The sequence below is a fragment of the Diorhabda sublineata genome, chromosome 11 (assembly GCF_026230105.1).
Source record: "Diorhabda sublineata isolate icDioSubl1.1 chromosome 11, icDioSubl1.1, whole genome shotgun sequence".
Classification (NCBI taxonomy): Eukaryota; Metazoa; Arthropoda; class Insecta; order Coleoptera; family Chrysomelidae; genus Diorhabda; species Diorhabda sublineata.
The window spans coordinates 3,343,105-3,415,193 of record NC_079484.1 but is presented as its reverse complement, the minus strand read 5'-3'; the positions used below and the strand labels follow the sequence as shown (position 1 = coordinate 3,415,193).

The 72,089-nt window shown below is 32.9% G+C and overlaps 6 protein-coding genes across 6 annotated transcripts in view; all 6 read right to left on the bottom strand.

Annotated features, from left to right (window-relative positions):
- Window positions 1-3,859: 3,859 nt before the first annotated feature.
- Window positions 3,860-6,066, bottom strand: LOC130450305 (endocuticle structural glycoprotein SgAbd-2-like). Its single transcript, XM_056788634.1, has 3 exons — window positions 6,033-6,066; window positions 5,058-5,185; window positions 3,860-4,214 (listed from the first exon to the last, which is right to left on the bottom strand). Exons 1-3 carry the CDS (start codon window positions 6,042-6,044, stop codon window positions 3,911-3,913), a joined length of 444 nt encoding a protein of 147 aa, XP_056644612.1. The 5' UTR covers window positions 6,045-6,066; the 3' UTR covers window positions 3,860-3,910.
- An 11,342-nt stretch (window positions 6,067-17,408) lies between these two features.
- Window positions 17,409-18,600, bottom strand: LOC130450304 (endocuticle structural glycoprotein ABD-4-like). Its single transcript, XM_056788633.1, has 3 exons — window positions 18,562-18,600; window positions 18,181-18,368; window positions 17,409-17,760 (listed from the first exon to the last, which is right to left on the bottom strand). Exons 1-3 carry the CDS (start codon window positions 18,571-18,573, stop codon window positions 17,484-17,486), a joined length of 477 nt encoding a protein of 158 aa, XP_056644611.1. The 5' UTR covers window positions 18,574-18,600; the 3' UTR covers window positions 17,409-17,483.
- Window positions 18,601-23,336: 4,736 nt separating this feature from the next.
- LOC130450303 (endocuticle structural glycoprotein SgAbd-2-like) lies at window positions 23,337-26,356 on the bottom strand. The gene is made up of 3 exons (XM_056788632.1): window positions 26,326-26,356; window positions 23,728-23,861; window positions 23,337-23,625 (listed from the first exon to the last, which is right to left on the bottom strand). The coding sequence occupies exons 1-3, from the start codon at window positions 26,335-26,337 to the stop codon at window positions 23,337-23,339; spliced, it is 435 nt and encodes a 144-aa protein (XP_056644610.1). The 5' UTR covers window positions 26,338-26,356.
- A 3,059-nt stretch (window positions 26,357-29,415) lies between these two features.
- On the bottom strand, window positions 29,416-31,331 carry LOC130450302 (endocuticle structural glycoprotein SgAbd-2-like). Its single transcript, XM_056788631.1, has 3 exons — window positions 31,301-31,331; window positions 29,814-29,947; window positions 29,416-29,708 (listed from the first exon to the last, which is right to left on the bottom strand). The coding sequence occupies exons 1-3, from the start codon at window positions 31,310-31,312 to the stop codon at window positions 29,438-29,440; spliced, it is 417 nt and encodes a 138-aa protein (XP_056644609.1). The 5' UTR covers window positions 31,313-31,331; the 3' UTR covers window positions 29,416-29,437.
- Window positions 31,332-32,365: 1,034 nt separating this feature from the next.
- On the bottom strand, window positions 32,366-36,788 carry LOC130450301 (endocuticle structural glycoprotein SgAbd-2-like). The gene is made up of 3 exons (XM_056788628.1): window positions 36,757-36,788; window positions 33,440-33,573; window positions 32,366-32,733 (listed from the first exon to the last, which is right to left on the bottom strand). Exons 1-3 carry the CDS (start codon window positions 36,766-36,768, stop codon window positions 32,451-32,453), a joined length of 429 nt encoding a protein of 142 aa, XP_056644606.1. The 5' UTR covers window positions 36,769-36,788; the 3' UTR covers window positions 32,366-32,450.
- Window positions 36,789-71,218: 34,430 nt separating this feature from the next.
- LOC130450408 (endocuticle structural glycoprotein SgAbd-1-like) overlaps window positions 71,219-72,089 on the bottom strand; it is a 2,676-nt gene continuing 1,805 nt past the window's right edge. Inside the window, exon 3 of the mRNA XM_056788781.1 lies at window positions 71,219-71,504. Within this exon, the coding sequence (XP_056644759.1) occupies window positions 71,219-71,504 (286 nt within the window). The remainder of the gene's footprint in view (window positions 71,505-72,089) is intronic.

Sequence of the window (72,089 nt, the reverse complement as noted above, 5' to 3'; positions counted from 1 at the left end):
ACATCATATTTTATTATCATTAAAATCTCATTGCGTTCTTTCTCAGGTAAACTATGTCTAGTAAAATCAACATTAATAGTATTTTCGAATGAAAATTATTGTTTCTTTGTCGACATTTTCTTTTTTTTCCTTTCGTCGACCTTCCGAAATTCCAGCACTGCAGAGGAATCTTTTCTATATCAAGAACAAACCTAATATATCCCTCCAGCATGAATAATGTTCCAAATCATAACCTAACCCAACGAACCTTTCTCTTTACTTTAGATAATCCAAACATTCAAGTTTTTCTATAATGATTGGTTGTCATAAACAAAAAGGATCTAGAGGATATTGAACAAATTATTACAAATTTATTTCGTCAGTCGATTAGTCAGAAAAATGGAAATCTATGCAGTGACAGCTATATATGTGATAGTTTGGTTAGGTAAGGTTAGGTTAGGTTAGGTTAGGTTAGGTTAGGTTAGGTTAGGTTAGGTTAGGTTAGGTTAGGTTAGGTTAAGTGAAGTTATGCGTACAAATCAAATACAAAATTCAGAGGAATATAAAAAAGAAACAAGGCATAAACAATTACCAATGATAATTTCGTAAATGTAATTAAATTTAGAGTATGTATTATTCATTCGAGTTTTTCTATAATGATTGGTTGTCATAAACAAAAAGGATCTAGAGGATATTCAACAAATTATTACAAATTTATTTCGTCAGTCGACTAGTCAGTAAAATAGAAATCTAAGCAGTGACAGTTAAATATGTGATGGTTTGGTTAGGTAGGGTTAGGTTAGGTTATGTTATGTGAGGTTAGGTTAGGTTAGGTTAGGTTAGGTTAGGTTAGGTGAAGTTATGCGAACAAATCAAATACAAAATTCAGAGGAATATAAAAAAGAAACAAGGCATAAACAATTACCAATGATAATTTCGTAAATGTAATTAAATTTAGAGTATGTATTATTCATTCGAGTTTTTCTATAATGATTGGTTGTCATAAACAAAAAGGATCTAGAGGATATTGAACAAATTATTACAAATTTATTTCGTCAGTCGACTAGTCAGAAAAATAGAAATCTATGCAGTGACAGCTATATATGTGATAGTTTGGTTAGGTAAGGTTAGGTTAGGTTAGGTTATGTTATGTTGGGTTAGGTTAGGTTAGGTTAGGTTAGGTTAGGTTAGGTTGAGTTATGCGAACAAATCAAATACAAAATTCAGAGGAATATAAAAAAGAAACAAGGCATAAACAATTACCAATGATAATTTCGTAAATGTAATTAAATTTAAAGTATGTATTATGTAATCAAAACTATTGTTGAAAATTGCTTACAATTAATTAGTAGGTTGCTCACAGCCTGAAGACTTTTTTTGCTTTTGATACATGGAAATAAGAAAACTAACATTTTATAAGATATTTAATGATTAATGCGTAAAGTTTTCGAGTTAAAAATATATTATCAGACGAAGAAGCTTGTTAAAGGTTACGATGAACTTATAAATTGTTTTATATCTTAATAAGAGTCAGTTTATTTTTGATTTCACTTCATTTTATCAACAAATGACAAAAGTTCAGTTCTCAAACTAGTACATTACACACTACAAGGGACGAAAGTTAAATTTTCGGACCTGCGTGTCATGATTTCTGAGGCCTAGCCGAGGACCGATATTTCAACTTTCGGCCCGTGTAGTGTACACGATTTTTGGTATGAAGAGAAAGTTTTTTTTCTTTACTATTATTATATTTGGTCACTTGATGGGGATGACATCTGTTCGTGCAAAATCCTCTGGTTAGTCTTTTTTTGTCGTTCATTCTCTGCTATTTGTGTTAACTTAAGTATTCTGTAGTGACTACTGGCTATTTGCTGAACTCATTGATGATAAATTCAGCTGAAGAAGCTGAAACTGAAGCCTATTTTGAAGCAAAGGAAAAAAATCCTTCTACAAGCACTGCATCGATAAGTTAGAGAACAGTTGGAATGATATATTGCTCTTGAAGGAGATTACGATTAATAAAATCGATTATTACCAAAAAAAAGTTTTTCTTAGTTAGTCACACGACTTATTGAGTGATGTTATGTGGATTTAGGTGGCCAATTTATTTGCTTGGAAATATAACTTTGCCATATTAATAAAGAGGCCGCGATAACTATGATTATCTTTTGGAATTATCAACTTTTTGTTGAAATTTGAAAGTAGTTTTTTGGCGAGATTATACTTCAATATCATCATCAAGTCTTCCAATTCTATATGGATTATGGCTATCGTTTTTAGCGCTTTAAAATCCTTTTTTTGAGGCGGATTACTCCTCGTTTTCTATTTTTGTTTTCTTTACAGTTTATCGTTTGTCTTGGTTGCTTTTATAACTATTTTCCATTCCTTTCGGTTCTGGTATTTTACCCTCTAGTTCTCTATATTGAGTACTCTTATGTCTTTCTCTATTTCTTTTCTCAAAGTCTTTCTCGATCTACTTTTTCTTCTTGGCCACAATGGAGTCAATTGCGTCATTCTTTTGATCATTTCAATTGGTTTTCTTCTCATTATGTGCCCGGCCCAGTTGAGTCTTTTTGCTTTTATGTATCTCACTATATTTTTCTTCTCCAGCTCTATTTCTTCGTTTTTCTTTGCTCTTCTTTCTCCTTCCTGTGTTACGTTTGGACCTTCATATATCTTTCCCTCGGTTCTTTTGAGTTCTTCTTCTTCTCATTTGTTTTGTTTGGTTATGTTTTTGTTTTTTAACAGGTTTTTGTTTCTTCCATAAGCTTGATAGCCCTTTTGTATCCTATCCTCTATCCTCTCTCTGTTTGTTTGTTCCTAGATAGTTGGTTTTTTTCTGCATTTATTTCCGGTCCGGTCTGATTCTTCTTCTAATTTGTTTATCGATGTTATTAATTCCTTCTGTCTATTCGCTATGATCGTTATGCTGATATAATTTTCTTTATTTTGTAGTCCTGCGTTTCTCACAATACCTTCCAGAATTATGTTGAATAGCGTTCGTGACATTGGGTCTCCCTGCTTAACGCCCTTATTTGTGTACGTTTTATCTGATGTTGTACCTTGGAATCTCACTTTAATGTCACTCTTATTTAGTATTATTTCTATGAGTTTTCTCAATTTGTTTGGATATCCTTGTCTTTCTAATTCCTCTGTTATTTTCTCTATCGTCAAAAGCACTTCTGAAGTCAATAACTTGAACTGAAGTTCCGGTTCCTTCAACCTTTTATTTATTCAATTTTACAGTATTTTATAGGCGGTATTTAGTAGGGTGATGGCTCCGTGATTCTTCCATATTTCTTTATATGCTTTCTTAAATATTGGCGTGATTATGCCTTTGCTTCACTCGTCTGGGATTTTGTTTTGTTTCCATATTTGCTCCATTAGTTGATAAATATGTTTACTTAGTTTTTCTCCACCATATTCAAGAAGTTCCGGTTCTATTCCATCATCTCCCGGTGCTTTGTCCGCTTTGTCCGCAGTTTTCTTATTTCGTATTGCACCTCATTTTCTGTTGTGCATTTTACTTCTTCAGTTTCTTCCTCTGTTAACATTATTTCTTTATTTGCTTTGATTTTTTCTTTCTCGTTAAGTCTTTATGGTATTCTTTCCATATATTTCCCATCTCATGTGGTCGGTGTTCTGTTTTGCCATCTCTCGCTTTTATCTCTCTAGCTCTTGCTCTTGCTCTTGCTCTATTCGTCTCTACTTCAATATATTCAAAATAAAACAAAATATTTCAAATTGCTGATGTATTTATATAAATTAGTTTTTTTTATGTTGATACAAAATTAGAACATTTTGTATAATAAAACAACTAAATTTGTCATGTTAGTAAGGCCGTTTAAATAAATGGTTTTTCTCAACAAAATTTCCATTCGTATTATATCACATATTCTAATTTCCGTTACCTAAAGCGCCATCCTTCTTGTTATTGATATCTACGATCGTCATATCTAGAATCGTATCTTGCCCCAGGTTGATATCTAGGATCAGGATTCGTTCTAATTAAATCTAAAGCCCTTTGAATTGCAGGTGGAATTGGAGGAGGAGTGGGAAGATGTGGTCCAAATGCGCGGAAACCGTTTTCATCGGCAACGTATGTTAAAGAGATGACGCTGTTATCTGGTGCGGTATATCTGAATCCTCCTTTAGCTTCAGTTGCTTCTGCTTGAGAACCTCTATTCTTCAAGATACCTTGTTCTTCTGCAGAAATGCCGTTTTCCGTATCGTAACTGTAAAATAATGAAACAAAAATTAATTAAAATACGCGTATTATCTGAGGAGAAAACATTTTCTTTTAAAATAAAAACATTGCTCAGTTGATTACTGGTAAGGGTGGTTAGAGCTACGATTTTACAAAATGTTGAGTCTAAATATGTTTAAAATCTTCCATGTTTACTAAATTTTTGAATTTAATTTGAAAGAGCTCGGACATCCTAAGGTAGAAAGAATCATTATACTAGTAGTAGTACCCTCGTATAATTGGAACGATTATTTATTAAATACTGTACTAGTATAATGTATAAACTGCAAAGTAGGGTATACTAAATGCATAATAGTCATTGTAAATTCTAAATGAGAGTTTAGAACTGAGAAATAATCTTGAGAATTTTGTTGAGCATGATTTTCGTGTTAGATTCGATCAGTTCTTTTAGTTTCTATTATTCTTATACACCGGAAACCAAGTATGTTTCACAAAACAATAGATTCAGACGTCAATCCTCAAATTGCTGTTCTATGGGGTATTTGACAGTTGGAAGTAAGTGATGACAATTTTACCGACAAATAAAAGTCATCCAGTTGTCGAAAAACAATGTTTTTCGGATATAAACGCCATCTATATTAAGCGCTCAGCACCTTATAATTAAATTTTTATTCAATGATGATGCAATTAAAGAATTTCTGTATTTTTATATTTATTTATTTATTCAAAGATGGCGCGGCATGATTCAAATTTATATTTAAGATGATATATTGATTAGACATATAAATATAATATATTAAATTGATAAATATTATAAAAAATAGTTGCTTGTAATTATTTGAATAACAATGGAAGGAATGTATTCACTAACCTCCATTTATAAGATCCGTCAGCGTTTGGTCCTTCTTGCGTTTGACTTATAATTCTTATCGCAGCCCCCCCTATTGCTGGTCTGTAATATTGAGCTCTAGCAATTGCTAGAATAGCAAACAGTATTATCTGAAAAAAAAAACGAAAAATACAAACAAATAAAGTTTCCCAAAAATGTAATAGCAAAATTTCAACGCAAAATCCATTTTTCTAGTATTAAAAAAATTTTGTATCGATTGGAACGAATATAAATCCGAAGGTACGATATCGGGCAAGAATGGTGGGTGAGGTTTGTCCAAATATCGGCACTTCTAAATGAACAGATTCGTGTATATAGGCCAAACATCGTTTTGGAATACAAACAGGTTTCGCTGTACGCTGTGATGATTTATTTGAAGAGAGCCACCACCTTCGCCCTTAGCAAGTGTCTGTCTAAAGTTGTCGGGATTGGTGAGAGATCAAAATTGCAGAATCTGATTCTAAACAAACGTTTTATCACTGCTTCTCAAGAAGTGGAATTTTCAACCGGCTAGTTCCATTTTACAGATTTGATTTGCCGCTTTAAAGTTTGATTAAGGGATGGAAAAAGCGTGTAGAAAATTATTTCAACCGTGTCGGAATATTTTTTAAAATATATTCGGGACATTTGACAAATGACAAACTACTAGAAACAATTAATAACATTTCAGTCAACGATGTTTTTCTGGTATTTTCTCGACTTTTCTCCTTTATATTCAGTAGTTACAGAATTAAATAATTCACGAAATAGTATTATCACACTTAAACTTAAATCATTAGAATAAACTTTATTACGATAAGTTCAAATTTAAAAAAAAATTGTTCAGAAGCCCAACACCACTATTTTTTATACTTTCGATGGTTTATTTTTGAGTAAATTTCAAGGAAACAACTTTTGTTTCGTCAGTCTTGTTTCTAGGAATTTTCAAAAATTCACATATTTGACGAAGGTACTCACCAAAAATTTCATAATTCTATACTGACCACAACTACACTGTATCAACATTTATTACTAGATCTAGTTTATATACGAATGCGGTCTCGGGAAAATAATTGCGAGCCCCCTCAACCATCCTTGTTTTTCGATAAATTTTTTACCAACAAAAGGTCACGAGCTTCAAGATAGGCGCGTCTTTTTATTCGTTATAAATTAAGAAAATTTATGCTTGAAATTTGAATATATATATATATATATATATAGATATAATGAGATGCTGTCTTCAATTATCTTTTCTTCGCAAATAAAAAGACAAGTGTTGCAAACAAATTGATTGCGTCTTATTTGAACCCTAATTTGTAATGGGCGTAGACTCATTTGATGAATAATTTCTCAATTTATCAATAGCATTGTCTCTGGGACGTATACTGATTATTTTATTCTATTTCTTCACTTATAATTAGAGAATTTGCAACGCAGCAATCGTGCAAAATTACATATCTGGCCAGAACTACAGAAATAATTATTTTTCTACAGAATTCTTGCACAAATATAAAGTTTTTCATTGTTAAATGCTTATACATATTCAACCGTCAATTGAAACGAAATAGAAATGATTCAAACACTGCTTAATTAGTCAATTAATGATATTAATTTACAGTTAAAGTATTGGTCTGCCTAATGAATAACGAGGCGCCTAGAGGGCGCCCTAGACGGGTGAGGTAACTAGATATCTTGTCTATGCACGTCCCAAAACACTTTTCCGTCACTGTTATAGTATTTATGCAGTAGCGGTTTGAAACAAACGTGTTTTTTTCTCACCATGTCTGACGAAAAAACACCAGCAACGTTTCAATCTCAAATTTCTCGTTAAATTGAAAAAAATTGCTATAAATTGTTGCAAGCGGCCTTAGGGGGACAATTCTCAATCTCGTACGTTGTTGAGCTGCCCTGTGACTGTTTCAACTCCGGAAACACTCCAAACAACCAAATTTTGCGTGCAGATCGTCGAATGAGCATCCGGATGATTGCCGAGATTGTAAAAGCCAATAAAGAAGCGATTAGAAAAATTTTACACGAGGAATTACACATAACAAAATGACAAAAGTCTGTGCGAAGTTGGTGCCAAATAATCTGATTCCTGTCTCTAAGATCTTGCATCAACGGGCTTGCTCAGATTTCCTTGAAAGGTTAGAAAAAGATCTGCTTTGAACTCCCTATTTATACTTATCCATAGCAATTTGTTTTCAGTGTTTCACCCTAATTCTTTCCGAATCCTACCATATCCATCTCGGTCTTCTTCTCGCACTTTTCGTCAATCCTACAATCATTTTCATCACTGCTTCCGATCTAGTTCTTGATATATGTCGCTTCCTCAAGCTTTCCTTCTATTTCTATATTTACTTATTCTTCACATGTAAATGGCTATAGGGCCTTGGAAATTTTAAATTTAGTTTGTGAACCCACCTTTTCACTTCACATCGAACTGCCACTGTCAGTTTATACAGTAGACATAACCTTTTCATCATGGTGCCTTGACAATTTTGAATTTAGTTTGTGAACGCACCTTTTTACTTAACATAGACCTGTCACTGTAAGTTTATACAGTAGACATAACCTTTTCATAATGGTGCCTTGACAATTTTGAATTTAGTTTGTGAACGCACCTTTTTACTTAACATAGACCTGTCACTGTCAGTTTATACAGTAGACATAACCTTTTCATCATGGTGTCTTGACAATTTTGAAATTAGTTTGCGAACGTACCTTTTTACTTAACATAGACCTGTCACTGTCAGTTTATATAGTAGACATAACCTTTTCATCATGGTGCCTTGACAATTTTGAATTTAGTTTGTGAACGCATCTTTTCACTTAACATCGAACTGTCACTGTCAGTTTATACAGTAGACATAACCTTTTCATCATGGTGCCTTGACAATTTTGAATTTAGTTTGTGAACGCACCTTTTTACTTAACATAGACCTGTCACTGTAAGTTTATACAGTAGACATAACCTTTTCATAATGGTGCCTTGACAATTTAGAATTTAGTTTGGGAACGCACCTTTTCATTTAACATCGAACTGTCACTGTCAGTTTATATAGTAGACATAGCCTTTTCATCATGGTGTCTTGACAATTTTGAAATTAGTTTGCGAACGTACCTTTTTACTTAACATAGACCTGTCACTGTAAGTTTATACAGTAGACATAACCTTTTCATAATGGTGCCTTGACAATTTAGAATTTAGTTTGGGAACGCACCTTTCAATTTAACATCGAACTGTCACTGTCAGTTTATACAGTAGACATAACCTTTTCATCATGGTGCCTTGACAATTTAGAATTTAGTTTGAGAACGCACCTTTTCACTTAACATCGAACTGTCACTGTCAGTTTATATAGTAGACATAACCTTTCCATCGTGGTGAAGTACACGAACGAACAACGTCTGTAAATCTAAAAAATTTAGTACAGAAATTCGGAGTCGGTATTAATTCCGATTTTCGGTCGTATTTTCGTACAGGCAGTAACAAGTTTAATGGAAAAGTTTGTGTCTACATATTCGTTGTGTGATGTTGCTCTGCCAGTGAGACTACGGGTTGGTCGAAGTGTCGAAAATATCGCTGCTGTTGAAACGTCTGTAGCAAATGATCCAAATCAGTTAATTCCACGACGTTCTCAAGAGTTTAGGGCATCGCTTTATGGCGAATTTTGTGTAAGGATTTTACTTTACACTCATACAAAATCAGGCTCATTCAAGAATTGAAGCCGATGGACCATTAGAAGCAACGTAAGATCTCCAAGATGATCAATTCCATCGAAAAATCATCTTCAGTGACGTAGCTCATTTCTGGCTCAATGGGTTTGTCAATAAACAAAATATGCGGTATTGGGCGGATGAAAATTTACATTTTCTTAATGAAAAACCACTTCATCCACAGATGATAACTGTTTGGTGCGGCTACTGTGAATGATGATCGTTATCGGGTCATGATTATCGATTATTTTTGGCCCGAATTGGAATATATGGATTTGGACAGCATGTGGTTTCAACAGGACGGCGCCACAAGCCACACAGCACACGTTACGAGTACAATCGACAAGTTTGATGAGCGTGTTATCTCAAGATAATAAGTCGACGACGTTGGAAGAACTCAAAGCCAACATTGAACGCGAAATAGCAGCCGTTTCGGCCGAAATGTGTAGCTGAGTCATTGAAAATTGGGTCCAACGAATCAACTGCTGCAAACGTGCTCGCGGTGGCCGTATGAGTCGAGTTCCATTCATGAATGTTTTGAATGTATTTCAACCCGATAATAAAGTTTTTGAAATATTTTAAATGGATTTCATTTTATTTTGAAAAATAGTTGCCAAGTCCTTATTGGAAAACCCCTCATAACTCATTTTCATTTTCTATTTTCATCATTATTTCCTTAATAATACTTTCATCGTTTCTAATTGTTAGTATTTGATATTTTTGATGAATTCGAATTCTCATCTTCCAGTTTTTCACTTTATCTCTTCTTTCTTCTTATCTACTTTATCATTTTTTTGTTTTGTCTTTTTTTGTCTTCTCCTTTTTCTTCTTTTTATTGATTATATTTGAAAAGTAGATTTGAATGAAACATTCTTGGTGCTTATGGAAATTCATATTATATATTGGTTGTATAATCAATAAGGAATGTTGACTCCATTTATATAAAAAATTAAAATCGATTAAAACGAATGGAAATTAGCGACCTTTATCAAATTTATCGTGGGATTACACTTATTTATGTGAAATGTTTCATTTATTGTGTGAATATTAATATTCATTTCTATTTCAAATGATATTTCAAGCAATGTCGTTCACGATATTTATCATACACAATTTCTTGTCTTCAGAGACTGGAGGTAAATAGTTTATATCCCATTTTGCGTTCACTCTACCATAATTCGTATCCCTGTTTTCAGTACATGCTTCCAACGATCTCATTATTTTATTATCTTCATCATTAACTTATCTTGCATTCGAATGTAGAATAATTTTTATAATAAAATCCTTTTTCGTAATCTGTCTCGTTATTTAATATCCAGACCTCGTACATCTTCATTTCTTAAATTATTTAATCTTCCCCAATTTACAGATATTTCAATGTTACTGTTTCCAATAACTTTTGGAGTAAAAGTTAGGGAATATATGGGATAATATGCAGCCTTGACTTACTCCATGTCGTTTATTATTATCCACACTCTCAAATTGCATAATATATTGAATGGAGCTGGTGTATTTTTGACATCTTTGTCAACTAAACCAATAGACATTAAATCTGATATTAATTCGTGTTTGACGTTGACGAATGCTCTGCTATGGTCAATGAAACATACTTATTTATTAAAATTGACATCACTAAATCGTCGACTCTATACTTGGACTGCACTCTCAGAAATTTTTTCAATAAATGATCCAAACTCGAGGAATTGTTGTAAATACAACTTGTGGTGATGCCAGTTAGACAATATACTGTTATTAATACTAGAAATCGTCTTTATGTTTCAGTTTCATAGAAAATTTTTTGCTCCAACAGGAATCCAATGAAATGAATTAATTTGAAGTCATCTGATTGAAGATAACCAATCAGTACATTATGCTCAAACAGTTCCCATAGATAAATTTCGATTTTGACGTTTCAAATATTTAATATTTCAAAATGTCAAATTATTGTGATTGTGATATTGATAAAAATATTAATCAAAGATATTAAAAAGACGGTTTAGGGTAAAAAATAGTGGAGCCCAACAGGAAAGCTGTTACAAGAAAAATATTATGAAGGAATGAAAGTTAGTATTGACCCATTGTATCACAACAAGCATTAAGTAACGTAGAAATAACGAAAATCATGAATTTATGGTATGAAAATACCTCTGAAGGGCTGCATTGGAAGTTCTATCACATATTCGAGGTAGAATTAATTTGGGGAGGTAGGGAAACAGCTGATTGTTTGACTGACTTTTTTGTATCGAATCAAACAACGATGGTTCTGTAACAAATCGAGTTGAATATAATCCTGTATAAGAAATACGATTCAAAATTGGACTAAATCGTCTGCCGAAGCGATTGGTTTCAATATCGAGGAGAAAAAATTACTAATCACTCCAATAGAACGACCGCGGTTAGTTCGAAATGCTTAAAAACGGCGTTGGTCTTTTTCCAAGCGACAAGCTTTCGAAATATAACCATTTTTGGGTTTATTACTACTGAAACTTATATTAATGTGACTGTGTAGAATCATGAATCTACTTATTCAACTTTTATTGGATTGCATTCGATTTTTAGTAAGCACACGAGAACCAACGTCTTACTTAAGCGATTCCATCCGTCCCTTGGACACTCGAAGCTCCATTAACTCACCAAATTACTTATTTTTATATTGATGTGACCCTAGCGACATAAATATAATCAATTATAGCTTTTGTATACAATAGGATTAGTAATTAAGAGTGCATGTACACAGATAAGGCGTTCTTAATAGTCTTGACATCCAACAAGTACAGGACCTAGTCGCATTATTGTAACAACTCCATTTATTTATATTTTATGTTAATAAATAGTTTTTACAAAGTTGTGAATAAAGTTATTTAATTTACATAAGAATCAGTCGTTCTCACGTTACTTAGATATAGAAAAAATTTCGTTGAATTTATTTGAGCGTCTATGTATGTAATGTATCGCTCTATTTAACTGTCATACAAACGTTAAAAGTTAGACGTCATGATGTATGAAATATAATTTATGAAAGATGAATAATAGTATCAAATTTGATATTTATCTCTATAATCTATGTTAATTTTGTTCTCTTTACCAGTCATTTTCAAAAGTACATCAGCATATTACGTAATTCGATGGTTGTCTAGTCGATTGGTTGCGTCTCAAAAGGAAATTTAATAACTGGTGTTATACAGTACCGGATTGAGAAATTGCTTCAAATAAACTTATGGGTTCTTGAGTAAGTCGTTGAAAAAATACTTGATTCACAATATATTAACATAAAATATGAATAAATAGAGTTGTTTCCATAATTTGACTAGGTACTGTACTGTTGGATGTCAAAACTATTAAGAACACTCAATCCGTGTACACACTCTCTTAAATACTAATCCTATTGTATACAAAATCTATAATTAATAATATTTATGATCGTTAAAGTCATATCAATACAAAAATAAGTAATTTGATAAGTTAATAGAACTTCAAGTGTCCAAGGAACGGATGGAATCACTTAAGTAAGACGTTGGTTTCCGTCAGAAGACGGCGAGTTTCAATAAATCTTAACGAATACAATACAATGAAAGTTAAATAGGTAGATTCAAGATTCTTCACAGTAAAATTATTATAAGATAAAAATTACTATAGGTATATTCAGATGTGAGGTTTTATGGCAATTTAGAATGATTTTATTAAGAAACTAACAATTGAAATCTGATGATATAAACACGCTTTCGTGTGCTTAAAACTTTGATACTTTGAGTAGTAGTGCGTATAAAACGTATTATTAAGGTCTCCGAAGTGGCTAGAGTACGAGGCTCATATTCGAGAGGTCCCAGGTTCAAGTCGCGCTAATGCCATCTTTATTTTTCTACTTATGTAGTAATAATTATTTTAGGTGGCATTTATACGTATCGAGGAGAATATTAGACTAATTCATTAACACAAATTCGTCTATTGTTTTGTTAATTTGCTTAAAACTCGATTTAACGGTATATTCAGATATGAGATTTCATGGCAATTTAGAATGATTTTATTAAGAAACTAACAATTGAAATCTGATGATATAAACACGCTTTCGTGTGCTTAAAACTTTGATACTTTGAGTAGTAGTGCGTATAAAACGTATTATTAAGGTCTCCGAAGTGGCTAGAGTACGAGGCTCATATTCGAGAGGTCCCAGGTTCAAGTCGCGCTAATGCCATCTTTATTTTTCTACTTTTGTAGTAATAATTATTTTAGGTGGCATTTAAACGTATCGAGGAGAATATTAGACTAATTCATTAATACAAATTCGTCTGTTGTTTTGTTAATTTGCTTAAAACTCGATTTAAAGGTATATTCAGATATGAGATTTCATGGCAATTTAGAATGATTTTATTAAGAAACTAACAATTGAAATCTGATGATATAAACACGCTTTCGTGTGCTTAAAACTTTGATACTTTGAGTAGTAGTGCGTATAAAACGTATTATTAAGGTCTCCGAAGTGGCTAGAGTACGAGGCTCATATTCGAGAGGTCCCAGGTTCAAGTCGCGCTAATGCCATCTTTATTTTTCTACTTTTGTAGTAATAATTATTTTAGGTGGCATTTAAACGTATCGAGGAGAATATTAGACTAATTCATTAATACAAATTCGTCTGTTGTTTTGTTAATTTGCTTAAAACTCGATTTAAAGGTATATTCAGATATGAGATTTCATGGCAATTTAGAATGATTTTATTAAGAAACTAACAATTGAAATCTGATGATATAAACACGCTTTCGTGTGCTTAAAACTTTGATACTTTGAGTAGTAGTGCGTATAAAACGTATTATTAAGGTCTCCGAAGTGGTTAGAGTACGAGGCTCATACTCGAGAGGTCCCAGGTTCAAGTCGCGCTAATGCCATCTTTATTTTTCTACTTTTGTAGTAATAATTATTTTAGGTGGCATTTATACGTATCGAGGAGAATATTAGACTAATTCATTAACACAAATTCGTATGTTGTTTTGTTAATTTGCTTAAAACTCGATTTAAAGGTATATTCAGATATGAGATTTCATGGCAATTTAGAATGATTTTATTAAGAAACTAACAATTGAAATCTGATGATATAAACACGCTTTCGTGTGCTTAAAACTTTGATACTTTGAGTAGTAGTGCGTATAAAACGTATTATTAAGGTCTCCGAAGTGGCTAGAGTACGAGGCTCATATTCGAGAGGTCCCAGGTTCAAGTCGCGCTAATGCCATCTTTATTTTTCTACTTATGTAGTAATAATTATTTTAGGTGGCATTTATACGTATCGAGGAGAATATTAGACTAATTCATTAACACAAATTCGTCTGTTGTTTTGTTAATTTGCTTAAAACTCGATTTAAAGGTATATTCAGATATGAGGTTTCATGGCAATTTAGAATGATTTTATTAAGAAACTAACAATTGAAATCTGATGATATAAACACGCTTTCGTGTGCTTAAAACTTTGATACTTTAAGTAGTAGTGCGTATAAAACGTATTATTAAGGTCTCCGAAGTGGTTAGAGTACGAGGCTCATACTCGAGAGGTCCCAGGTTCAAGTCGCGCTAATGCCATCTTTATTTTTCTACTTTTGTAGTAATAATTATTTTAGGTGGCATTTATACGTATCGAGGAGAATATTAGACTAATTCATTAACACAAATTCGTATGTTGTTTTGTTAATTTGCTTAAAACTCGATTTAAAGGTATATTCAGATATGAGATTTCATGGCAATTTAGAATGATTTTATTAAGAAACTAACAATTGAAATCTGATGATATAAACACGCTTTCGTGTGCTTAAAACTTTGATACTTTAAGTAGTAGTGCGTATAAAACGTATTATTAAGGTCTCCGAAGTGGTTAGAGTACGAGGCTCATACTCGAGAGGTCCCAGGTTCAAGTCGCGCTAATGCCATCTTTATTTTTCTACTTATGTAGTAATAATTATTTTAGGTGGCATTTAAACGTATCGAGGAGAATATTAGACTAATTCATTAATACAAATTCGTCTGTTGTTTTGTTAATTTGCTTAAAACTCGATTTAAAGGTATATTCAGATATGAGATTTCATGGCAATTTAGAATGATTTTATTAAGAAACTAACAATTGAAATCTGATGATATAAACACGCTTTCGTGTGCTTAAAACTTTGATACTTTGAGTAGTAGTGCGTATAAAACGTATTATTAAGGTCTCCGAAGTGGCTAAAGTACGAGGCTCATATTCGAGAGGTCCCAGGTTCAAGTCGCGCTAATGCCATCTTTATTTTTCTACTTATGTAGTAATAATTATTTTAGGTGGCATTTATACGTATCGAGGAGAATATTAGACTAATTCATTAACACAAATTCGTATGTTGTTTTGTTAATTTGCTTAAAACTCGATTTAAAGGTATATTCAGATATGAGATTTCATGGCAATTTAGAATGATTTTATTAAGAAACTAACAATTGAAATCTGATGATATAAACACGCTTTCGTGTGCTTAAAACTTTGATACTTTGAGTAGTAGTGCGTATAAAACGTATTATTAAGGTCTCCGAAGTGGTTAGAGTACGAGGCTCATACTCGAGAGGTCCCAGGTTCAAGTCGCGCTAATGCCATCTTTATTTTTCTACTTATGTAGTAATAATTATTTTAGGTGGCATTTAAACGTATCGAGGAGAATATTAGACTAATTCATTAATACAAATTCGTCTGTTGTTTTGTTAATTTGCTTAAAACTCGATTTAAAGGTATATTCAGATATGAGATTTCATGGCAATTTAGAATGATTTTATTAAGAAACTAACAATTGAAATCTGATGATATAAACACGCTTTCGTGTGCTTAAAACTTTGATACTTTGAGTAGTAGTGCGTATAAAACGTATTATTAAGGTCTCCGAAGTGGCTAGAGTACGAGGCTCATATTCGAGAGGTCCCAGGTTCAAGTCGCGCTAATGCCATCTTTATTTTTCTACTTATGTAGTAATAATTATTTTAGGTGGCATTTATACGTATCGAGGAGAATATTAGACTAATTCATTAACACAAATTCGTCTATTGTTTTGTTAATTTGCTTAAAACTCGATTTAACGGTATATTCAGATATGAGATTTCATGGCAATTTAGAATGATTTTATTAAGAAACTAACAATTGAAATCTGATGATATAAACACGCTTTCGTGTGCTTAAAACTTTGATACTTTGAGTAGTAGTGCGTATAAAACGTATTATTAAGGTCTCCGAAGTGGCTAGAGTACGAGGCTCATATTCGAGAGGTCCCAGGTTCAAGTCGCGCTAATGCCATCTTTATTTTTCTACTTATGTAGTAATAATTATTTTAGGTGGCATTTATACGTATCGAGGAGAATATTAGACTAATTCATTAACACAAATTCGTCTATTGTTTTGTTAATTTGCTTAAAACTCGATTTAACGGTATATTCAGATATGAGATTTCATGGCAATTTAGAATGATTTTATTAAGAAACTAACAATTGAAATCTGATGATATAAACACGCTTTCGTGTGCTTAAAACTTTGATACTTTGAGTAGTAGTGCGTATAAAACGTATTATTAAGGTCTCCGAAGTGGCTAGAGTACGAGGCTCATATTCGAGAGGTCCCAGGTTCAAGTCGCGCTAATGCCATCTTTATTTTTCTACTTATGTAGTAATAATTATTTTAGGTGGCATTTAAACGTATCGAGGAGAATATTAGACTAATTCAATAACACAAATTCGTCTGTTGTGTGTGTGTTGTCTGTTGAAAATATTAATAAATATATTATAAATTGTATAGGGAAAGAAAATTTTCGCTCGTAGATAAAATATTGTATGCAATTCGTGTGTAAAGGTCCTTTTTGTGTCGCAAGTTTTTACATCATAGAACAAAAAAGAAAGTATTTGGCACTTCACAAGTTTTAACGCTTCTACCCGGTCTATAACTTGACAGTTTATCGTTAGACGCACTGGATGGATGTTGCCTTCTGCTAATCATCATTTTTTTATATATTCATATATTTTTCAAATAATATTTTGTAGCTTTTCGTTGTTATTTGTAATAATTACTCTGTCGTCGACATTTCTAATGTTGTCGATTACTTCTCCGTTGATTTTGATGCCATCTAATAGTTCTACCAGTACTTTCCTAAATATTTCTTCGAGTAAATGTTGATTTGAAGAGGTGACAGAATGCAACCCTGTCGGACTCCCCTCTTGATAGCAATAATTCCTCTGAGCGATTTACCAAGTTTGGTTTTTGCAGTTTGACTCCAGATATACAGTTTTTTGACGTGTTTGACGTTACCGATTGCCTTGGAGAAATCGATGAAGCACAGGTGTACCTCTTTGCATCTCTGGATGAGAATCTGTTTGTATGTTTCTGATATTAATTCAATTTAGAGTTAAAGAATTCTGCTTTTAGAATGTAGCCATTTGATGTACGTCGTGATTTTGGTTTCTTATCGTAACCATCGGTCACTTACATGGTCCTTTAGATGTACGACTATGTAAACAAGTCTTCAATTCATAAATTACCTTCAGTTTCACCTGCTTCATCTTTCTTGTTGTACTATATACAAAGTTGTGAGCTGTTGCCACATTTTTCAGAAATATAAGAGAAAAAAAAAGAAATTTTATATTTAGCTTATATATTTTCAAAATTACATTGTTTTGAAATCACAATTATATGAGGCAGTATCGATAAATCTTTTATTCATGCCCAATTTACTGTCCATATCCAGCAGGTCTGTTTCTAAGATAATCATCTTCTTCTGGATGTGCTGCGTTCCATTCCAAAGACCTTAATATGGCTTCAGGTACCGGCGGAGGCGTAGGTAAATGAGCTCCTTGTGCAACAAATCCATTTTCATCGGCAGTGTATGTTAATTGAATTGGAGTTCCATCTTTAGAAGTGTACCTGAATTCTCCTTGAGCTCCCAGAAGATCTTGAGCTTTTGGTTTCCCAACTTCATTAGCTGCTATTCCGTTTTCGGTTTCATAACTGGAAATTGAAGTACAAAAATTAATTGCAAAGAGTATTCAACAGTTGCTTTTATATACTGACTCATACAACTACTCAGTAACTCAGTTTTTATGTTGGCTGCATATTGGGTTTGGTGAATAATAACTACAAACATTCTTATCAGTCAAAATAAATGCCTAGAGTGCGTAGAAATTCCAACTAAGTACCTTTTCTATATAAAGTTGGTTGATAGATCGTCGAAGGAGCTCTATAGGTCGTAGAGCGTGGCGTGGCGTGGCGTGTAGCATACTTACATACCCGATTTAGTCTCAAACCAACATCATATCATACCTCGGTGCCGAAGAATTCCAATTTTAAAGCTAATTGGATACTGTATCAAATGTTGTGATAGCTGTATCGATTCGAAACTGAATTGATCAGTAAATTATGAATACTTGCCTCCAAGAATATGATCCATCAATATTTGGTCCTTCTTGGGTTTGACTGATGATTCTATACAATTCACCACGCTCTTTAATCGGGATATTTGGTTTGAGGACGGATACGGGAGTATTTTGGAAGAGAAGTGAGTTTATAGCTGGTCTATATTGTCCAAGTGTACAGCTGAATAGACCAAACAAAACCACCTGAAATTACAAAACTATATTAGTTAACTCAGCCGAGATTTCGAATCAAAAATTTTATTCCATTATAAGTTTGTTTCATTTTGATTGCAAGGTTTGTATTTGAATTATAGATTTCGGTATGTTGTTTTGTTTATTATGAATTAATTAGAGAAGAAACATCTCAATCGTTAAGAATTGTATTGAAAATACTTACCAATGAAAACATTTTTAATACACCGATCTGATCACCAATCAAAACTAGATACAAGTGCATCTTTGTATCAACTTATTTCCATATTTATATGCAACGAATTAATTAGATTTTTTATTCCATACGCCCTTCTACTTTGCTCATAACCACTTTTTACATTTTTTATGCATTTCTTTCGATTTTAACGCATCTGGTTCTGTCGAAAGGTCATGAGTAAGAGTGCAAAGATGCACCGCATTAAGGCGAAAATGGTGATATGTTAATTACCACATGTCAACAGAATGTGTGTTTGAAAATAGTGATGAATATGTTATTTTGATCGGAAAACATTCAAAAGGTGAGTTATATAACTAATTTTTGAAAGAATTCAATAATGAAAAATCTGTAAGTTATTAAGAATTCCCTAGAATAACGGACTATGTTTAAACCTCAGATGTATCTATGTGAATATTAACAAATATCCATTATAACAATTCATGTTCACTTAAAGTCTCGTTCTAATGAAATGTACGAGGTCAAAACAAAACAATTACATGAATACAGAGAGCAATAAGGTGAAATAAAATTAGAATTTGATTAAGCTCTTTTCCATTAAATTTTCTTACATTTTTATATTTTTGAGATGGAAAACACGTCCTTGATTGAGTCGATTCGGCTCTCGAAATATCTGCTCCGAGCTTCATGGTTATAATTAAAAAATTATTGAAAGGTAGCCCGAAAATATTGTCTTAGTCACAAATCTTGCTCAATAACAGAATAATTTCATTTTTGATTATATTTATATAGTTTAAAATCCAAAAAATCTTTGTTCTTACGAAAAAAAAAAATATATCTGATGAAGATTTTATATGATTTTGTGATTTTAAATGCTGTACATCATTTTTTTGTACATCGATACAAAACCTCACATAAAAATGTTCAATTATTAGTTTTTCTTCAATAATCCTACATAATATTTATACGAGGATGGTCTGGAAAGTAGTTGAAAGGCCTCAACCCAACCAATATGAAAGTTGTGTTCATTATCAACAGTAAAATATTGGGCAGCAGAGCTTAAACGAGGCCGTACGACCTGCATCGTAGTAATCAACCAAATGAGGCGACGACTACAGAAATGTTGAAGAAAATCCACTGGATCACCGTCGACTGGAAGTGCACGAGCTAGCAGGCATAGCAGGCATTTTGGAAAGTGCTGTACATAATATATTACCTGATAATTTGGACATGAGTAAGCTGTGCACAAGATGTTGTGATGAAGATGTTTCCATCGAGTGTTTGGCAATGTTTCATACAAATAAAGCCGTTTCATGACCATGGATGAAACTGGGTCCATCACTCTACAACCGAAACAAAAGAACAATCCAAACAATGGACTGAAAAGGGAGAACCGGCTCCAAAAACCTCACTGATCATTCCATCTGCAGTCAAGTTCATAGTATCGGTTTTTTGGGATGCAAATGGGATAATTTTCATTGAATATCTTGAAAACGGAAAAACTAACAATTTATTGCAGTGATTGAGCGAAGAAATCAAGCAAAACGGTCGCATCTGACTGAAAAAAATGTGTTTTATCAAGACAATGCACCAGTTTACAAGTTAATGAATTCAAATTTGAATTCCTACCTAACGCACCCTATTCACCAAATTTGTTGTTCCCAAACTTGAAAAAATAAGTGGTCAAAGATTTTCCAACAAGGAAAAGGTTATGTCGGCAGTTATTGGCTATTTTGAGGCGCTTGACGCTATTTTTTTGCTATTTTCTTTCACATGAGTACAAAGTTTGTACAACATTTTCATTTCGATATAGTCTATGGAACGAAAATCCATTTTGCGAATGAAATGTAAGATGTTGTGTGCAAAAAACTGATTCCATACGATCAAAATTAGTTTTATTGTGTTTCAACATTCTAAATTTTCCTTCTAAGTAAACATCTCAACCATTTTAAATTAGATACGGCACACCATCATCATTTTCTGTTTCAAAATACGTTATTTAAATATTTCAAAGTTGAAAGCACTCAAAATGTGGAATATATTACTATTTGACTAAAAAATAGTTTCTGGAAAACTATACGTTTGATTCGGAGGCTAATATGATTTTAATACTTTATGGTTTTACTGTGAAGATGTATTTTCAACTATTATGTCAAATTAAATATTAATTAAACAAAAAAAAAAAACAAAAAACCCGCCTGCATGGATAACTACAATAAAAAATCAACTGAAAAGATTGAAACAAGATGAAAATTCAATGATAAGGTGTTTTAAAAAAATACTTAAAGCCAGAAACATAAATTGAAACAGTACCAAACCAATTTACCTGCATATTGAACGCTTAGAAATATCAGCACGGTAGTTTTTTCACTTTTTTGCAACATTATAAACAGAATTACATTCGGAGGCATGCACAAAGAGATAATAATTTATCATAGCATTCAATTTCATGCCTCCGACTACAATTCTGTTTATAATGTTGCGAAAAAGTGAAAAAACTACCGTGCTGATATTTCTGGTTTTAAGTACCTAATTATTATTTTTTAAAAATACCTTATCATTGAATTTTCATCTTGTTTCAGTCTTTTCAGTTGATTTTTAATTGTAGTTATCCACGCAGGCGGGTTTTTTGTTTTTTTTTTTTAATTATTATTTTATTTATGTCTTTTTAGTTAAGATTACGTACCCGGATTAATTCCATGAATGAGTTTATATCAAGTGGTTGATTAAGCTATTTGTTAGGGTCAAGAGAACTAATAGCAAGTCCGGAGAGAGTCTTCACTCTGCTCAAAGCAACGTAAGCTTGACCTTTTGCAAATAAGTTTCTACTACAACTGCTCGGTCTAAAGTTGTGCCCTGTAATTTATGCACCGTCACTGCCCAGCATAAAATTAAGGGAAGCATTCGTCGCTCGATCTTGCCTTTACCACGTAGCACAAGGCTCTATCCGGACTCCAATACCAGGTCGGTTCCCTGTTATATTTGGGCCAACGAACTCCACAAATACTGCTTGTGGAAGTTCTCCCGGCTTCAACTGCTCTCTGCGTAGTGCTGGCCAATCTATTCGTCGGATAACACCCATAGCACCGTTAACCAGCCCATGGTTAACATTGATGTTCCGTCTTAGCGTGGCTCGAGAGCCTACACCTAATTTGAGTTGGTTTGGTGTACCACCTGTTTTATTGGGATCTTCAGGTAAGTATTCCTCTCGTGGAATATGTTTTAGGATCCAATGAAATGTCTACAGCACTAACGGTGTATACTTTTGTGAGCTTTTCTAACTTTTCTAGCAATCTAGTTGTTGGGAAAATTCTGACAGCTCCTCCATCGTCAAATGGAGATGTCTACAGCACTACGGCCCTATAGATGGCCCTATAAACGGTACTCTGCGATTTTCTATGATAGATAACTGCTGCATTGTAAGTTGTCCAACGCGAAGACTGTTTAATATGTCCACAAAAGTTGTATCTCCAGCTTGCCTCATATTTTGGGGCAACTCACAATAATGGAGATATTTAAATCGCACAAGACAATTATAATTATAGTAACAACGTAGGTCCGTCCTCGTAGTGAATATATTAGTCTTAGATAACAAGAAATCACAACTATAACGCGTTTTAAAAACCTAGTGGTGCCATCTATCAGCACAGATCTGAATTATTTTAATTAGCTATTTTTTATCGTTCTATTTAATATTAAAACTGCAAGTTATATACATATTTACAATCAGTGTTTAAAATCCTTCCTTTTGATACCTAACTCGATATGCTTGGTAGTAAAAAAATTTTTTTTACCTCACAACATGGCGTCCAAAGTCCGCCATTTTGTTTTTTTTTCAAATGTCTCCTATATATGAACGCTTGGGCTAATGGAACGAATCTAACGATACCTCAAATGTGAAAATCCGTTTAGCGGTTCCTGAGATACAAGGTAATAAATAATATTACATACATACATACAAGATACGCGTTAAAAACATAACCCTTCCTGGCAGTCGGGTAAAAATATGTCAATATTTGCGAAGCCATTTGAGATATCGATTTATTTTTGACATGAATCTATCGAGAAAACGTTTGTCTTCAGTTTCATATATGTGTTGAAGCTGGAGTAAATTTTGTGTTTGGAAAATAACACTACACAAACTTATAGTATCTATAGTTGAGAATTGGCAACGTTGTAATACAAGAAAATCGAAAGATGAACGTTGACATGATCGAGTGTAAGTAATTTTGGAATTGGCAAGTAGAATTTTTTCCAAGTTTTTCCGTGTTATATAAAAAACTGCTAATTGGTTAACGACGTTGTATTTTGAGCATAATCTCGATGTAAACTGTCCGAAACCTCGACTCTCCACATACTCAAAGATCCAAATTACCGGATCTTATTGAAAATACTCGAATGAAATTTGGGTTTACTGCTTATAACTGTTATATCTGCTGCATCAATTCTAATTTTCTTATAATTCAATCCATATTTTTTGCTATTCCATGTTTGTTTTATCCGAACGGAATTTCAAGCGCAGGATAATAAAATTGTCTTCAAATTCTTTTCCATTGAACTTTGATTGGTTATTGATCTAAGATATCTAAGATATAATCAAACAAATATTAGACAATAAATTTTATTTTAAAGAAATGAAATACATTCCCAGACATATATATATATATATATATATATATATATATATATATATATATATATATATATATATATATATATCTCCACATATCACTTGAATATAAATTAAATACTACAATGTATTAATTTTAATATATTCTGTTGATTTATTTTATCCTCTGTCTGTATCCACCAACAACAGGAGTTACTTGGCTCTCATCTTCTTCGGGATGTTGCGCGTTGTACTCAATAGATCTCAAAATTTCTTCTGGGATAGGTGGAGGGGTTGGTAAATGTGCACCTTGAGGTTGGAACCCATTTTCATTGGCAACATAGACCAGTTGGATTGGAGTACCGTCTTGAGCAGTGTATTTGAATTCACCTTGTGCTTCGAGTGTGTCTGCTGCTTTTGGTAAACCGTTTTCTCTTGCGGAGATACCATTTTCTGTTTCGTATCTGTTAAATTTACAACAGACGTTAATAATGATACATTTTATAAGAAAACTAATCTCAACAAAGTTGCTAATTCAATAATTATTAACTCTATAATCTGATTACCCCCAAGCGTAAGATCCATCAGGATTGGGTCCGTCCTGTGATTGACCTACGATGCGGGCCGTTGCTTCTCTACTGAGGGGTACATCTGGTCTGTACTGTCCCAAAGTGCAACCAAATAATCCAACTAGAAGTACCTGAGAATAGAAAGTGTTTTAAAGACAATTTTTAGCAATTTCATCTCAAATTAATATGACTGTGTTTAGCAAATTTACTTAGGTATCATCATTGAGAAAATGAAGAATGAAAATTGAGAAAATGAAGAATGGATATGAAGAAAATAAAGAATAGAATAGAGTATATGAAAATAATGAAAAAGAGTATTGAAGAAAAATTAGAATATGGAATTATTGAATTAATAAACTGCTTTATTGTATACATCGTATTTAGATGTGCCCCCAAAAAAAGGATCAAGTCATAAAACTTTTCTCAATAAACCATTAAAAATATCTGTGAATATTTTCTTAATTTGACGCATATTATTACATGTATGGGGGGGAGTGAGTCCATGTAAATTTTTCTATAAACTAAACTAGTAACTAGCTTTTACCCGCGGCGTCGCTCGTATCGAATTCATTAAATAAATATAAGAAATCATTATAATGGAAAAGAACGAACTCCGTAGCTATATTAGATCCTGAGATATAGATCTTTGAATGTAGAAAAATTGCCAAAAACCTACAAAAATCCATAACTCCACATTGAATGTCCGCGCCTAGCTCCTCTCCAACTCAACCGATTTAAGTGATCAAAATCTCAAAAAAAAGAAGGTATTTCAGCGAGTGTTTCTAAACCAAAAAGAAATCTGTAGCTATATTAGAACCTGAGATATAGATCTTTGAATGTAGAAAAATTGCCAAAAACCTACAAAAATCCATAACTCCACATTGAATGTCCGCGCCTAGCTCCTCTCCAACTCAACCGATTTAAGTGATCAAAATCTCAAAAAAAAGAAGGTATTTCAGCGAGTGTTTTTAAACCAAAAAGAAATCTGTAGCTATATTAGAACCTGAGATATAGATCTTTGAATGTAGAAAAATTGCCAAAAACCTACAAAAATCCATAACTCCACATTGAATGTCCGCGCCTAGCTCCTCTCCAACTCAACCGATTTAAGTGATCAAAATCTCAAAAAAAAGAAGGTATTTCAGCGAGTGTTTCTAAACCAAAAAGAAATCTGTAGCTATATTAGAACCTGAGATATAGATCTTTGAATGTAGAAAAATTGCCAAAAACCTACAAAAATCCATAACTCCACATTGAATGTCCGCGCCTAGCTCCTCTCCAACTCAACCGATTTAAGTGATCAAAATCTCAAAAAACAGAAGGTATTTCAGCGAGTGTTTTTAAACCAAAAAGAAATCTGTAGCTATATTAGAACCTGAGATATAGATCTTTGAATGTAGAAAAATTGCCAAAAACCTACAAAAATCCATAACTCCACATTGAATGTCCGCGCCTAGCTCCTCTCCAACTCAACCGATTTAAGTGATCAAAATCTCAAAAAAAAGAAGGTATTTCAGCGAGTGTTTTTAAACCAAAAAGAAATCTGTAGCTATATTAGAACCTGAGATATAGATCTTTGAATGTAGAAAAATTGCCAAAAACCTACAAAAATCCATAACTCCACATTGAATGTCCGCGCCTAGCTCCTCTCCAATTCAACCGATTTAAGTGTTCACAAACTCACAAGAAAGAAGGTGTTTCTGCAAGTGTTCTGAAACTAAAACGAACTCTGTAGCTATATTAGAACCTGAGATATAGATCTTTGAATGTAGAAAAATTGCCAAAAACCTACAAAAATCCATAACTCCACATTGAATGTCCGCGCCTAGCTCCTCTCCAATTGAAGCGATTTAAGTGTTCACAAACTCACAAGAAAGAAGGTGTTTCAGCGAGTGTTTTTAAACTAAAACGAATTCTGTAGGTATGTACAGTAATGTACAAGGGGAAATCGCATTTGAGTATAACTTGAGAATGGTGAATATTAGATGAAATCCGATGGTTGATGGCTGATCTGTGCATCAATACCTTTCATTAAAAAAAAAATTAAGCAAATCGGTTGGGTAGAACGCCTGAACGGACTCGGAATGGAAATCATCAATTTTTTTAATATATAAGATAAAATAAGAAGACGAAACGTTATTATAGAAAATATCTTATCAGATCTTATTATAATGGTTTGATTTTTCCAATTAACCATTTCTAGAGCCGCATTAAAGCAATAGCCATCGTTATAAACATCAAAAATATCAACTGAATATATTATTTACAAAATATTTATCATTATCGAGATTTTATATTTTTTTCAATATTCAATGTAATTTAATAATGAAATATTTTGGAAAAAAGGTATGTGTATCTATTTATTATATGATTCGAATTATTTTCAAACTAAAAATAAAATATTTAAGCCGAAAATGTGAACAGAGGAATCAATTATTTGTTTCACAAGATAATAAACCATCTATAAATACCTATACCTATAAATTATTCACTCACATATGACTTCAAATTCCATTTTTATAAAAATTTATCATAAAATTCGCGAGCAGTATAGGAAATATGTGATAATATTCAACAATTAATAATTGAACTCACCAGTGAAATCATATTAATGCCTCAGTGTTCACTTTTAAACTAACCACAAATAACTCAATTCTTAATTTAATATATATATATGGTAAATCGAAGGCGATCATCTTTAATCCATCTTGAAATCCCTCCTTTCACCTTCAAATTTTTGGATCCATCTTTCTTCCGAAATATCACCTAGATACGATTACGTCGAGAGGTGTGGTGTATTAGTGAATTTCCCATGTTAAACAACGACGTTATGTGTAATTTTATGGTGTTAAGTTTATGTGGTAATACAGATATTATTCAGAAATTTAATAAAATAAAATCATTCGTTATAAACAATCAAATAATGTTGCTTTCTCTAAAACTATTGTATGGAAAGTGAGTGCTTGTATGTGAGGTAGTCTTTCGATAAAATTATCCTTCTCGTATAATCAGGATAATGAGGATTCAAATGGATTCATTTGTTTATAAAGAATAAAACAAATTGCAATTTTTTTTATATAAAATAATAATAATAACTTTGATTACGAGTTTTTATTGAAAATTAGTCAAAAATATGGTTTTTCAACAGCTCCATGAAGAGAATCGTATTTTATCTAACGATAATTGGCTTTAGATTATAAATAGAAGCGACGTTTGTTTATTTATTTATCAATTTCTTAAAACTATGAAAATATTTTTTTAATATCCCCAATTTACTATAACTTCTCGCGTTAGTATGATTTTGAGAAAGGTAATCAAACGCATTTTGGATCTGTCTTTCTCTGTGTATTATACAGAATTAATATCGCTATGTCATCGTCCCAATTATTAATTAGTAATGACAACAATTGTGTTATCACAACAAAATAGACCTGACACTAAACTACTCGATAAATAATGTGTATTATTCAATATCAAGGTCAATATATTATTCTTAGATACAATAATTAAGTTATTTGTGAGATAATTGGCTCAATCCTGGCTTGTAATGGAGTAGTTTCGAATATAAAGTCCCATTAGCTCAATAGGGATTCATTTTTCAATATACTTTTATATATATATCAATTTTTAAATATAATTTTAAAGCTGATTATAACAAACTGTTTCAATTTAATTATTTAACACTTCCTTCAGGATGCTTCTTCTTTATGAACCGCATAAATCTAGATCTAACACACTATTTTTCATATATTTTGGTGGTTACAGAATGTCTGCTGAAGAACGAATACAAAAATATAACGCCAGAAAACACCTTCGAGTTGTATCTTTTGAAATACACTTCTGATTTCACTTCCGCGCCTTTCTTACAATAATAATTGTTATTATTCGCTGTTTCACTTTTATCAAAGTAAAATATGACTCGTTGAGACTTCAAAGTTTTGAATTTTGTTCCATTTGTTGCTTTCTCGGAATAGTTTTCTGTGAGTCGCGTTAACCAAAGCTTCTCACTTATTTTTGGCATGTTTTTTGTTTTTCTGCCCGATTCTGACTTTGTTCCGATCGAAATTCGTGACTTAACACGCCGACAGATATAGTAAATTGTTTTTCTGGCTATTCCCATTCTTATAAAGTGTTTAACCTTCAGATTTTGTTAAAAAAATTCAGTAGTAATAACCTAAGGATATTGACGATTTCGAAAGCTTGTTACTTGGAAACAGGGTTATTCGGATAGAAAATTTCTTGCCAATTATTCAAAAATGCAGGGCAAAATCAATTTATTTGCAGATGCAATTAACAAAAGAACAATTGGAAAATTTCAGTGAAGATCCAGACGTAATAGTTTCTACAACTGATGAAGATGTATATCTGATAAGCATGCTGCTGTTAATAATTTGATTATGATGTTCCTTGTCAATATTCAAGTAGTAATTTTATTGATTGGCATTTTTGTGACCCCTTTTTGACATTTAAATATTCTATTTTCAGTACACATTCCTGAACTACGTTGGAAAGTCTTGCTGAATACTCGATTTGTTTCAGAACCATCGTTGTTTGATTCGATACAAAAAAGTCAGTCAAGCAATCAGCAGTTTTCCATCTTCGCCAAGCTATTATATGATAGAATTTTCATTGCAGCCCTTCAGGGTTATTGTTATTCCATGAAATCAACATTTTCGTTATTTCTACGGATCTCAATGCTGTCAGTATAATGAGGTGATTGACAGACAGGTTGACAGCTGTCAAATTACGAGAAACAATTGATTCTCATTCTCATCAAACTCAGCCTTACGTTTTTTTTTGGATGCTGGTTTCTAATTGCACAATTGTGCTTTGTTTGTACAAAAATACTTTTTTATACTGAGTATCCATGTCTGTCCTAAGTCATCGACAATAATTCTAGCCCCTGTGTCAACTTTTTGGTTAAAAATTGATTTGATTTGATCAAAATACTTTTTGAACAAATCAACAAGAATTGTTACTGAAAATTTGTTGTACTTTAAAAAAGAATCCTGATTCTGTGTTAGTTTAATTAATCAGTGAATGTTTGTGATCTCCGTGTCGTCTGGGATGACGTGTTAATCCGTTAAGATGCGCCAACTCGGGACTGAGATATTTCAGGTAAACGAAAAGGTAGTCCGAGTACAAATACTCAAAACTCATGACAGATTAATGAAGTTGGAAAATACAAATATTAAAATCCAGAATTTTCGTATTCTACACGTTGTTTTTTAACAATTTTCTGGTGCTATACAATAGAGAATGAATTTTTTAATTTTGCGGTAACCGTAATTTGTAAAATTCCGTAAAACATAATAATGCACACTTGTAATTAGTTAGGTTAGGTTAAGTTAGGTTAGTCGTTTCATAATTAAAATCCTGAGCTGAATAATCTTTCGTTACGAGTTGTCTAATCCTCAAGACAAGTACGATCACGAGCTGGTACATTGTAACAGAAGATATTAATAATCGTATGTTAACATTAGGTTAAGTAGTACATAAGACATAATAATATGTCGATATATACTTAGTAATATGATCCAATCAGTGATTGTATAATAGAACACTTTGGAAAACCTGTGGCTTTGTGAAAAACCATCTCAAGATAAAAAGAAAGTTTGATTTATGAAACGTTTTATTCACAGCTTTAATTTTTCACAGATTTATACAAGATACCACAGAGCTTTTATATTAATATAATATTCTTAAATTATCCACTTCTTAGACCAGGATTTTGACTGTCATCTTCTTCTGGATGTTGAGCGTTGTACTCGAGGGACTTCAATATAGCATCTGGAATAGGTGGGGGTGTTGGTAAATGTGCACCTTGAGGTTGGAATCCATTTTCGTCGGCAACGTAAATTAATTGAATGGGAGTACCGTCTAGAGCAGTGAATTTGAATTCACCCTGAGCTGCGAGTGTGTCTGCTGCTTTTGGTACGCCGTTTTCCCTTGCGGAAATACCATTATCCGTTTCGTAACTGTTAGAATAAGAATGAATTTCATACAATTGAAAAAAGAGATCATTCGTTTTTAATTATGAAAATAAGAATGGTTTAAATAATTTATAACTTAGAATTTCTTACCTCCAAGCGTAGGATCCATCAGGATTAGGACCGTCTTGAGATTGACTTAATATACGAGCTGCGGCTTCTGGAGAAGAAGCTACATTCGGTTTATATTGACCTAAGGTACATCCGAATAATGCAAATAGAATTACCTGCGAATACACAAGACAAAAATGTTTTATAAGTTCAAATACACCCCAAATCAAAATATATTCAATTAATTACGTGAATGATGATACTAAATTTTTTGTAAACTGTTTGAAATATATGAAATTGAAGAAAAGAAAAGTTGATGAGCCAAAGGCACAGCGTTTTTTTAATCGTTCAGTCATGATATTTTTTTCCTTAGACGCCAAGACATTATTTGATAATTAAGCTCTAAATCAGCGGATGAAGACTACTTGTACTCTTTTAATACTAATTCTAATCGATCTGGTTTCGGTGTATCGTTTTTTCGTTCTTATTTTTTATCAGAAACATTCATCAGATGTTCCACTGGGGGTCTTCTGATCTTCTGATGGTGGAATATCGAAGATTTGCTTCTTGAAGATAGTTCGCGTTGAGGTATGGGACCTTGAGGTTACAGAGGAAGTAGTAGACTTTCTATGATCTTCTAAAGGTAGGAAATAGCCTTTGCTTTTAAGCATTTATTATGAATCATAACACATTTTACATCCTGACTGTTTTCAATTCAATTTATTGAAAAAAATAATAAAATAGTTAGTGCAAGATAGTGGTCAATTGGTTTTTATGGTAACCGAGTTTTGTATTATTTAAAACTATAAAATAACTTGATATATTTTGTCGTTTAGTTGAAAACGTGACATTTATTATAAAATCGATGTTTAAAATGATGCATTTGATTGTGTTTATGGTACAAAAATGCCCATTGTAAACTACTATCACGTAACAAGTCCCGAAAGTGATGTTTCACTGGACGAGGGGGCAAATTGCAAGCCTGTGAGTCCGGAAAAAAACCACTTTCGGGACGTATTACGTACAATATTTTTTATAAAACGGGCATTGTTCTACCATAAACAAAATCAAACGCATCATTTTAAACATTCATTTTATAATAAATGTCACGCTTTCGACTAAACGACAAATGTCAAGTTATTTTATAGGAAAGAAAAGAAATAATTTCAGAAAATTAAAAATTTATGGTTATGCAGAATCATCGAAGTGAAACTGTCAACTGTCAACTTTGACGAAGTGTGTTGCAGTACGGAACTGTCACTTTCACTACATGGAACACTAAAAACGCAACTTTCCGTATGTAAACGAATACAGAACGAACAACTTTTAGATGGCGTCGTCTAAAAAATAATTTATACATCTGCTATTATGACATTCGTATATGACAGTTGTCAAACCAGGGAAGTTACGACTTATTAATTTTGCAGTTATGATCTGATTATATTTTCCCGAAAAATGTTTTTTCTACGATCATTTTTATCAGAAAATTACTATTATTATCACATATTTTATTATCCTAACCAACTCACCAATGAAACCATGTTATTGCCTCAATAATCACTTGTAAACTAAGTATACGCAACTCTCAATTCTTAATTTTATATATTTATAGTAAATCGAGGTCTAGCATCTTCATTTCACTAACAAATCCCTTCTTCTTCTTCTTCTCCGTCGTTCAATTTTTGGATGCATTTCTTTTCGTTTAAAATTCATCTTGAAAGATCACCAGGATTACATTAGCAGGTGTGGTGATTGGTAAGTTTTCTAATACGATGTTACGTTATACATTACAAGACGTATTCTTAGTATTTCAATCGGGGTTATATGACCTGGTAATAGAATTATTTTTGAATAAAAAAAATTCTAAGTATAATTTATTTGAGACTCCCACAAAACAATTCAGTATATTCATTCTGCATTATGAATAAAGTAAACGGCAATTATGGGCTTAAAATTATTAAATAAAGAAGATAATCATGAATTATCGCTATAATTAGAATAAATTTAAGGTGAACAAGTATAATTTATAACTATTTTTGTAAAATATTGAGTTATTTTTAGTAATAATTGCCCTTGGATATATTATCTACGTTTTCTTCAATCCTAGTAGCAATTTCATCAACTGGAAAAAGTTCTTATGCATCAAGTGGATGAAGTATGTAGACACAAGCAAAAAACGGTACATACATAACCTCAATACATACTCTTTAGCTCTCTATAACTTTTTGTACACATTTTTCGTTAGAAAAGTACTTAAAATCGTCACTATTGATTCTTTTATTGATATGAAACCAATAGAATTCTTGTCAACAAGATTTGTTCGACTTTTTTTCGGTTCTTCCTAGTTTCTCCCTTTACAAATAAACTGGACATTAGAAAAGGAGATTTTGAACGCTGTTTGAAACATATTTTTCGAAAAATTTACTAGTTATAGCAGCAAATGAAACATGTGCTGACACCTGAGACGATAATCATATTTCTTTCGTTATTTTTTCCTTTACTTAACCTTAAAATTCAGTTCAAGATATGTGTTCAAGAAGAAACATTAAGGAATGTAAAAAAACTAGTTTTATCAATAATTTTATTTGCAGATATATTAAATATATTACAACATATAAACATCACATGAAAATTAAATACCACAGAGCATTATATTGAAATAATCTCGTTGAATCGGAATTATCCACTTCTGAATCCACCACCTTGGGCAGGTCTTTGGCTGTCATCTTCTTCTGGATGCTGGGCGTTGTACTCGAGTGATCTTAAAATAGCTTCTGGAATAGGCGGAGGAGTTGGTAGATGCGCGCCTTGAGCTTGGAATCCATTTTCGTCGGCAACGTAAATTAATTGGATGGGAGTACCATCTAGAGCAGTGAATTTGAATTCGCCTTGAGCTTCAAGAATGTCAGCAGATTTCGGTCTACCGGTTTCTCTGGCGGAGATACCGTTGTCTGTATCATAACTGCAAAACAGAATATAGATTTGAGTTTATGTTTTTCGTGTGGGTGGGTTATATCATCAAACTAATGGAGATGATAAGAAAATAGTCATGGTTAAGTTAGGCTAGGTGTAAACTTTGCTTAAACGTGAAATATTGTTAGGTTAGGTTAGGTTAGGTTATTCGATTTTGAAATAATGAAGATTAGATTATGTTATCGATAACCATTAACTTTTCTCACTTTCTTAACCTAACTAATTAAAGATACAGTGCTATTTTCGATTCTGTAAACTTCTTTATCTTTGTTTTCTACCCTTTCTTTGACTTTCAAACCAACTCGAGTCTTATATTCATTCTTATGTTGTGAAAAAGAAGTTATAAGCTAAACAAGGCTATAAAAACAGACCTAGAGCTGCTGATCAAGACTGATCCTTGGACTGACCACTTTAGGTATCAAAACTGTACCTTTACGATTATTATTGCTTCTTGTATCAATACTGAGCAAAAATTACATGGCCAGAAAGTTTTAACTATATTATTATGATTCATTTTATGAATTTATTATTGAAATAATGAAAATAAAGGGATTAACATACTTGTTGAACAAAATTTTCACGCAACGCCCGTAAAGCAATAATTGTATTATATAAGTTTCGTAAAATTTTGTTGTAAAAATTGTCGCTAGTTGATCAAAGACGATTTTCTCAAAATTGTTATGAAAAATACTTGCCTCCAGGCGTAAGATCCATCAGGATTTGGTCCTTCCTGTGTTTGGCTAACAATACGAGCTGCTGCTGCAGATCCAGCTGCTGGATTCGGTCTATACTGACCCAAAGAGCAGCCAAACAAACCAATAAGAACTACCTGCGAATTTAAAACAAAATTTGTTAAATATGTACAATAATATATCGAGAGTAAGAAACTTCGGATTCAAAGATTTCTATAAGAAAAATTGAAGATGGTCGAGTGAGTATGATACAGAAAGAACTCGAAAATTTTGAGTTATTTGTAGATCAGAAAGACTTAATAAACTTTCTCGTTTTAAGACAGAAATGTACGACTCAGTACTTGTTGATTTTTTTTTGTTTATAAAAGTCCTCAGACTATTTTTCCTATCTATCACGAACCGTTTTTACTGTTTTTACTTTCTACAATATTTTCCAAAAAGTATGGCCTGTTTTTCTTATCCTAAACTCACCAGTTGTAAGTTTGAGTTTTGAAACTGCTGTTACCTCTCTTATTTTTCAAAAATATGTGACGAGAGGTCTCATAAAGGTCTTATAAATTCTTATTTTGCTCTTTGTTTTAGTCAAAATAAGTAGAGCGAAAAAAATTAGTTGCAAAGCATTGAATAAATCGATTAAACAATTTCTTTCTTTCTTTCAATTCCGTCAAATGTTTTTGTCAATAAATATTTTTGGTCTTAATCAAAATATAATTGACACCTCGTATAATTGTATTAACCAATAGATCACGTCGAAGATTGATATTAAAGCACTTTTCTCATCAATTGTTACGACACGAATAAAAAGCAGATCTCAGTTTAAAGTATTAGAATGAAATTTTAATATATAAATTAATTGATGAATTTTTAATCTCTTATTCAAATTCTGAGATGTCTGTCCTATATTAGGAGCAATTATGACAAGTATTTCATATATTATATCACTTATTTTGTTTTCGAATATTTTATTTTCAGTTTAGTGAACTATTTTTATAATGTTTTATGCCCTTTTGGAGTTATTCTAATATAATTTTTATTAGAATGATAGTTATTGTGAAGGTCTTTGTACATATTGTAAGGAAACGTTCTACATTTTCTTTTTTAGTATCCGTTTTGTTTCGTAAATTAATTGTAGTTTCTTCTGATGTTATTTATCATTTTTTCGAGATAATTCTGACAAATTTGAGTACCTAAGGATAAAAATAGGTCATTAATTTCATAATAGTATTGTTTAGTGCTATAAAATAGTTTCAACACTAAAGAAAGCAGTGTGAAACATTTTTTTCTGTATTTGTATATATATTTTTAATTTCTTTAACACATTTTCAATAATATTTCTCATTTTTTTTCTCACTTAAACCAAAACTTATTCCAAACAAATAAATGAATGTTTGAATCATTACCTTCAAATCCTTACAAAGCTAGTAATTACAAAGAAATTCATATTTGTTAAGAATCAAAAGCTCAAAATGGAGTTAGATAGATTTTACGGAGGTAATATCAAATAAATTTGATCTATCAATAATTTTCTTTTAGTTGCACAACAAAATATGAAGAAGTCTATTTGAAACGAACAGGTAATTCATTAATGATGTGATATTCAGTAGTAATCAAATTAAATTTAATAATTTACAACCGAAAGCTATTCCTCGAGTAAACAACATTTACAAACGATTTCCAAATTGAGGTTAAGAATATTAACAAAACGATATGATCATTCTAATGATAAATAATGAGGGCTTTCCAGTTTCGTCACTTTATTTTGTACAAAAACTATTATACGTGGGGATAAGAAATGCAGTGAATAGTGCGGCAAGATTGAGATGGTGGCAATCAAATAATATGAAGAGGCAAGAAAAAATGTAATACAACAATTATGAAACCTGAAAAAACGTCACAACATACGAATTGTTGAGAAAGAAAGATTTAAAATAACACAAAAGCATTTTCTGGGAGAATACATGGAGAAAACTAGGTACATAAAAGTAAAATAAATGAAGTTTAAATATATCTGATGAACAGCAACTGTTAACGAAAAGTATAAAAAACGGAGAGGAATTAACAGAGTAACCAACAAAAATGTGGAAATTAAAGTAATTAGAAATAGTGAGAATTAGAAAACACCTAAAAAATATGAACTAATATGGATCTGGTAAAGGATGATGGAAATGATCTGCAAGAACGATTATATAGATTCATAAGAAATATATGGAGAAGAGAAAAGATACCAGAAGAATGAAAGAATCAAAAAAAGCGTTATAATACACAAAAAAATTAATGTGTGTCAAAACTATAGAGGAAATTCGATTTTGAAATGTTATTTGAAGATCTTCAACAAGCCTTTGATTCAATCAAAGGATCTGAATGACTATGACCTAGCAAGTGTACTGACTAGTGCAGGAGAAAATTAATAAAGGAGACGCCACAATAATTCACTATCTTTATTGCTTATTTGAGTGACAGAAGGGGTTGAATAATAGCTTACGTAGAACCTTTTCGAAAACTATGATTGGGTGATGAACCAGATCCTGTCTAAATTAACCCGGATCACGTTCATTGTTGTAAGGAATCTGATCGACTTAATCAGATAGTAGTCATAGGATACTTTTTACCCAGGAAGACTGACGGGTTTTTTCATTTGTCTATGGTTTTTTAAACATTAGTATTAAAGAATTAACGCTCGAAAAAGTAAAAACATCAAAAATTCTTGTAGATCATGTTTGAAATTTGAAATTTCCACTAAAAATTCGACGTTACTATTGGAAACTGTGATCTAAATCTCGTTCTGAGTTAGGATTCGCAATCAGTTTGATATGTGATGTACCTAAACTCAGGTTATAGTTCTCGAAAGTCTTATAATGGAAAATATGTTGAAGAAACTAACAACAGAGCGAAGAGGTATGAGATTAAGAAAAAATTACAGTGGAATGGAAATCCTAATGTACGTTAAAGGGATCAATGAAATTGGGAGATTATAATATTAACAAATATTGAAGAAATAGCTACAAAGATTATACCAATCATATTGGGAAATATATTTTTCAACATAGTTGATTATATAAGGATTTAAATTTAAAATGATTTTTTTTTTCAATTAAATATTTAATGACTTTATTAGTGACTAGTTTTAGTGCTTCGAAATCTGTCCTGAAACATTTTGAGTTTGATAACTTTTTTTAATATAAAATAATTATTAAAAGTAATAACGACATTATATTATCAAAATACTACTTAATGTATCATGTATCTTGGTGAAAAATGATTATTTTTCCAAAATAAAGTTGAATTATTATCACTTAATATTCCAAAAGTATGGAACTCACCAGTGTAATCATGTTAATGCCTCAGTGATCACTTTTAAACTAAGCACAAGCAATTGAATTCGTTAATTCATATTTATAGTAAATCGATGTCTAGCATCTTTGATTCATCTCCAATGCCCTTCTCTTACCGCCGTGAAATTTTTCGATGTATTTCTTTTTGTTTTATCGTATCTGTTTCTTCTGAAAGGTCACCAGGATGGCGAAGACTATTAAATTGGAAGGTGTGGTAATTAGTGCTTGAAAAAAAGGTAGTTTTTCTATATCATTAGACATATATATTCGCTGTTTTTTTAATTGTTTTCATCTCGTAATTATCCTCCGTGAAAATTGTCGAATTCAATTTCAATCTTCAAATAACAGAGATTTTAAAACAGGCTACTATTTATCATTATTAACGATCTTAGCTTGAAATTTAACCTAAAAGTTTTTCGTTAACGTTTTTGCAATTTTTTATTTATCACTTAATTTCAAAGGAAGATTGGTTGAAGTTTTTCAGCTCCTTTTGGTGTTAGCATACGAATTTTTTCGGTTGTTTTATGCTTTGCAAAAGAAAAAAACCGGGAAATAGAGAAAATAAGACACAGCTTATGATTAGAATCTTGAATTATCATCCATCACCCAATAGGTTTTGGATGGACAAATAATATAGTACATATTTCAGTCTATATATATATATATATATATTAATCGGGTTAAAACGTTCTTCGCCGTCTTCCGATTCCCAGTTTCCATTTTTCTCGATCTTCCCAAAGATCTTTTTCCAATCCTCTCTCTCGAATATCCTTCTCGATACCTTCTCTCCAGCTTAATCTTGGTCTTCCTCTTTTTCTTCTTCCTTATGGTGCCCAATTTAAAATTTGTTTGGGTATGCGGTCTTCAGGCATTCTTTGGACGTGTCCGTGCCATCTTAACTGATTCACCCTAATGCCTTCCGTAATCGTGCGTTGCACCTTCATGATCTCCCTTATTCTGTCGTTTCTTATTTTTTCCAGTCTTGATATTCCTGCCGCGCGTCTCCAATAATCCATTTCTGTGGCTTCAAGCATTTTGACTGTTTTTTCTTTTAGAGGCCAGACTTCGCTACTATATGTTGTTATACTTTTTATTATGCTATTGTATATTCGATGTTTGTTTTCCTTGGATATTTGTTTGTCCCACAATACACTATTTAGTTGTCTTATTGCTTGTCTTCCTTGGTTATTTCTTTGTGCTATTGCTTCATCTAATCTTCCATCATTAGTGATGATCATGCCTAGGTATTTGTATTTTGTACAATGACTTATTTTCAGTCTAATATCTAGAATTTTTGAGATAGATTCATTCTTGGTGCTTTTATTGGTGGAAAATCAAATTTTGAAACGTATCTACGTATTTGAGGAGTCTAGACTTTTTGGCCATCCAACTAATCTGCACCTATACCTAAAAGATATTTTTTACTCTACATCTCTTTGTTCTGCTTTCAAAATACGTAGACTTTTCCCGTTTTTTATCCCTTTAATTTATCTTTCATTATGTGGACTGTATTCCATAGAAACGATGCGAACTCGTATTCAAACTAATTTATTGCAAAATTGATTAATAGTGATAGAAAATTAATTATTAATCGTAGCATTTACATTTGTTAACCTCTGAATTTGACTATTTTGGTACGCAATTCGCTTCAACTCGCTTTTGTTTGCTGTTATTCTTCTTCTACTGCCTGTTGTTGAAGCGCTGAACAACCATTGATGCAACCATTGAATTTATAAATTGTAACAACTCTCAAAGGAGGCTATTTTCAGTATCCCACTGTCCAAAGCCAAATGGAGACATGACAGAAGAGATACTCTGATGTTTCAAGGCTTGCTCGCAGAATCTGCAGTAGTCGCTCTCTGCCATGTCTACCGTCTTAAGGAGCAGTTCCAGAAAACCAACCAATAGTTTTTAGTCATCAGATTCTTGCCTCATATAGTAAGTAAACTTTCTCCTTTGTTAATGTGACTTCATCTGATTTTTTGCTGTTGTTTTCCTTATTGATAAAACATCTTTTGAAGCAACGATAATTGTGGGAATTTCAAAACTATGAAGCTTGATGAGTGGGTGAATAAAAAACTTACAAGTAAGGGGCTTTCTTTGATATTCAAAGAAAAATGCCATTTTTTGAGATAAATGATCGGATTTTTATTTCATTATAAAGAGGAAGGTATGTCGTTAATAATGGAACACAACATCAGCCAAATGACCGACACGACTGCGCTTACAGGACCATATCCTTTTCATGAAATTTTCCGTAACTAAATTGCAAAGCGGCTGCCCTATGTCCTCGATAGCCTCACGAATTCCATCTTTGACGTCTTGAATCGATGCTGGACTGTTAGAGTAGACCTTATCTTTCACGTGGCCCCAAACGAAAAAGTCGCAAGGTGTTAAATCACAAGAACTCGGTGGCCAATTGTGATCACCTCTTAGAGAGATAACACGGTCCGGATATTTTTCCCTTAAAAGATCGAGATGGTTTCGTTGCTTGTGTGGCACGTAGCGCCGTCTTGTTGAAAGTGAACGTTGTCCAAAGCAATACCATCCAATTCCGGCCATAAAAAATCATTAATCATCTCTCGATAGCGCAATTCATTCACCGTAACTTTTGCTCCAGCTTCATTTTCGAAAAAGTAAGGTCCAATGACACCGCCAGACCATAAACCACACCAAACAGTCACGCGTTGAGGGTGGAGAGGATTTTCAACAATAACTCTTGGGTTTTCCCAGCCCCAGATTCGACAATTTTGTTTATTGACGTAACCACCAAGGTGGAAATGGGCCTCATCAGTTAAGATGATTTCAAGGACCCAATCAGCAAAGACACGATGTTCTTGATGATCGGCCGGCTCGAGTTCTTGTGTTAACTGAACTTTATAGGCCTTAAGACCCAAGTTTTTCTGCAAAATACGGTGTAATGACGTTTTTGGAATGGCTAATTCCAAAGAACGACGAGGAATGGACAAACCTGGGTTTTCTTCAACACTTTGGGCTACAGCAGCAATATTTTCAGTTGTTCTTGAGCGACCTGCACGGGTTTTATTCTTCACATCACTAATTTGTCCCAACAGTTCAAAATTTTCCACCAATTTCTTTATTGCGGTCCGAGAAGGTGCTTCACGTCGACCCAAAAATGTTTTAGTTTTACGAACCGTTTCTGCCAAACTTTCACCATTTTTATACTGAATTTTAATAATTTCAATGCGTTGTTGAACGCATTTTCATTAATGGCGTAGTTTCTACTTGTCAAATGTCAAAAAATGACAGCTTCAAAAGTGACATTTACCGAAATAGCGGGCTGTTCAAAATAACACCTCTTATTGGAAATAGATACAGAATGGGTCACCGCTCCTTAAAGGTATTGTTTTATGCAGACGATGGTATTACCGTAGCAAAAAATGAAGACGACATACAACGTCTACTATATAAGATAAAAATTTCAGCCGAAAAATTCAATTTGAGCATCTCAGTCAACAAGACACAATCAATGGTGATATCAAATAATCCTGCAAATTGGCAAATAGTCCATAGCGGAATAATACAGCAGGTATCAAGATTCAATTACCTGGGAGTGAATATATCTAGTGAAAGAAACCTGATAGAGGAGGCACCAGCACAAGGGATGAGCTAACAGAGCAAGACCAGAATCTATAAAGCGTATGTGAGACCTACTCTCACAAAAGCCTCAGAAACCTGAGCTGAGATATCAACAACAAAAAGAATAATGAGAACCACAGAGATGAAAATAATGCGAACCATCAATGAAGTCACCATCAGGGACTTAATAAGGAGAAAAATTGTGGTGAAATGGGTCAGGGCACGAAAAAGTTCTGGAGGAATCACGTAGAAGACAGTTGGGCAAAGTGGGCTAAAGCTCAGAGACCGAACACAGGCAGACCACCAAAGAGGTGGTACGACAGATGGAGTTCAGCTTCTCAGGAAGATCCAGGAAGAGGGCCAAACGTACCAAACGTAGAGGATTGAACAGGACCTGGTCTTATTGAAATAGGACGAAGAAGTATAATAGAAATTTAGCTGCAGGTAATTTTCTCGTGTTGGAAAATGTTCTGTGACAACAAACAGGTACAAAAACAAATATAAAGAAATATCTGATGATATTTGGTGACATTGCACTTATATTTTATTATAAAAAACTTAAATCTGATATTCCTATTTCTAATAATGTATTTTGGTTTTTGTATATTATCAACAAAAACTCCCAAACTTCTTTTGCCTGATATTCGTTGTCGCAAATTTGCCTGAGATGGCAACGTTTGAATTTTAACGAGTGTCTGACAAAAATTATGTGTCCAAATTTGCTGAAATTTAGGTGACAATCTCCCAAGGTATGAGCAAATATTTTTCCAACTCTCGTATACTGATATATCAAGTGCATTAAGCTCTAGAATGTCTCAATACTTTATGTAACATCAAAAAAAACGTTAATTCTACGAATTATGTCATGTAATAGGACCATAAAATCAGAAGATTTTGTATAATAAAATCGTTTCCATAGTAATGTGTTTGAACTGGGTTATGGAATTCAAATAAAATTAAAATATTGTTTATTGGTATTGTCGAAGAATGAATTGTGTTTTTTTACAGACACTGAAAGTTTTCCAACACAAATTATGTCATCTGATTAGATCTTTCTTATAAAATACTAAACATTTGTGATACTGACGTATCAGTAATTCTTTTGGAAATTTCTTGATATTTTCTCTTTATATTCACTGAAACTTTTTAGTACTATATATTTGATTGGATTGGAATTCAATCGGACGCTCAATATTTCAGCCATTTCCTCCGGATCCTATCAAGAATCATTCAAAGAAACCTATCTCGCAAAGAGGCCTGAATCTATCTGGATTCTTGATATCGATGCTTATGGGGTGAACATCCACCTTTACATCTTGTGTATTGAGCATCATGAGTGATTCACATAAGCTCCAGTAGCTTTGTCTTTTACCAGTAGCCAATAAACAAACCTATGATTAGCCTTAGACGATTTCTTTTGAGTTAGATGATAAGCTACATCAGTACCTTACCCTTCTGATAAGATATGTCGCATTCCGGTGGTTTCTAACCACTAATTCAGAAAGATATTTCCAACTAAACTTTTGTTGGAGAAATATGATACCAAATCGATAGGAAACCTTTCATTTCCTGGCCTCTAGATTGCCCAGGGACACACATAAGCTTGACATAGTTATTCATCGGTAGCTTTTGAAGCCAATCGATTCAGTTATGTATCACCTTAGGTAACAGCCAATCAAAGCGATACGACAGGTATTCGGTGAGTTTCTGAGTGCTTATATATCAAGCACAGTCTTATATTTCATATATCTGTAATGAGAGGTCAAGTTTTCAGGTTTTTTGGGCTTAATTTCAATCAATATTATGATTTATCGATTTGAAGTTGTGGTATTTGGGAAATTTGAGTTAAATGAATAACGAAAAAAAGTGATTGAGTGATTTATTTTGAAAATGTTGTTAACTATACTGGAAGAGAGATTGAGGACATAAAGAAAATATCAAAACAAATGTTATTCAAACTTAATTGCATCATTCCATTTAATGTTTTTCTATTGGGACATATTGTTGATCTTTTGGGTGAAATAACAACTATTATTAACCTCACAGTGTGTCAATCAGGTTTATTATTAATAATGTTTTACTGAAATGAGTAATGAGATAAACAACGACTATGAAAACCATTGCATGGTGGAAATTAGTACTGTATATATTATAAAGTACACATTAGAAACATTAATGAAGGTATATAAGAAGCTGCTGCACAAAATTCAGGTTGTTTTGCTGTATGGTATGTTAACTAATTCATTTATTCAATATTTTTAAGAATAGTATGCAAAATTATACAAAATATACATTTCCGTAAACAAAACTCTTATTTAAATATTTTGATTTTCTTACTTAATTATTCATTAGACGAATCAAAATTAATTATTAATAATATTCACAAGTTTTCACATAATTTCGTTGCATTCTGTATTATACAGGGTGTTACTCGTTTTTTTTTTCTAAACATGTACGGCAATCCATGTGGTTATTTACTTTAGAAATAAATGCAAGAGTGAAAATATTTTTATATAAAACAAAACAAAAACTTTCACTCCCGTATAATCTAACAGGAATATTGAAAAAATACCCGTATTTAGACCTTTGGGAATGCACGGAAATTACAACATTTCTAGTTTATAATTTTACTGCAAAACTCAACTTCAGTCAGCACTTTTTGTGATATCCTGGTAAAGAATGGGCTGGGAAATTTTAAGACCCATCTTAATTTCATATGACCAATCACCTCCTGAGTTTTGTGTCGATAATATTAATAACTTTGGAAAAAACACTTACAATAACCGAAAATACGATCTTTTGAACTTCAATAATTGATAGTGGCCATGAACTCGGCCTTCCGCAGACCAAAACTTATCGTGATTGTGGCTTGCACTCGTACACAATTAAACTATCTCAGGAGCACAAGGTGAACGACCACAGACAACGACTTATGTTGGCTGAATGAGCTCTGGAGAATCCAAAATCCCAACTCAATGTTCACTTAAGGTATGAGGACAATTCCTTCATAAATGGATGTATGAGCAGACAAAATTGTTGAATATAAACGATACCAATTCACATGATATCCAAGAACGTTCAAACCCCTTTGCGATTTTCAGCTGAAGAACTCAACGGTCCATATTTCTATAGGAACAACTTGGTCAACAATAAGCGATAAAAAACGATAATTAGTCACTTCTTTTGACCTAAATTGGAAGAAATATACACCAAGTGGACATCGATTTGTACCACACAGTTCATGCCACATTGGACATTCTTCACTAATTATTGAGACGTGAATTGCTTGTTGAAATTGTACGAATTGACGCCGTTATACTTTTTCTAAAGTCGCAGGTTTATGTAAATGATTTTATATTTTAAATGTTTGCTACCCAGAAAAGCAAAACAGAGATTTGAATAATTTGATTTGAATAACAACCTTCATCATAAAAAACCTACGGGACCTGCGACGCGAAGAACAAAATAGCGGCAAGCTCTGGTATAGAGGAACGTAGAAGACGACGACGAAGTAGGAGAGCAAGAAGAGTCAACCCCATACTGTATTACCAACTATTATCGATTGGGGGATGCAGGGAAGTAATGAAGAAGGAGTAAATAAACTGAAGTCTCCTCCCTATGATCTGCACACTTTTGTCACATTCGTTGGATGCGTAGGCTGGTATGGCTCCTTCCTATATCATTCCAACTTCCAACAGTTCTTAGTTAGTGTCTTTTCTATGTTTCGTAAGCTATTTATTTCCTCCCAGTCACATCTATTTGCTTCTTTCTTATGTCCTTATCACTTTGGTATCATTAGAGTTTCTGGAACATTGTTTAAACCTTTCATTTTTCTTTTTCGCTTTCTATTGTATCACGGATCTTACTTTTTTGCTTTGGAATTTTGATACAGTGTCTTTTAGAGCTGCTTCATCAAATATGGTGTATATAGAGTTTCTCAAACAGTAATTTATTTTGTTATAAACGGTACTAAATGCTTGTACGAAAAACTCGTACTGATTGTAAAGATATAAATCGTATTCGACCTCTACGATCCCAATATTATGAAAAAAATATATTAGGAGTCTTTAGAATATGTACGAATCGTGTATAAAAATATCCGGGTCATAATAATTATGAGGCAATTATCACCAAAACAAATGTAACGATAATAACTATTATTATGTGATATAATTCTAGGTCTGTATTTTTTAGCAATTATATTTAGATTTGAATACCCTGTAGGTACATATAAATAGATGTTTCTCAAATAATCCACGATTCCATCACCTCCTTTTCTTCGCTTTACCTTGTTGTTTGTTGTGAGTGAATCAGAAATCTCCTTATACCATTTTGATTTATTTTAAACTGAACTCTGACTTGAAATGACTGTTCCTGATATTCTATTTTGATTTAAAGCTTATTTTAGTCATATTAATTAATTAATTAATGTTTGTTACCTAACTACACAATTTTGAGCTTTGATATTGAGCATTTTACATTTGTCATTCAATATATAACATTTGTTCGCTATAAAGAGACATTCTGAAGAAAATTATCATAAATTGTAATTATTATAATTATATATACCACCAAAACATAATGGAATTGCTTCAAAGTTTGGAATAAATAATTATCTTTACCATTCTTCATCTGGAGATGAACCAGTAGTTTGGAAAGATGCAGAAAATGTTGAATAACTTGTTTTCTTTGTATGCGTTCCTAAGTTCATGGTGGCACTGGAAAGGGTTTTATTGAAATATATCAAATAATTTCTGGTACTATTGTATCTCAAAAGAATTCTTCTTGATTATAGTATTCGCCTATTTTCTAAACTGTCATGGAAATAGAATGGAAATCGGGATATTTCGTTTGAAACCATATTCTAGTCGAATAGAGGAAAACGTTATTTTAGGGATTACAACGTAAATTGGTTTGAATTAATTTGACTGTGTATTTATTATATAAATTAGTACGAAGATGAATCGACAATAATTCAGAATATGTATTAGGAAATAATCATTGGAAATCATTAGTTACGTTGCTAAAAACTTCATTCAATTATCATAATCTTCTAGGAAAAGGTCAATCGTCGAATTTAAATAAATAAAAAGTATGTCATTGGAAAACCTTACCATTTTATTGTAGTGAGTGATAAAACATATTATTATCCAAATAACTCATCTTTTTGAATAAATGTTTTTGGTGTTTTAGATTTTGTTTTCATTTTCACACATTAGTTTAATCAAAACAATTTTGATTTTAGGTCCCTTCTGATTGAAAATTACTTACAACTTAAAATAATTATTAGCAGAAATATGTCAATAAATAGTTATTTGTATGTCAAGGACTGAAAGTGCGGCGTACACAATATTATTTAGACCACTCATAAACATAAAACAGAAAATTGAAAATTTAAGGTTATGCTAAATCATGAGAGTGTCAACTGTCAACATTGAAGTGGCTATAGTCACTCCAGAGTCACTCCAGAGCGTCCCGAAAGTGTTTTGCAGTACGGAACTGTCACTTTCACTACATGGAACACTCAAAACGCAATACAGAACGAACAAATTTGAGATGGCGTCGTCTAAAAAATAAATTGTCTTCATACTCCTTGGTCTAGCAGAGAAAATTGACTAACTAACTAGCCTTCTTAGATGACTCTTCTATAGTGTTATGTGAATAACCTTTAGATCATATAATTACATGGACTGCTACTTTGGGCAAGACCGCAGACACTCATTCAAAATAATCCCAGCCTAAGTTCGACAGATGAAACAATTGCTAAATCACGGATATTCAAAATCAATTCAATACAATATTAAAAATGAAAAAATATTGTTGATCGTGATGCAAACAAAATGAACGTTCATTATGATCAACAAGAACTATATCGATATTACATCACTTAATAAGTCATGTGATTGACAGACAGATGACGCTGTCATTGTCAAATCCATATGACGTTTATGAAGTACCAACTTTCATGACATTTCGATGAGTCAGAAAAAAGTGAAACACATTTAAGTGAAGCTACTTTTGTATAAGTTTGTGTATTAATTTATCATTGCTTCTTGATGAAAAAAAAAATACGATGCAAGCTCAGCAATAACTTCAAAAGTGTTATCCGGACTTTGTCCATGGAGAAGAACTACTGGATTTAAACACCGATTAATCTGGTCGTCCAATAGAGGTTACTCCAGAAAACAGTCTACAAATTGGTTACATCTAATCGTAAATTGGAATCGCGTGAGATAGATGAGTCCGTGAGGATATAAGAAGACAGTGTGTTTATAATTATGCATGAAGATTTGACCACGAGAAAGCTTTTTTCAAAGTGGGTGCCGCGTTTACTTATAGTCGATCAAAAACAACAACGTGTTGATAATTCAGAGTAGTGTTTAAGCATGTTACACGTAATAAATAAGATTTTTAGCATCGATATGTGAAAAAGGATGAAACGTGGATCCATTACTTCACTCCGGAATCAAAACTATCATCATCTGAGTGGACTACAGCCGGTGAACCGAAGCGTCCAAAGACACAACAATCAACAGGGAAGGTTATGGTTTCAGTATTTTGAGATCCGCATGGAATATTTTTCATCAACTGTCTCCAAAAGGGAGAGAAAATCAATAGTGAATACAACATGGAGTTGTTGGATTATTTGAATCCAAAAATCAAGGAAAAACCACCTCATTTGTGAACTGTTTCATCAAAACAATGCACCGATTCACAAGTTGATGGTAACGATGGTTAACTTAAACGAATTACACTTTGAATTGCTTCCTCATCCACTGTATAGACCAGATCTGGTCACCAATAACTATTGGGTATTCGCATATCTCAAAAAAAATGCTCGACGATAAGAATTTTAGCTCAAATGAGAAAGTAATTGCTAGTTAATCACACGACTTATTGAGTGATGTGTTATATGTAAACAAAATCGGTTATACGGAGACAAAATTATAAGATGCCTTAATCACCGATCCTGTAAGAAGGTGTCATAAGGATGATTCATTCGTTTCTCGGATATGCATATTAAAAACCGACCTAACATGAATTATCACGGATGCAACGTTCGTCACGATTACATGAAGAATGTGACAACGAAATTCGCACGCCAGCGCCCAACACAATTTCGTAACGTACATCTTGTTGTTAGCTATGCCACGAGTGAGAGGTTAACAGCCAAAATGTGGGAATCATTGTAATTAAATTTTATTTGGGGTGGTTCCCACACAGATATTTCTCTATTTGTTAATACGTTGCTTCTGGTGTCTATTATTCCGAAGATGATGAAACACTTTCATATTTAAGCAAAAAAACCTCATTTAAATAATATTTCAAATGATTAAAAAACCGATTTTTCATGTTTTTATGAACTAAATAGTATTCAATCAGCGCTGGTGACGTGGATAAGTTCAAAATATTGATTTATTCCTCATAAATCATATTTAAAACATTTAAAACGTGAATAGAAAACAATTCGTGTCATTCAGTCACAGTCCAGAAAAGAAGCAAATAACAAAAAGCGTTGGACACGCTCAGCAAGGATTTCTCAAAAAAAAACTTGTTAGCAGATACTCAAAACAAAGATGAGTCTCTAAATTCACTAATTTGGATTCCTGAACTTTGTTGGTGGTGCCTGCTGTATGGTAATGTCTGTGTATATTGATCTTGAGGTTCTGTATGATTTAGTCTTCGAGGAAGCTAATTCCACAGACTTAGAAAAGGAGTCCCGATAAAGTGACGTTCTAAACGTCTGTAGACGAATTCGTTGTACACAGCCGCGTCTGCGTATCGAGTAGATCTTATAGAAACGGCAGTGGTGGGAAAGCTGTCCGTGTTTCTGATCGCCTTTAAATCGAATCGCTCTCTTCTGAGTCGAGTCTCCTCAGAGCATGCTTTGGAGCCTAGCTCCAAATGTGCAAGCAATACTCCAAAGATGGACGAATCTGGGTCTAGCTTTTTGGTCTTAAAGAGGCTTCCATGTTCCCAACGTCAACACCCAACAATTTTGCGGTGATATCTTATCAACAAAGTATCAACATTCTGGTGCAGAGGTCATTGAAATTTCCACTTTTATAGTCATGCTTGGGAATCGAGTTTTCGAAAAATAAAGAGAAAACAACCTTGCAGGACCTCTTTGAAGAAGACGAAGGTGTGCTAAATGATCCAGGTATAGTCGATTATTGGTGAGAATATTTTTTAATTATAATTTTCTTTCAACAGCTGCAAAGATATCTCAAAAACTAGTCAACTGATAATTATAAAATTTATACTATTTAATCATGAATTTGAGTGGAATAATCAAGATTGCTGAAATCATGTAAGCAGTTGTGACCATTTTTTACGTTTTAATGATAATAGGAGTTTTCTCCAAGATATTAACAATTACAGCAGCTTCCCCACTTAGATCAATATATAATTCAATAAAAAAACAATTAAAAATTTATGGAAACTATAATAAGATATAAAGTCATTAAAATTCATTCTACCATCACCTTTACATTTACAATAAAACAAACGAGGACCTAATCTACGGTTTTAATTCTAATTTAGTTGATTTTCTGAATACAATTTTTGTTTTTTTATTCTTTATTTAGGAAAGGAACAAGAAATATAATGATAAAGTACATAAAGAACTATTACAATTTTATAGAATACATAAATTATATTTTTACATTGGTACTTCGAGAAACAAAATTTCTGTGGGATTTTTTCGAGGTTATGTTTCAGATTAAATTGCTGGTACCCGGTTGAATATTGTTTGCAGTCGGTAAGAATATTCTTGAAGGACACAGGTGTATGACAACTAATTATTTGAAAACATTAAATAACCGTTAGTTTCTTGGAGTTTATACGGAGTCTTTTTATTGGAACATCTTTTGTACTTAAAAATTCAAAATAGAAGCGAGATGTAGATACGAGGGTGGTTCCAGAAGTACCAAAAGATAGCACAAAAATATATTTATTTTTTAACGTAATCTTCTTTTAAGTCCATAAACTTTTCCCATCGATGTTTAAAATTTTCGTATAGGTAACGTGAAAAACAAATTGTAATTTGTAATTGTAATTTTTCAAATTTCTGTTCTTACTTCAGGTATATTTTTGCATATAAATCCGCTGTGTATTCATAACAACTCATTCAAAAGGTGAAATATTTAGTAGTACTCAAATTTTAGATCCAAAATGTTTTACAAAAATTTATTATTTAACATAAGTAGGTACTCTACTGAATTATACAGGGTGTTTGGAGGGTGAGTAGCCATAGGAAAATGGTCGATAGGTGATGGTGTTGGCTACGTGTTGCGCCTACTTAAACAACATTTTGCCTCAAGTTTAATGAGTAATAATTTTTTTTCTATTTTTCTAGAAAATCTCCATTTTTTTGTAATTATTTTTTTAATAACCGCTGAAATGTTAAAAAAATGATGTCATTTGTTAGTGTAGTCTTACCTTATTCAGATTTAATCATAATTTCATACAAACTATTCAGAAAGAAATAACAGTGAAGTATCAAACTTTCACAAATCGAAAAAAAATTATCCTTATGTCAACTTCAGATGGTAATAATAAAAAAAAATACAGTGTATGGCATTTACAAATGTTTTTAAAAACTTCTCTAGTTAATATTCTTTCGAACGGTATGTAACATGTATCATAACTAACCAGGTAACTCAACAAAAACCGGTTTGTCGTCACGAATGTATTAAAAGGGTGAAAACCTAACCTAACTTCACTGTTATTTCTTTTCGAATAGTTTGTATGAAATTATGATTAAATCTGAATAAGGTGAGACTACACTAACAAGTGACATCATTTTTTTAACATTTCAGCGGTTATTAAAAAAATAATTAAAGTTTTTATACAAAAAAATGGAGATTTTCTGGAAAAATAGAAAAAAAATTATTACTCATTAAACTTGAGGCAAAATGTTGTTTAAGTAGGCGTAACACGTAGCCAACACCATCACCTATCGACCATTTTCCTATGACTACTCACCCTCCAAACACCCTGTATATTTTAATACTTGAACGAGCATCGACGTTTGCTGAAAATTGTAAAAATACTAAGTAATTGGGTCAGGAACAAACACACACACACACACAATTTCATGTATATTGGAAGGTAGTCAAGAGGTTTGTAGCATACATTAACATTTTTTTAACGCGTCCCTATACAATTATATTCTTCGTTACACCTGCTATTATATTAGACAGGTATTCCCTTCAGCAACTGAAATTAATTTAACCTTTATTATTTCGAAACAATAAAAGAATGCGTCGATGAAATTCGCATAAGTTGTAATCTGAAAATTAAGTTTATTCCATAATTTACCATCACTATTTGAAGAATAAATTCCTTGATGTATCGAATGCCTTGGATGTATCTGGCATTTACCAACTGAAAGCGAAAATTGTATTGACCATGATCTCTAATGTCTTGAAGGCTCACAATGTTTAACTTACAAGTGTGGGTGGATACAAAAAAAAATAGTTGAGAGAAGCTATTGAGAAAACTTGATAACATTTATTATTAATTCAATTTATGCGGGTATATAAACAGCTAATGAACGAATTTAGCCTTGCCGAGAACAATAGTTGTATTAATAATTGCGAAAGATCCATATTTAGTTTTTCAATAGAATTTCTTTGATACCAATACACTTTGTAGATGAATCAATTGGAACGGAGTGGAAAATTGTTAAGAAAACTTTTTGGTTTTGGAAAAAAGTCTAAAGACGAAAAGGTCGATACAAGAAAAATAGAAAAACCGCATTCGTTCGCCGAGTTAGTCCTCATTAAAATAAAATCATGTATAGATAAAATTATGTATAGATATTAAGTGAATATAAGATACCCAATACTCAATATCCCAAAATATTGTGATAAACAACAATCTCAAGCTTAATTTCATCCATGATACTTGACGCAAGTTTGAAGACGACCTGCGAAAACCATCATCGCAGTGGTCGACCAAATGGTTCCAGAAATGTTGAAGAAAATCTAAAAGCGATACTGAATGATCGTCGACTGGAAGTGCGCTAGTAGGTATCTCAAAAAGTGCAGTACATCGCATATTAACTGAAAATTTGGACTTGAGAAAGCTGTGCGCAAGATGAGTACCGCGTTTTCTCGCAATGGACCAGAGACAGCGTCTTGAAGATATTTCCATCGAGTGTTTGGCAAAGTTTTATATAAATAAAGTCGTTTCATAATCATTGATGAAACGTGGGTCCATCACTTCACACCAGAAACAAAAAAACAATCAAAACAATAGAATGAAAAGGAAGAACCGGCCCCAAAGAAGGTAAGGACCTTTCCATCTGTTGGCAAGGTCATGGCGTCGGTTTTTTAGGATGCGTTTAGAATAATCTTCATTGACTCTTTTGTAAATGAACTAATAAATCAAACAGAAACGGCCGCATTTGGCTAAGAAGAAAATGTTGTTTCATCAAGACAATGGACCAGCTCACAACATCCGTTATAGCAAAATTAATATTTGAATTGGTACCTCATACACCCTATTCGCCAGATTTAGCCCCCTCGGATTATTTTTTGTACTCCCAGATTCAAAAAAATTGCTCGGTGGTGAAAGATTTCCACATCGAACTTATCGAACGCCGCTGGGAAAAGTGTATGGGGGGATTACGTTGAAAAATTAATATATTTTTGTGGTTTCTTCATTGGGCCAGATACTTCTGGGACTATCCTCGTATTTTAAAAATCAGGAATAGCGGAAAGATTCAAGGGGATTAACGTTCCGAATTGATGAAACGATATTGTCGAAAGGTAGGTAAAAAAATATCTTATATATTAAAAAAATTGATTCCGAGTCCGTTCAGGCGTTCTACCCAACCGATTCGCTTAATTTTTTTTTAAATGAAAGGTATTGATGCACAGATCAGCCATCAACCATCGGATTTCATCTAATTTTCACCATTCTCAAGTTATACTCAAATACGATTTCCCCCTGTACATTACTTATGGGAGTTTTTCACATACACACGTTCTATCCTCAATATCTCAGGTTCTATTCAAGATAGAGACTTCGTTTTGGTTTAAGAAAACTCGCTGAAATACCCTCTTTCTTTTGAGTTTTTGAACACTTAAATCGGTTGAGTTGTTGAGGAGCTATGCGCGGACATTCAATGTGGAGTTATGAATTTTTGTAGATTTTTGGCAATTTTTCTAAATTCAAAGATCTATATCTCAGGTTCTAATATAGCTACATAGTTTGTTTTGGTTTAAGAACACTCACTGAAACATCTTCTTTCTTTTGAGTTTTTGAACACTTAAATCGGTTGAGGTGGAGAGGAGCTAGGCGCGGTCATTCAATGTGGAGTTATGGATTTTTTTGGTTTTTGGCAAATTTTTCTACATTCAAAGATCTATATCTCAGGTTCTAATATAGCTACATAGTTCGTTTTAGTTTAAAAACACTCGCTAAAACACCTTCTTTCTTTTGAGTTTTTGATCACTCAAATCGGTTGAGTTGTTGAGGAGCTAGGCGCGGACATTCAATGTGGAGTTATGGATTTTTGTAGGTTTTTGGCAATTTTTCTAAATTCAAAGATCTATATCTCAGGTTCTAATATAGCTACATAGTTCGTTTTGGTTTAAGAACACTCACTGAAACATCTTCTTTCTTTTGAGTTTTTGAACACTTAAATCGGTTGAGGTGGAGAGGAGCTAGGCGCGGTCATTCAATGTGGAGTTATGGATTTTTTTGGTTTTTGGCAAATTTTTCTACATTCAAAGATCTATATCTCAGGTTCTAATACAGCTACAGAGTTCGTTTTGGTTCAAAAACACTCGCTGAAACACCTTCTTTCTTTTGAGTTTTTGAACACTTAAATCGGTTGAGGTGGAGAGGAGCTAGGCGCGGTCATTCAATGTGGGGTTATGGATTTTTGTAGATTTTTGGCAATTTTTCTACATTCAAAGATCTATATCTCAGGTTCTAATATAGCTACATAGTTCGTTTTGGTTTAAAAACACTCGCTGAAACACCTTCTTTCTTTTGAGTTTTTGATCACTCAAATCGGTTGAGTTGGAGAGGAGCTAGGCGCGGTCATTCAATGTGGGGTTATGGATTTTTGTAGATTTTTGGCAATTTTTCTAAATTCAAAGATCTATATCTCAGGTTCTAATACAGCTACAGAGTTCGTTTTGGTTCAAAAACACTCGCTGAAATACCTTCTTTCTTTTGAGTTTTTGATCACTCAAATCGGTTGAGTTGGAGAGGAGCTAGGCGCGGTCATTCAATGTGGGGTTATGGATTTTTGTAGATTTTTGGCAATTTTTCTAAATTCAAAGATCTATATCTCAGGTTCTAATATAGCTACATAGTTCGTTTTGGTTTAAAAACACTCGCTGAAATACCTTCTTTCTTTTGAGTTTTTGATCACTCAAATCGGTTGAGTTGGAGAGGAGCTAGGCGCGGTCATTCAATGTGGGGTTATGGATTTTTGTAGATTTTTGGCAATTTTTCTAAATTCAAAGATCTATATCTCAGGTTCTAATACAGCTACAGAGTTCGTTTTGGTTCAAAAACACTCGCTGAAACACCTTCTTTCTTTTGAGTTTTTGATCACTCAAATCGGTTGAGTTGGAGAGGAGCTAGGCGCGGTCATTCAATGTGGGGTTATGGATTTTTGTAGATTTTTGGCAATTTTTCTAAATTCAAAGATCTATATCTCAGGTTCTAATACAGCTACAGAGTTCGTTTTGGTTCAAAAACACTCGCTGAAACACCTTCTTTCTTTTGAGTTTTTGATCACTTAAATCGGTTGAGGTGGAGAGGAGCTAGGCGCGGTCATTCAATGTGGAGTTATGGATTTTTGTAGATTTTTGGCAATTTTTCTAAATTCAAAGATCTATATCTCAGGTTCTAATACAGCTACAGAGTTCGTTTTGGTTTAAAAACACTCGCTGAAACACCTTCTTTCTTTTGAGTTTTTGATCACTTGAATCGGTTGAGTTGGAGAGGAGCTAGGCGCGGTCATTCAATGTGGAGTTATGGATTTTTGTAGGTTTTTGGCAATTTTTCTACATTCTAAGATCTATATCTCAGGTTCTTATATAGCTACCGAGTTCGTTCTTTTCTATTATAATGATTTCTGATACTTATTTACTGGATTCGATGCGAGCGAAGCCGCGGGTAAAAGCTAGTGTATTAATAAATCGAAGAAGCTGTTCAGCAAGAGGTTGTTAGTTATAGACTATTTGATGTTTCCTGTGAGTTGCTGATTGATCTTATGATCTGAATGTAACTTGTCTCGAAATAACTAATTTTTTTTTCACTGAAACAAACTGTTTATCATAATTATACCCAATTTTTCCATAAAACAAATTTGATTATTTCATTCATTTATATAAAACCGATAACATCTACATATAATTAATACAGTGTGTTAAATTTATTTGAACCGCTTGACCTTTTGCTTACAATAAAGTATTATGATGATGTATAATATGTAATCGTTGGTATAATGAAATGCCAACTGAATTGAAGTGCTTCCTAGTAGCTCTTAAATAATCTGAGAACTAATATATGCATAAATTATTGTAATAAAGCTAATTCCCTAAAATTATTTATTATACTCGGTGTCGCCGCGAATTCGAAGAATTAATAGTCAGGTGGATTAGATCGTGATTATTTTATTGCAAGTCGTGAATTTATGTTGTCAAATCAAACAAACAAACAAATAATGTCCATCGTTACATCTTGGCGAGTTCCTAGATCAGAAGCTTTCCTGAGCTGCTTTACATCAAAGGAAAAATATTTTGTAAAGCTTGTACGAGAAAAATCAGTTTTTAAAGATTGTTTTCTTCTTTCCCTTTTGCTAAATATTTTATTGGTTCTCGAATATTCAAATTACAGTCATTTCTAACAAATGCTTTTTCTTATTCACGGAAAACTGGAAGTCAGTTTGCGAAAATTGAGCAAAAAATTCAAAATTGATAAAAACTATGTAAGCAACATTCTAAAGGATGAGAATTTGGTTAAAAAATCAAAGAAATTCGCACTCAAATATTGTTAAAAGCCCCAAATAGAACAAAAATCAATGACAATGAGTTATCGATTACGAATCCAGACCAATTTTTTCAATGTTTACAAACGTTCATTATTTATTGCTGCCAATCAAATACTAAACAACGTGGGGGCTTCAAACTTGAAACATATGTTGTAGAGATTACGTACTTTTTCAAGCAACTACCGCCATCTCTAGGTCAGTTGAGGGACCATACACGTAGCAGAATACCACAAATTCGTGAATAATTTGTAGAATACTTTAACTAGCAAGTCCCACAGCTTAATACCATACCACCAAATGCATTTGAGTATATGTTTATCCATCTTAATATTGAGTTTTGACCGAATTCTCTCTCTAATACGAGGGTTGCTACATGAGGTTCAAGATAGATAAATAAAAACTGAGCAAGAGCTGTACCTATCAATTCCATGTTTTTGTTTATTTGAACTGATATGTCAGAGCTCAGAGCATTGTTTTGGTGGAGATTGATGCGTCTTTTACGATTGGTTTCTTTGATTTTACCTCGAACATTTCTGGTAAACAATTGCTGATGTGACATTCAGATTTGACCGTTCTATGTTTCCCTAATGGAACGGTGGTGACATCTTCGGTTTTTTCGATCTAATAAACGTCTTTTGAAGAACTAAACCTAACCTATTTTTGAACTATTGTCAAATTATGTGAAAAAATCTTTTTGACAGCCAAATTTTCAATAATAGGTCGTGGTTTCTTATCAAAATAATAGCGATAAAGCGTAAAATTGCGGTTTGTGTGAAAGCAACGCTATTTTTTCACAAGTGCAACAAGAATTTTTGTTTGAAACTACACATGTAGATGTTATAGCTTTCTATGATGAAAATTAAGTATCAATATAAACCGAAACACTATTAAATTCAATATACTAGTGATAATAGTATTCATAATAACTTTTAAGCAGCTGGATTTAATTTAATTTGGACAATCGAACTTCTTATAATGATTTACGAATTTATCAAATGAATATACGCATTGGTTTTCAGTCTAAAACATTTCAATTGTTGAATCTTATGGTTGAGAATTAAGACGAAAGAAGTTGTATGATTTTTTGTTTAAAAACAATTATCGTTTTATTTTTATTTATTCAATGATGTTACGTAAATCTGTGGACACCTACATCTATATATGTTAGTTAAGGATGACACTAATTAAAATATATCTATGGGAGTGTTGGAAGCTTGGTTTAGTAGAAATTTTTGCATCGGTTGACATTTGTATCTGTGTTATTCAATAAAATGTGAAACAGTCCATTCCTATTTAATATTATACACCGTTTCAAGGCTGTTCAACATATTAAAATTCTACCTACGTTAGAGGATTTTTGACAATAAATCATTTGAGATGAGGAAACAGAGTTTTCTGTTTTCTAATTTTCGAGAACGATGTTACACGCCAAATTAAATTTATACGCATTTCTATCTACCAACTTTCAGTGGCATTTTAACATCTGGCGAATTTTTGATAAATATTTGAAGATGTTTCATTGTTGACCACAAATTTTTGCAAGGAAAATTTGTTATATGAAACAACTTAATAATCATTTTCGATCCTCAAATAATATTTATTTCATTATACAGTGCAACCTCGATATAACAAGTAAATATTCGTTATATCAAGTAATTCGTTCAACTGAGGTTTGTTATATTGAGGTTAGGTTGGTCTAAATTCGTTATAAAGAGGTAAAAAAATAGTTTTATTCACCTCAACATTACGCATTTATCTTGTTATAAAAAACAACTTCTAATAAACGATAACACATTTTTATCAAATGACTGTATGTATTTTCTATTTAAAAACAATCAGGTAGGTAACAAAATTTGTTTCTTACGTTAATAATAATCAAAATTAAATGCAGTAAAATCCGTAAAAGTAGGTACATATCTTGGTGGGTACATACATTATGTAGGTAATCTTATATATTAAAAAAATTGATGATTTCCATCCAGTTCAGGCGTTCTACGCAACCGATTTGGTTAATTTTTTTTTCAATGAAAGGTATTGATGCACAGATCAGCCATCAACCATCGGATTTCATCTAATTTTCACCATTCTCAAGTTATACTCAAATGCGATTTCCCCCTGTACATTACTTATGGGAGTTTTTCATATATACACGTTCTATCCTCAATATCTCAGGTTCTATTCAAGATAGAGACTTCGTTTTGGTTTAAAAACACTCGCTGAAACACCTTCTTTCTTTTGAGTTTTTGACCATTCAAATCGGTTGAGTTGGAGAGGAGCTAAGCGCGGACATTCAATGTGGAGTTATGGATTTTTGTAGGTTTTTGGCAATTTTTCTACATTCAAAGATCTATATCTCAGGTTCTAATATAGCTACAGATTTCGTTTTTGTTAAAGAATACTCACTGAAACACTTTCTTTCTTTTGAGTTTTTGAACACTTAAATCGGTTGAGTTGGAGAGGAGCTAAGCGCGGACATTCAATGTGGAGTTATGGATTTTTGTAGATTTTTGGCAATTTTTCTACATTCAAAGATCTATATCTCAGATTCTAATATAGCTACAGAGTTCGTTTTGATTTGAGAACACTTGCTGAAATACCTTCTTTCTTTTGAGTTTTTGACCATTCAAATCGGTTGAGTTGGAGAGGAGCTAAGCGCGGACATTCAATGTGGAGTTGTGGATTTTTGTAGGTTTTTGGCAATTTTTCTACATTCAAAGATCTGTATCTCAGGTTCTAATGTAGCTACAGATTTCGTTTTCGTTTAAGAACACTCGCTGAAATACCGTCTTTCTTTTGAGTTTTTGACCATTCAAATCGGTTAAGTTGGAGAGGAGTTAGGCGCGGACATTCAATGTGGAGTTATGGATGTTTGTAGGTTGTTGGCAATTTTTCTACATTCAAAGATATATATCTCAGGTTCTAATATAGCTACAGATTTCGTTTTTGTTTAAGAACACTCGCTAGAATACCTTCTTTCTTTTGAGCTATTGACCATTCAAATCGGTTGAGTTGGAGAGGAGCTAAGCGCGGACATTCAATGTGGAGTTGTGGATTTTTGTAGGTTTTTGGCAATTTTTCTACATTCAAAGATATATATCTCAGGTTCTAATATAGCTACAGATTTCGTTTTCGTTTAAGAACACTCGCTGAAATACCGTCTTTCTTTTGAGTTTTTGACCATTCAAATCGGTTAAGTTGGAGAGGAGCTAGGCGCGGACATTCAATGTGGAGTTATGGATGTTTGTAGGTTGTTGGCAATTTTTCTACATTCAAAGATATATATCTCAGGTTCTAATATAGCTACAGATTTCGTTTTTGTTTAAGAACACTCGCTGAAATACCTTCTTTCTTTTGAGCTTTTGACCATTCAAATCGGTTGAGTTGGAGAGGAGCTAAGCGCGGACATTCAATGTGGAGTTATGGATTTTGTAGGTTTTTGGCAATTTTTCTACATTCAAAGATCTATATCTCAGGTTCTAATATAGCTACAGATTTCGATTTTGTTAAAGAATACTCACTGAAACACTTTCTTTCTTTTGAGTTTTTGAACACTTAAATCGGTTGAGTTGGAGAGGAGCTAGGCGCGGACATTCAATGTGGAGTTATGGATTTTTGTAGGTTTTTGGCAATTTTTCTACATTCAAAGATCTATATCTCAGGTTCTAATATAGCTACAGATTTCGTTTTCGTTTAAGAACACTCGCTGAAATACCGTCTTTCTTTTGAGTTTTTGACCATTCAAATCGGTTGAGTTGGAGAGGAGCTAGGCGCCGACATTCAATGTGGAGTTATGGATTTTTGTAGGTTGTTGGCAATTTTTCTACATTCAAAGATATATCTCAAGTTCTAATATAGCTACAGATTTCGTTTTTGTTTAAGAACACTCGCTGAAATACCGTCTTTCTTTTGAGCTTTTGACCATTCAAATCGGTTGAGTTGGAGAGGAGCTAAGCGCGGACATTCAATGTGGAGTTATGGATTTTGTAGGTTTTTGGCAATTTTTCTACATTCAAAGATCTATATCTCAGGTTCTAATATAGCTGAAGATTTCGATTTTGTTAAAGAATACTCACTGAAACACTTTCTTTCTTTTGAGTTTTTGAACACTTAAATCGGTTGAGTTGGAGAGGAGCTAAGCGCGGACATTCAATGTGGAGTTATGGATTTTTGTAGGTTTTTGGCAATTTTTCTACATTCAAAGATCTATATCTCAGGTTCTAATGTAGCTACAGATTTCGTTTTCGTTTAAGAACACTCGCTGAAATACCGTCTTTCTTTTGAGTTTTTGAACACTTAAATCGGTTGAGTTGGAGAGGAGCTAAGCGCGGACATTCAATGTGGAGTTATGGATTTTTGTAGATTTTTGGCAATTTTTCTACATTCAAAGATCTATATCTCAGATTCTAATATAGCTACAGAGTTCGTTTTGATTTGAGAACACTTGCTGAAATACCTTCTTTCTTTTGAGTTTTTGACCATTCAAATCGGTTGAGTTGGAGAGGAGCTAAGCGCGGACATTCAATGTGGAGTTGTGGATTTTTGTAGGTTTTTGGCAATTTTTCTACATTCAAAGATCTGTATCTCAGGTTCTAATGTAGCTACAGATTTCGTTTTCGTTTAAGAACACTCGCTGAAATACCGTCTTTCTTTTGAGTTTTTGACCATTCAAATCGGTTAAGTTGGAGAGGAGCTAGGCGCGGACATTCAATGTGGAGTTATGGATGTTTGTAGGTTGTTGGCAATTTTTCTACATTCAAAGATATATATCTCAGGTTCTAATATAGCTACAGATTTCGTTTTTGTTTAAGAACACTCGCTAAAATACCTTCTTTCTTTTGAGCTATTGACCATTCAAATCGGTTGAGTTGGAGAGGAGCTAAGCGCGGACATTCAATGTGGAGTTGTGGATTTTTGTAGGTTTTTGGCAATTTTTCTACATTCAAAGATCTGTATCTCAGGTTCTAATGTAGCTACAGATTTCGTTTTCGTTTAAGAACACTCGCTGAAATACCGTCTTTCTTTTGAGTTTTTGACCATTCAAATCGGTTAAGTTGGAGAGGAGCTAGGCGCGGACATTCAATGTGGAGTTATGGATGTTTGTAGGTTGTTGGCAATTTTTCTACATTCAAAGATATATATCTCAGGTTCTAATATAGCTACAGATTTCGTTTTTGTTAAAGAATACTCACTGAAACACTTTCTTTCTTTTGAGTTTTTGAACACTTAAATCGGTTGAGTTGGAGAGGAGCTAGGCGCGGACATTCAATGTGGAGTTATGGATGTTTGTAGGTTGTTGGCAATTTTTCTACATTCAAAGATATATATCTCAGGTTCTAATATAGCTACAGATTTCGTTTTTGTTAAAGAATACTCACTGAAACACTTTCTTTCTTTTGAGTTTTTGAACACTTAAATCGGTTGAGTTGGAGAGGAGCTAGGCGCGGACATTCAATGTGGAGTTATGGATTTTTGTAGGTTTTTGGCAATTTTTCTACATTCAAAGATCTATATCTCAGGTTCTAATATAGCTACAGATTTCGTTTTCGTTTAAGAACACTCGCTGAAATACCGTCTTTCTTTTGAGTTTTTGACCATTCAAATCGGTTGAGTTGGAGAGGAGCTAGGCGCCGACATTCAATGTGGAGTTATGGATTTTTGTAGGTTGTTGGCAATTTTTCTACATTCAAAGATATATCTCAAGTTCTAATATAGCTACAGATTTCGTTTTTGTTTAAGAACACTCGCTGAAATACCGTCTTTCTTTTGAGCTTTTGACCATTCAAATCGGTTGAGTTGGAGAGGAGCTAAGCGCGGACATTCAATGTGGAGTTATGGATTTTGTAGGTTTTTGGCAATTTTTCTACATTCAAAGATCTATATCTCAGGTTATAATATAGCTGAAGATTTCGATTTTGTTAAAGAATACTCACTGAAACACTTTCTTTCTTTTGAGTTTTTGAACACTTAAATCGGTTGAGTTGGAGAGGAGCTAAGCGCGGACATTCAATGTGGAGTTATGGATTTTTGTAGGTTTTTGGCAATTTTTCTACATTCAAAGATCTATATCTCAGGTTCTAATGTAGCTACAGATTTCGTTTTCGTTTAAGAACACTCGCTGAAATACCGTCTTTCTTTTGAGTTTTTGACCATTCAAATCGGTTGAGTTGGAGAGGAGCTAGGCGCGGACATTCAATGTGGAGTTATGGATTTTTGTAGGTTTTTGGCAATTTTTCTACATTCAAAGATCTATATCTCAGGTTCTAATATAGCTACAGATTTCGTTTTCGTTTAAGAACACTCGCTGAAATACCGTCTTTTGTTTGAGTTTTTGACCATTCAAATCGGTTGAGTTGGAGAGGAGCTAAGCGCGGACATTCAATGTGGAGTTATGGATTTTTGTAGGTTTTTGGCAATTTTTCTACATTCAAAGATCTATATCTCAGGTTCTAATATAGCTACAGATTTCGTTTTCGTTTAAGAACACTCGCTGAAATACCGTCTTCCTTTTGAGTTCTTGACCATTCAAATCGGTTGAGTTGGAGAGGAGCTAGGCGCCGACATTCAATGTGGAGTTATGGATTTTTGTAGGTTGTTGGCAATTTTTCTACATTCAAAGATATATCTCAGGTTCTAATATAGCTACAGATTTCGTTTTTGTTTAAGAACACTCGCTGAAATACCTTCTTTCTTTTGAGCTATTGACCATTCAAATCGGTTGAGTTGGAGAGGAGCTAAGCGCGGACATTCAATGTGGAGTTGTGGATTTTTGTAGGTTTTTGGCAATTTTTCTACATTCAAAGATCTGTATCTCAGGTTCTAATGTAGCTACAGATTTCGTTTTCGTTTAAGAACACTCGCTGAAATACCGTCTTTCTTTTGAGTTTTTGACCATTCAAATCGGTTAAGTTGGAGAGGAGCTAGGCGCGGACATTCAATGTGGAGTTATGGATGTTTGTAGGTTGTTGGCAATTTTTCTACATTCAAAGATATATATCTCAGGTTCTAATATAGCTACAGATTTCGTTTTTGTTTAAGAACACTCGCTGAAATACCTTCTTTCTTTTGAGCTTTTGACCATTCAAATCGGTTGAGTTGGAGAGGAGCTAAGCGCGGACATTCAATGTGGAGTTATGGATTTTGTAGGTTTTTGGCAATTTTTCTACATTCAAAGATCTATATCTCAGGTTCTAATATAGCTACAGATTTCGATTTTGTTAAAGAATACTCACTGAAACACTTTCTTTCTTTTGAGTTTTTGAACACTTAAATCGGTTGAGTTGGAGAGGAGCTAGGCGCGGACATTCAATGTGGAGTTATGGATTTTTGTAGGTTTTTGGCAATTTTTCTACATTCAAAGATCTATATCTCAGGTTCTAATATAGCTACAGATTTCGTTTTCGTTTAAGAACACTCGCTGAAATACCGTCTTTCTTTTGAGTTTTTGACCATTCAAATCGGTTGAGTTGGAGAGGAGCTAGGCGCCGACATTCAATGTGGAGTTATGGATTTTTGTAGGTTGTTGGCAATTTTTCTACATTCAAAGATATATCTCAAGTTCTAATATAGCTACAGATTTCGTTTTTGTTTAAGAACACTCGCTGAAATACCGTCTTTCTTTTGAGCTTTTGACCATTCAAATCGGTTGAGTTGGAGAGGAGCTAAGCGCGGACATTCAATGTGGAGTTATGGATTTTGTAGGTTTTTGGCAATTTTTCTACATTCAAAGATCTATATCTCAGGTTCTAATATAGCTGAAGATTTCGATTTTGTTAAAGAATACTCACTGAAACACTTTCTTTCTTTTGAGTTTTTGAACACTTAAATCGGTTGAGTTGGAGAGGAGCTAAGCGCGGACATTCAATGTGGAGTTATGGATTTTTGTAGGTTTTTGGCAATTTTTCTACATTCAAAGATCTATATCTCAGGTTCTAATGTAGCTACAGATTTCGTTTTCGTTTAAGAACACTCGCTGAAATACCGTCTTCCTTTTGAGTTTTTGACCATTCAAATCGGTTGAGTTGGAGAGGAGCTAGGCGCCGACATTCAATGTGGAGTTATGGATTTTTGTAGGTTGTTGGCAATTTTTCTACATTCAAAGATATATCTCAGGTTCTAATATAGCTACAGATTTCGTTTTTGTTTAAGAACACTCGCTGAAATACCTTCTTTCTTTTGAGCTTTTGACCATTCAAATCGGTTGAGTTGGAGAGGAGCTAAGCGCGGACATTCAATGTGGAGTTATGGATTTTGTAGGTTTTTGGCAATTTTTCTACATTCAAAGATCTATATCTCAGGTTCTAATATAGCTACAGATTTCGATTTTGTTAAAAAATACTCACTGAAACACTTTCTTTCTTTTGAGTTTTTGAACACTTAAATCGGTTGAGTTGGAGAGGAGCTAGGCGCGGACATTCAATGTGTAGTTATGGATTTTTGTAGATTTTTGGTAATTTTTCTACATTCAAAGATCTATATCTCAGGTTCTAATATAGCCACAGATTTCGTTTTCGTTTAAGAACACTCGCTAAAATACCGTCTTTCTTTTGAGTTTTTGACCATTCAAATCGGTTGAGTTGGAGAGGAGCTAAGCGCGGACATTCAATGTGGAGTTATGGATTTTTGTAGATTTTTGGCAATTTTTCTACATTCAAAGATCTATATCTCAGATTCTAATATAGCTACAGAGTTCGTTTTGATTTGAGAACACTTGCTGAAATACCTTCTTTCTTTTGAGTTTTTGACCATTTAAATCGGTTGAGTTGGAGAGGAGCTAAGCGCGGACATTCAATGTGGAGTTATGGATTTTTGTAGATTTTTGGTAATTTTTCTACATTCAAAGATCTATATCTCAGGTTCTAATATAGCTACAGATTTCGTTTTCGTTTAAGAACACTCGCTGAAATACCGTCTTCCTTTTGAGTTTTTGACCATTCAAATCGGTTGAGTTGGAGAGGAGCTAGGCGCCGACATTCAATGTGGAGTTATGGATTTTTGTAGGTTGTTGGCAATTTTTCTACATTCAAAGATATATCTCAGGTTCTAATATAGCTACAGATTTCGTTTTTGTTTAAGAACACTCGCTGAAATACCTTCTTTCTTTTGAGCTTTTGACCATTCAAATCGGTTGAGTTGGAGAGGAGCTAGGCGCGGACATTCAATGTGGAGTTATGGATTTTTGTAGATTTTTGGCAATTTTTCTACATTCAAAGATCTATATCTCAGATTCTAATATAGCTACAGAGTTCGTTTTGATTTGAGAACACTTGCTGAAATACCTTCTTTCTTTTGAGTTTTTGACCATTTAAATCGGTTGAGTTGGAGAGGAGCTAAGCGCGGACATTCAATGTGGAGTTATGGATTTTTGTAGATTTTTGGTAATTTTTCTACATTCAAAGATCTATATCTCAGGTTCTAATATAGCCACAGATTTCGTTTTCGTTTAAGAACACTCGCTAAAATACCGTCTTTCTTTTGAGTTTTTGACCATTCGAATCGGTTGAGTTGGAGAGGAGCTAAGCGCGGACATTCAATGTGGAGTTATGGATTTTTGTAGGTTTTTGGCAATTTTTCTACATTCAAAGATCTATATCTCAGGTTCTAATATAGCTACAGATTTCGTTTTTGTTAAAGAATACTCACTGAAACACTTTCTTTCTTTTGAGTTTTTGAACACTTAAATCGGTTGAGTTGGAGAGGAGCTAGGCGCGGACATTCAATGTGGAGTTATGGATTTTTGTAGATTTTTGGCAATTTTTCTACATTCAAAGATCTATATCTCAGATTCTAATATAGCTACAGAGTTCGTTTTGATTTGAGAACACTTGCTGAAATACCTTCTTTCTTTTGAGTTTTTGACCATTTAAATCGGTTGAGTTGGAGAGGAGCTAAGCGCGGACATTCAATGTGGAGTTATGGATTTTTGTAGGTTTTGGGCAATTTTTCTACATTCAAAGATCTATATCTCAGGTTCTAATCTAGCTAAAAAGTTCGTTTTTGTTAAAGAACACTCACTGAAACACCTTCTTTCTTCTGAGTTTTTGAACACTTAAATCGGTTGAGTTGGAGAGGAGCTAGGCGCGGACATTCAATGTGGAGTTATGGATTTTTGTAGGTTGTTGGAAATTTTTCTACATTCAAAGATCTATATCTCAGGTTCTAATATAGCTACAGATTTCGTTTTAGTTTAAGAACACTCGCTGAAATACCTTCTTTCTTTTGAGTTTTTGTACACTTAAATCGGTTGATTTGGAGAGGAGCTAGGCGCGTTAAACCGAGGAAGTCGTTATATTGAGGTACGTTATATTAAGGTTGCACTGTATTTATCAAAAATTAAACCAAACATCGTTTTTAATTGATAAATAAAAACGTACTGGTAGTACCACCGTAGTATTTTGATAATTCGAACAACTGATCGTCTTGTATTTTTATTTTCTTTATCCGCGAATTAACTTCATCGTCAGATGTTATAATCATCGAGGTATAGGAAGCTCTAAAGCAAGGACGGATCCAGGGTCTTGACAAACAGAAAATATAAGTTAATTACGTTGTTTTTGACAGCATAACTCCTCATCGACTTTGAATCATATATCACAACGCTCTTTTATAAGAAACAAAAAACCGAGTTAATTAATCAGAATTTAGGGGGGTCATGACTCCCATGATTCCTCCTGGATCCGCGCTTACTCTAAAATCGAGATTTTACTCAACGTCCTGGAAAGCGCAATCTACAGGAAGAAAGCGAGATATAAATCCTTAATTATAGTTTAATTTCAGGATCACAGAGAACACGTTTAAGTTTTCTGTTCTTTGAAATCGTGTTTAAATGTTTTATAATGAACTAAAAAAAAATTGATCACGTTGTGAATCTCTCGTCGATGGCTGATTATAAAAATATGCAAGAATGTACATATTATACGTATAGTATTCCGATTTCAATAAATGTTAGATGATTTTCGAGGTTATTTATATTAATTTATAAATAGATTGTTACGTATGCCAAAATGACCTCGACGAAGAGAGGAATCAAGAGACTTTTTTTGTCAGAATAACGTTTTTGAAACAACGGGAAGGTATAATGATCGAATCGTTTTAATGCGATCCTTATACAGGGTGTTCCGAGATACAAAAAAGTGTATTTTCTAAATCATACATTCGAACATAACGAATTTTTAACGGATGATTACGTATATCCATGTAGTTTGACAATAACTTTCACATGGACAACCTGTACAATCCAAAGATAGCAAAAATCAATTTATTAACTAAAAGGTACGCGATAAAATTTAAGATATGTAGATTTTCAGATCGTCGTACATGCCAAAGAATCCGTTCGTCACAAAGAGACATTCTGAAGAAAATTATCATAAATTGTCATTATTTATTGGAAATATTTACAGGAGGTATGAAAACCCAATCAAATATTTCTCATTCGGTTGGCTACTATCTTCTAGTCTCTCCTGGAACACTCTGTGTATGTTAATTTAGTTTGGAAACTTCATAGGCAAGTTTCCATATTAATTTATGGGACCAGATACGCGCAAACTGTAGAAGTTGAGTACAAGTTTGTTTTGTGAACTGGTGTGTGACTGGGTCGTCAAGATCATTTGGTTTCAAGGCTTTTATTGAGAAACTGAAGAATCAAAGCAACTGGTCGCGTTGGAAGAGGCAAATCATTTTACTGACGAAGCATCGAAAGATTTTGGATGTCGTGAATTGTAAGTTGACATTGGCTGCTGATGGTTCCAATAAGTATGAATTCGAAAGAAAAATGAAGTATTTTATTTACTTTTCTTTATTTAAATATTCCTTTATCAATTATTTTGCGGTAATTAATTGTATATTTAAACAATAAACAAAATTTATAATAGATCCGACCCTGGAACGATTAACTGCGCTTTATACAAGCCGACTGGACTGAAGGAAATGTTTTTTTTTATTCTTATGAGCGAAGTAATGTCAGTTATCACTTTTTCAAATCGAATCAACGCCCAATTATTGTAAATTTTTGGCTGAGAACGATTAATTTAAACAGTTAATATTAATTAGTTTCAGGCGAGTGTAGTAATTCAGCGTTCTACTAAACTGTACTATTTTTATAATTAATTAAATTTTCTTTCGAAAAGTCACCTTTTTGTCAAATGGTCCTTGTAAAGTTTCTTCCGTTGGTGAACGATCCGTGCTGCCAACAGGACCTAAACACATTTTATTATCAAATTTATCTTGCGTAAAAAATTATGTTCATATAGGATTTTATGAATTAAAACGTATCTAAAACATTTGTTAACACGTTTTCGAAGGTTATTTCCATTCATAATTACGATAAAGGTTAGAATACGGGTAAAGATCAAATCGTATCAGTTTTGGTAATACGATAAATTGGTTGTATAACTAGTAGGTAAATTTACCATTCCAAAATCAGAATTTAGAATCGTTTTCTTGGCAAAAGTAACCGTCTATGCAGGGCCGCCGAGAGACGGAGGCAAAGGGGACAGATTGCTACGAGCCCCAGGCCAAGGGGGGCCTCACAAAATGCCTCATTTATACATTTTTTAAACCAATATGGTTGTGTTCAAGTTAAAAAATGGAAAACTTGAAAAAAACTTTAAAATGATTATTTCTTACCCATCTTCGAGTTCAGTTTCAAAATAGTTTTGTTAATAAGGACTATAAGCAATAGTCAATTGAAACTAAAATCTAAAAATCAACTTAAAATTTTGAATTCACTTGTTTCTAACATAGCTGTGTATTTTTATGGAACATTTTTTGAGTCCTGTAAGCCTATTGAATTATTAGAGATGTTTCAGAAAAGCCCAGTTCATACCACGAGTTTTTATCAAGTTCAAGACGGAAAAATGAGACTTTATGCCAGTTTAAGTTCAAGGTTACTTTCAATTCTCGATTGGCCACCAAAAATTTCTCGGCAGCCCTGAGTGAATTGGAAATAGAAATTCGATATACAAAGTGGCCCACGACGAGTTAAAACTATCTGTATATATGTTTGGTAGGTTTTCGGATACGATCTTTTTGACTAAAATATTTTTAATTTATGGTTCTGCCAGAAATTGACTGTAACTTTATTATTTTAAATGGAACATCCTATATTAATACATTTTTGAAATCTACGTAAAATCTCATCACACTTTTATTTAAAAACTTTTTTCGAAAAATACATACTTTTTAAGTTATTGATTTTTTTGTAAAAAATTTGACAGCTGCAGATCCTTTAAAATTATTTTTTTACGAGGATATCCTTAAAGATATGAAAATGATTTCTATTTGGTTGCTTTTAGCAAAGTTGGAAATATTTGAATCTATATTGAAAATTTTTTCATTCTATACAGGGTGCGTATAAAAAGTATTAAAAGTTTAACTTCATAAATATCAAATTTCTGTAAATTTTTAGAGATGTAGATGTGGTCTAAATTTTATTTATTCGTTATTAAATGGAGAACGAGCCATTTTAATGATTTACGAAAGTGTCAACAATTGACTAATGACAGTTCAATAAAAGTATACATAAAAAAACTTGAGACTACACCTGCATCTCTAAAAATTTACAGAAAACATTTAATATCTGGTTAACGGTAAGGCTTAGGTATAGTATGCGTGAATTTGCCTTATTTTTTATCCCTGAATGCATTAAAATAGAAAAAACCGAGTGATTCTATTTAGAAAGATAAAGAAATTTGATATTTGTGTTAACTTAAACTTTCAACACTTGTTATGCACTCCCTGTATAAAATGAAAAATGTTTCAGCATAGATTCAAACACGTCTGACTTTGATAAAAGCAACCGAATAGAAACCATTTTCTTATCTTCAAGGGTATCTTCGTAAAAAAATAATTTATAAGGGTCTGCAACGGTAAAATTTTTACAAACACATTAATAACCTATTTTCCGAAAAAAGATTTTAGACAAAAGTTTACTAAAATTTCACGTAGATTTCAAAAATGTATTAATATATAGGGTGTTTTAAATTATTTAAAATAACAAATATACAGTCCACTTCCGGTAGAAAATATCTTATATATTAAAAAAATTGATAATTTTCATTCCGAGTCCGTTCAGGCGTTCTACCCAACCGATTTCCTTAATTTTTTTTTTCAATGAAAGGTATTGATGCACAGATCAGCCATCAACCATCGGATTTCATCTAATATTCACCATTCTCAAGTTATACTCAAATGCGATTTCCCCCTGTACATTACTTATGGGAGTTTTTCACATACACACGTTCTATTTTCAATATCTCAGGTTCTATTGAAGATAGAGACTTCGTTTGAGTTTAAAAACACTCGCTGAAACACCTTCTTTTTTTTGAGTTTTTGAACACTAAAATCGGTTGAGTTGGAGAGGAGCTAGGCGCAGACATTCAATGTGGAGTTATGGATTTTGTAGGTTTTTGGCAATTTTTCTACATTCAAAGATCTATATCTCAGGTTCTAATATAGCTACAGATTTCGATTTTGTTAAAGAATACTCACTGAAACACTTTCTTTCTTTTGAGTTTTTGAACACTTAAATCGGTTGAGTTGGAGAGGAGTTAGGCGCGGACATTCAATGTGGAGTTATGGATTTTTGTAGATTTTTGGTAATTTTTCTACATTCAAAGATCTATATCTCAAGTTCTAATATAGCTACAGAGTTCGTTTTGATTAAAAAACACTCGCTGAAACACCTTCTTTTTTTTTGAGTTTTTGAACACTAAAATCGGTTGAGTTGGAGAGGAGCTAGGCGCAGACATTCAATGTGGAGTTATGGATTTTGTAGGTTTTTGGCAATTTTTCTACATTCAAAGATCTATATCTCAAGTTCTAATATAGCTACAGAGTTCGTTTTGATTAAAAAACACTCGCTGAAACACCTTCTTTCTTTTGAGTTTTTGAACACTTGAATCGGTTGAGTTGGAGAGGAGCTAGGCGCAGACATTCAATGTGTAGTTATGGATTTTTGTAGGTTTTTGGCAATTTTTCTACATTCAAAGATCTATATCTCAGGTTCTAATATAGCTACAGAGTTCGTTCTATTATAATGATTTCTGATACTTATTTAATGGATTCGATGCGAGCGAAGCCGCGGGTAAAAGCTAGTTTTAATTAAAAAGATCGTATTCGAAAACCCAAACGTAGTAATATTCATGATTTTACTATAAGTATTATGCCATATACAGTTTTAGTTTTAACTCGTCGTGGGACATCCTGTATAGTTTAAGGCCGCTTGGCATGATTCAATTTAACGTGCAACACAATATAAGGCGTATTTCTTGATAAAAATGATACACAGATGAAGTTGAGCTCATTGTTTGAGGCAAAATCTTGCACTTGCAACATTATGCATTTGTTGCTAGTTGTATTGCGTGCAAGCTGCAATAGGGAGAAATTTAATTACTTTTCGATTAACAACTAACCAGCAGATATCAAAATTTCCAAAATTTCACATTGGAATTTCATCTATGGAATATTTTCCATGCAATTTCTTGCACCATGTGAATCTCTCTTTATAAATATCAATATCACGATAAGTTTCAATGGGTATTAATAATAAATTTCAACAATATGAGTATGAATTATAATAAATGATCCTGTGGTTTGTAAATCATCAGAATCAATTAATTTTTTTTTATATTCGTGAAATATATTTACAGATAAAACGAATAGCTTTTTGTTCAACGTTTGAAGAGGATCTAAATCGAGGAACGGGTACTTTTTCAAATCACAAAACACTTAAGTGATAAAAATAATTCTATATTACAAAGAAACTGCGTATATCACAATAATAAACCTCGAAATTTGAGTTAAAATGATAGGGATTGTTGCAAATGTATTTTATCGAAGTCTTCTGGGCTTTCCGCTGCCATCATCATCCTCTTCGGGATGCGCTGCGTTCCATTCTAGAGCTTTTTGAATTTCTATTGGTATCGGCGGTGGGACGGGAAGATGATCACCCCTCGGCTGGAACCCATTCTCGTTTGCAACATATGATAATTGGATAGGTGAACCATCAGGAGCTGTGTACTGGAAATTTCCCTGAGCTTCTTCGGCGGGATCTTGGGAGTTGGCATTTTTTATTTGTCCCACTTCTTGAGCCGATATACCGTTGTCGGACTGGAAACTAAAATAGACCTCAGAAAATGGGAAAGGTACCGTAAGATTTTGTTAAATTCAAGTCCACGAATATCTGGAGACTAATATATAAAAATAAATGAAATTTATACGAAAAATAAAGGACTATCTGTATATATATATATGGAAGGCTACTATTCTCAAATATAGGATATCAAAAACTTTATTTCTTATTCATGTTTCACATCTCCCTTGTTCACGTTTTGATAGAGAAAATGGCAACATCGTATCCTCCCCTTTCAGGTTTTTCCTACTATATTTTCTCTGGAAAAATTTACAGAAAACTAAGTTAAAATTATTCCGAGTGTATTTATATTATAGCCCATTGAAATCAATATTAAAATCAACCCCCTTATTTATGAATATATTGTGTACTTAATTGAACGAGTCGTTTGATATCCGGCTGTTTCTAATGCCACACAGAACCTTCGTTTTTACGTTTTTTAACGTTAAAATCTACGATCTAGATCTAGATTTACGAGGGATAGTGTTGATTATTGTGTAATATATTACATATTTCCTGTCCTGTTTGTTTTACAAATAAAGAAAAGAAGAAAACGGTACTGGATCATCT

What these genes read in the sequence shown, in the direction of transcription:
- LOC130450305 (XM_056788634.1), bottom strand. An exon ending in GACGGATCTTATAAATGGAG is followed by an intron (nt 4,215 to 5,057) that starts GTTAGTGAATAC and finishes ATTATTTTACAG; the next exon opens with TTACGATACGGAAAACGGCA.
- LOC130450304 (XM_056788633.1), bottom strand. An exon ending in GATGGATCATATTCTTGGAG is followed by an intron (nt 17,761 to 18,180) that starts GCAAGTATTCAT and finishes TTCAATTTCCAG; the next exon opens with TTATGAAACCGAAAACGGAA.
- LOC130450303 (XM_056788632.1), bottom strand. An exon ending in GATGGATCTTACGCTTGGGG is followed by an intron (nt 23,626 to 23,727) that starts GTAATCAGATTA and finishes TAAATTTAACAG; the next exon opens with ATACGAAACAGAAAATGGTA.
- LOC130450302 (XM_056788631.1), bottom strand. An exon ending in GATGGATCCTACGCTTGGAG is followed by an intron (nt 29,709 to 29,813) that starts GTAAGAAATTCT and finishes TTATTCTAACAG; the next exon opens with TTACGAAACGGATAATGGTA.
- LOC130450301 (XM_056788628.1), bottom strand. An exon ending in GATGGATCTTACGCCTGGAG is followed by an intron (nt 32,734 to 33,439) that starts GCAAGTATTTTT and finishes TCTGTTTTGCAG; the next exon opens with TTATGATACAGACAACGGTA.